The 72,089-nt window shown below is 36.2% G+C and overlaps 1 protein-coding gene and 1 long non-coding RNA gene across 2 annotated transcripts; one reads left to right on the forward strand and one right to left on the reverse strand.

The window, feature by feature from the left end:
• Positions 1-19,316: 19,316 nt before the first annotated feature.
• Positions 19,317-45,595, reverse strand: LOC108586282. The gene is made up of 3 exons (XR_001903374.3): positions 45,519-45,595; positions 22,201-22,290; positions 19,317-21,092 (listed from the first exon to the last, which is right to left on the reverse strand). It is a non-coding gene; the product is annotated as an uncharacterized LOC108586282 (long non-coding RNA).
• MRPS30 (mitochondrial ribosomal protein S30) lies at positions 43,754-50,159 on the forward strand. Its single transcript, XM_003899647.5, has 5 exons — positions 43,754-44,405; positions 45,844-45,989; positions 46,734-46,839; positions 48,027-48,203; positions 49,766-50,159. The coding sequence occupies exons 1-5, from the start codon at positions 43,817-43,819 to the stop codon at positions 50,053-50,055; spliced, it is 1,308 nt and encodes a 435-aa protein (XP_003899696.1). The 5' UTR covers positions 43,754-43,816; the 3' UTR covers positions 50,056-50,159.
• Positions 50,160-72,089: the final 21,930 nt, after the last annotated feature.

Raw genomic sequence — 72,089 nt, forward strand, 5'->3', positions numbered from 1 at the left:
GACTTCTGTGAGCTGCCCTAGTAAATTAATCAAACTGGGAAAGGGATCATAGAAACCTTAATTTATAGCCAATTAGAAGCAAAGATAACAACCTGGGACTTGCAATTGGGGTCAGAGATGGGTGCAGTCTTGTGACACTGATCTCTTAAACTGTGGGATCTGCTGCTACCTCCAGGTAGATACTGTCAGAATCGAATTAAATTAGAGGACACCCAGTTTGCTGGAGAATCTGGTGTCATAAGTGTGTTGTGGTATGTGACAGTAGAAAAAATGCAAGATTTTTTTCCTTTTTTTTTTTTTTGTATGGACGCTCTTATCCTTGTGTATGTCGAACACATATTGTCTTAATCTGTAAGTCTTCTTTTACATGCTTTAAACTTCCTTAAGACTTACATGTTTATAAAACAAAAGCCAGAAATATTTGCTGTTTATTTCTGATTTCTGCCTCTGTTTCTATCCTTAGAACTGTTCAAACTGACAATTTTCTTAAAATGGATCAAAGGAGAGAGAAAAAATGTATAATTTAGCAGAATATGTATAATTTTAGCATGTATAATTTAGTATCTCACCGTGGTAGGATGAATAATCACCCCCAAAGACATTCAAATTCTAATCACTAGAACCTGTGACTGTCGCCTTATATGGAAAAAGATATTTTGAAGATGTGAGTAAATTAAGAATCTTGAGATTAAGAGATTATCCAGTTGGGTCTTTTAAGATCCTTGTAACAGGGATCAGGAGAAGATAGAGTCAGAATAGTAGTAGGTGATAAGTTGATGGTAGCAGATATTGGAGTGGAGTGCTTTGACAATAGACTACAAGTCAAGGAATACTCTTATAGAAGCTAAAAGGGAAAGAAACTGATTTTGCCTCCAGGTCCTGAAGATCCCCAGTGAAACTGATTTTTGACTGCTGACCTCCAGAACCATAAGAAAACAAATCTGTGATGTTTTAAATCTCTACATCTGTGGTGATTTGTTACAGCAATAGGAAACTACTAAAGTCAGAATCCCCTCACTTAAATGCTAAAAGTTCTCGAAACTCAATGCTTGATAATAAATTCTTTTCTTATATGTTTTCTCTTAACTGGAAGAATTAAGATATTCTTAAATACTTTTCTCTTCCATGTGGTACATTAAATTATTTATCTAAAGATTCCATATTTTAGTATTAACAAACCTTGTTTTTCTTTGCAAAAATTACTATACGTCTTCATAAAGCATTTAATACAAGGACAAAGTTGGTCCCCATCCATGAAGTGCTCTGATAGTTTTAAATAGATTTGATCTTGACAGTTCCATATTTATTCATTAACTGAGAAAGAATTACAAATATTTATTGTTAACCCACTGCATTTTAGGTCTTTTATCTAGTTCCTATGGGCATAATGATAAATAGAAAGAAATAATCAAAACTACAAAATTATTAGTGCAATAATAGAAAAATATGAAGAAAGCTCTGATGTTGCAGGGCAGAATCTTATGTGAACCAATGAACCAGTCCTAAGGTATTTACATTGTCCAAAATTGAGTGTAATCTCCTGAATTTACTTAGTTTGACCAATGGCGTATATACAAGCATAATTCAAGCAGAGACTTGATGCACACTTGCTCATTGGAGCTTGTTGTTTAGGAACTCTTACTCTTGAGATCCAGACACCATGTGAAGAAGTTCAAGCTAGTCATGTGGAGAAATCCAAATAGAGAGGGAAAGAGTTTCCATACTGTTAAGACATAGCGCTTGGGTAAACACATAGACAAAAGACTGTCTCTAAGATACCTATTAGCATGACTTCTGATCCTGCTAAAGAGCTAAACATGGAGGAAGCTGTCTTGAATGCTCCAGCTCCAGCGACCGTCTGACCACAAGCAAGAGCAGCACAAGAATGGTGCAGCTTAGCCCCTGCCAACCTACACAATTGTGAGCAAATAAAATGGTGGATGTTTTAACCCACTAAGTTTTTGAACTGTTTGCTATGCAACAATAGATAACTGAAATAGAAATTAGTATCTGAAAGTAGGATACCACTGTAATAATAACCAAATACAGGGGTGGTGGCTTTGGGACCGGGCAGTAAGGAGATTGTTGAAGGAAGCTTGAAGTGCAGGAAAGAGATTGCTATTAAAAGCTGGAGGGGATTGGAGTTATATATTGCTAGAACAATTGGGAGGCTATCACTTTCAGTAACTTGAAAGTGACTATCAATCTGTAGTCTAGAAAAGGTAATTTTCAAGAAGAATATTTCAGGTATAAATGGTCTTTTTAAAGTCTTTCAAAAGAGAAGTGAACTAAAGAAGGAAATGTTCAGTTTTTGAACATAATTTAGAGGAGTTTTTTACAAATTAGAACTTGTTGGGTTGGAAAGCAAAACTCTTTCTCATTCCCAGGCTTTCCAGTTGGTAAAAGGTTTTCAAGGTAAAAACAGGTGTCAGTGCATGTATGAAGCACAAGGTAATGACAGTAGACCGCGACTTCAGAATAGTAAAAGTCAAGGAAGGGTACAGCTATAAGACCTCTTTCAGAGAACTGAGAAATATTTAAGATGGTGCTTTATAAACTTCTCAGCCATACAAAAGACTTATAGGATGTTAAGGATATGTGTTTGATATTCATAATTTGATACTCAGGAAACCCACAAAGCTTTGAAAGGAATTATATTGGTTTGCACTAAAAGGAACGAAGACATTTAAAGCAAAAAAAAAAAAAAAAAAAAAAAAGATTTCTAAATCCTACAGGCTAAACATAGCCTTAGAAAACTATTCACATGCAAACGCAGGATATTATAATAGAAAATAAAGACCCCAGAGGGTGGAACAAAGAGCTGCAAAACAAAACACACAAACAAACAAACAAAAAAACCACTCTCAGAGAGCAACACTGAGTTCTAATGAACTCACTATTTTTGCCCTGTGAACAATAAAGAGGGCTAGATTCCAGAATTTCAACATTAGTGACAGTTATGTGCCTCTCACCACCCCATCGATCCTTTTTAAAGAAGATATTCCATTGTGGTTCATCTGTCCCTATCTCACCATTGTAAATCCCTATTTGAACCTCAGTGTACAATATGGGTAATAGATAACTTTAGTTCACAGATCTTCAGATCTGGGATAACTGCACCAGAGGAGTCCTATCCATTATTTGAATGTCATTTCAGCAATGACATTCTGGACTCTATGCCTGAGACTAATGCCATAAAGGAATGAAGCTTTAGCAGTCTTCTGTGAGGGGCAAGTAAGTATATTTTATATACACATACTCTTGTGAACAGTGAAAAATGAGACAAGTTAGCCTACTATGGTTTCATTGGTGCTGTTAGAAGACATAAAACTCATGGGTCAGAGCTGAAAGATAGATTATTATTCTTAAGAATAGAAGTAGTCAGATCATTTGCATTTTTGTGCTAGTTGCATAAGTCTCACTTCTCACAGGGTGAGGTGAAGAGGGCCACATTCCACCTGCACATGCAGCAGGTTGTGTTTACAGGAGAGGAAACCCAAGTCTAGGGAACCCAAAGCGTTCATCATTGACAGGATGCTTGCTTGACCTTACTCTGGATACAGACATCAATTTTATTATACCGGCCTTTTGCTCCAGATAGAGACACTATGTTTGCTTCAGAGAGTATTTATTATACAGATACTGTCATAAAATGATAAAAAATCAATGTGCAAAAATCACAAGCATTCTTATACACCAGTAACAGACAAACAGAGAGCCAAATCATGAATGAACTCCCATTCACAGTAGCTTCAAAGAGAATAAAATACCTAGGAATTCAACTTACAAGGAACATAAAGGACCTCTTCAAGGAGAACTACAAACCACTGCTCAGTGAAATAAAAGAGGACACAAACAAATGGAAGAACATACCACGCTCATGGAAAGGAAGAATCAATATTGTGAAAATGGCCATACTGCTCCAGGTAATTTATAGATTCAATGCCATCCCCATTAAGCTACCAATGAGTTTCTTCACAGAATTGGAAAAAACTGCTTTAAAGTTCATATGGAATCAAAAAGACCCTGCATTGCAAAGACAATCCTAAGCCAAAAGAAGAAAGCTGGAGGCATCACGCTACCTGACTTCAAACTATATTACAAGGCTACAGTAACCAAAACAGCATGGTACTGGTACCAAAACAGATATACAGACCAATGGAACAGAACAGAGCCCTCAGAAATAATACCACACATCTACAGCCATCTGATCTTTGACAAATCTGAGAAAAACAAGAAATGGGGAAAGGATTCCCTATTTAATAAATGGTGCTGGGAAAATTGGCTAGCCAAAAGTAGAAGGCTGAAACTGGATCCTTTCCTTATGCCTTATACAAAAATTAATTCAAGATGGATTAGAGACTTAAATGTTAGACCTAAAACCATAAAAACCCTAGAAGAAAACCTAGGGAATACCATTCAGGACATAGGCATGGGCAAGGACTTCATGTCTAAAACACCAAAAGCAACGGCAACAAAAGCCAAAATTGACAAATGGGATCTAATTAAACTAAAGAGCTTCTGCACAGCAAAAGAAACTACCATCAGAGTGAACAGGCAACCTACAGAATGGGAGAAAATTTTTGCAATCTACTCGATTGACAAAGGGCTAATATTCAGAACCTATAAAGAACTCAATCAAATTTACAAGAAAAAAATCAACAACCCCATCAACAAGTGGGCAAAGGAAATGAACAGACACTTCTCAAAAGAAGACATTCATACGGCCAACAGACACATGAAAAAATGCTCATCATCACTGGCCATCAGAGAAATGCAAATCAAAACCACAATGAGATACCATCTCACACCAGTTGGCAATCATTAAAAAACCAGGAAATAACAGGTGCTGGAGAGGATTTGGAGAAATAGGAACACTTTTACACTGTTGGTGGGATTGTAGATGATTGTAGATTAGTTCAACCATTGTAGAACACAGTGTGGTGATTCCTCAAGGATCTAGAGTAGAAATACCATTTGACCCAGCCATCCCATTACTGGGGATATACCCAAAGTATTATAAGTCACGCTGCTATAAAGACACATGCACACATATGTTTATTGGGGCACTATTCACAATAGCAAAGACTTGGACTCAACCCAAATGTCCATCAGTGACAGACTGGATTAAGAAAATGTGGCACGTATACACCATGGAATACTATGCAGCCATAAAAAAAGATGAGTTCATGTCCTTTGTAGGGACATGGATGCAGCTGGAAACCATCATGCTCAGCAAACTATCGCAAGAACAGAAAACCAAATACTGCATGTTCTCACTCATAAGTGGGAATTGAACAATGAGATCACTTGGACACAGGAAGGGGAGCATCACACACCAGGTCCTATTGTGGGGAGGGGTTGGGGGTAGGGAGAGCATTAGGAGATATACCTAATGTAAATGACGAGCTAATGGGTGCAGCACACCAACATGGCACAAGTATACATATGTAACAAACCTGCACGTTGTGCACATGTTCCCTAGAACTTAAAGTATAATAACAAAAAAAAAAAAAAAGAGAGAATCCAGAACAAAGTCAGCTGGTACATCCACTTGTAAGAAGTACACAAATGCAAGACACTCATGGGCATTATCTCCTAACAATTACTTTCACTTATTAGCAAAGATTTCTATTTGTTTGTTTTAGTACTAGACATATTTCTTTTTATTTTAAAAACTTTAATCTCAGTTCAGTTCAAAAATGATCCCCTTCCCTTATCTACCACAAGCTAAAACATTGCCTCCTCAGCTCTTGGAGTAAGGTGGCAGAGAAACCTCATCTTCTTCCCTTTCCTGGCATTTAGTTTCCACAGTAGGGACATTGTGGAGAAATGAGGGTGGAGGACAAGTATCTGTGGTGGAGAGATTCTCTGACCTCACTCTGGTTTCAATTGTTCTCACCTTTTCTCCTAGTGTCCTATTCATATGATGCTTAAGTGCTACACAGACTTATTTTTTTCACCTTGCCGCAGGCCTTTTGCCTCCTCCAAAGTATAGTCCTGACTCCCTTTGACAAGTCAAAGGTACAAAATCCCCAATCCTTTCTCTAATATATACATCTAATCACTTGACCTCTATGACCTCTTGAGCAGCTCTGCAGCTCATCCCACACCACTAACCCCCATGGTATCCTTTCTTGCACATTCCCATAACCCTAAGTGGCCCTATTTTATTCTCAGACACATTACACTATGACCCTTTGAAAACTTGAAGGCATATCCCATTCCACTAGACCTCCAGGCCTCAGAAATTTCTATACAAGGAAAAGCACAAATATCTGTGTTCAAATTTCAGAGGTTATATGTCGAGTTATCTTAATTTTTCTGATACCCTAATAAAAGCAATTGAAGAGAATAGTGTAACATACTCTGAGATTTCAGATGTTTATTCTGAGGATTCTCTCACTAAAATCTTCCCTAGCGTTGGCCTGAGTTGAGATTTTAGTCTCTGCATCTCAGCAAGTGTCTAGTTGGGAAAGACAAGACACCAGGCATCTCTTTCTGCAGGAATTCCCCAGTCTCTATGAAAGATCTACTTACAGTGCCTACTTTGGTTTTGGGGAGGAAAAGTAACATTGCTTATATATATTTATCAACTGAGGGGTGGCAGTAAGACTGCTTCCAATGCCTCTTGGCAAGCCCTGCAGCACTGTGGCTAGATCCTACTCTAGGCTACTTGGAGACATCTTTCTGAACTTGCAAAGTAGGGTGCTAATGACCCTTTGTTTTCAGCTTTATCCTTTCCCTACAATTTTTAAACAGAAAGAAAAGTCACAATCAATATTTTGACTGAAAAGACAATTCACAATATAAATTACATTATGATAATCTATTCCTATTGTGTTAATGTTGTATCATATTTCTGTTGATATTGTTATAACTTATCCCAAATATTTGTTGGAAAAGTGGATTACAAAAAAATTCCACCCACAAAACAGACATCTGTGCATATAGCATGCATACATTATTTCTGACCTCCTAAGTTTTCTTGTTTATCTGAGCTGCTTCTGGATTGGAGATTCACATGAGAATCATAATTACAATAGTAGACCCAAGGTGGAAAACTGAGGATGAGCTAGAATACTATGTATTCCAAGTATATTTTAGATAACTTCTAGTGACTTTTTTTGGTTCTCTTTAGAAGTCCTTTATTTTCCCAGGCTTCAAATTTACTCAATTTGTTGCCATAATGATGTGAAGCTTTTTCAACTCTCCTCAAATCCAGCTCAAATCCAATATTAATCACATATTGCTTCCTTCACTTATACCTCAGGATCTTTATTTTTAGTGTAAATAAGGACTACCTATGACCTTTGCTGAAATTCACATTCACAAATCTCTCGCATATAAATTTTATTAGCTCAAGAATTTAAAATTTTTAACAAAACTTTTGCATAATTTGAATGTAAGTGATACATTGGGCCCTCTATTTTCCCACCCATATAAGGGGTGGCATTCTTCAAAGTATTATAAATACTTTGGAAGCAGCATAATCTATTAGATGAAAGTACTGGTTTTAGAGTCAACCAGTTGTGCATTCAGATCCTGGCTCCATTATTCATTAAATCTTTCTTCATTTTTGAAGGAAGATAGACGTTTGTTGACAGCTAAGGGCAATAAAAAGTATAATTGCCTTAAATATGATAAACAGAGTGTCAAACACTTCTGCAAAGAGTGAGATAGTAAATATTTTCAGCTTTTCAGTAAATATTTGATCAGGCACAACTACCCAACTCTGTTGTTGTAGCATCAAAGCAATAACAGAGAGTACATCAGCAAATGACACCAGCTGTGTTCCAATAAAAATTTATTTACAAAATCATGTGCTGAGCTAGATTTGGCCCACAAGCTATAGCTTGTTCACTCCTCTAAAAGAACATGAAAATGATAAAATCATATTTATGAATGCATTAATTATAAAATATAATTTGGCTATCATTTTGTAGTTCTTTAAATAAGTTTTCCTAAAAGACAGAAAATGAAAACAAGACTTGATTATAGGGTTATATTGTAGAGAGATTAAGTACTACTGTGCCAGATTTTGTATCTCTAATTGCTACACATCTGTCCATATGATGTGGTGGCAGTTATTTTAAAAATGAGATTTGAGGTGGAGTGCATTACTTTCTGTCTGTAGTAATTGAATTATAAACCTATACTCTTTGGCATGTAGCTTTCAGCGCTTTCCTATAGTTTGTGGAACAAATTTTCCAGCCCCTTGACTGTTTTTTTTTTTTTTTTTCTTCATGTGACTTTCTTTGACCAGTGGAATAATAGCAGATGTGACATGAACAGAAGTTTGTAAAGCTACAACATGATTGGCCCTGTACTTTTGAACCTATGGTAGGACAAGAAGGATTTGCTTAGACTAGCCTGCTGGTCCCACAGGAGGATATGAAACATGTGAGGCAGAGCCATCCCCAAGTGAACTCAACTGGTTCCAGAGTATGAATGAGAAGACCAGTAGAACCATCCCAGCAAGACTGACTTGGACAAACTTGCACCAGTCTGAAGATCTGCTGGATAACTGATTCAGTGTTTTAAGCCACTGAGTTTTGGGATACTTTTTAATGCAGTATTATTTTGGTCAGAGTGAAGTGGTTAAAGAGTTAATATTCTTATGTATATTACACACAGTCAGATAGACCAATACACACGTGTGCACACACACAGAGAGAAATATAGGTCTAATGGCTTAGAATTTACACTTTAATTTCCTTCTATTCCTTGACATATTTTTTATTTTTCAGCTTCCATTGCTGGTATCAGGAAATGATGCTAGAGAGGTAGGCCAGAACCAAACGGAATAGGATAGGCCAAGATAGAACACAGTGGACATAAGAAGCCACTGAAGGATTTTAACCAACATCTCATATTTATACTATAGTTTAAAGTTGTCATATTTTCAATCAGATATGAACAAGTAGAGTTTTGTTTTTCATAAAAGAATTATTTGTACATATAGCTTCGTATCTGCTAATGGGTAAAATAATTTAAACTTGGCCCTGCCAGGCAACCCATTTTCTTCCAGTTTAAAACTTAGTCTTTTTCAGGTTAGCTAGGCCAATTCCAGGTGATCTTCCTACCTTCTTTCTCACATTTCCACACCACCCTTCTTTTTTGTCTCTCCCTGGAAGGTATCTGACCCTAAGGAAAAACTCATAAGAGTGAGGATTGGAGACCTCTGTTCCACTAGTTGCTTTCTGGGCCTTTTCTGGTCTCCACTGTTGATGTATCCATCCCTTCTGGCCTTTGGGTGCACTGAGGCATCTTGCTATTGCCTATGGTTATGCCATAGTTCCTAGTCAAAAGGCTCATGTTCTTTTCTCTTTTTTTTTTCATTTTTTCTTTTTTGACAGAGTCTTGCTCTGTCACCCAGGCTAGAGTGCAGTGGAGTGATCTCAGCTCACCTCAACCTCTGCCTCCAGGATTCAAGTGACCCCAGCCTCCCGAGTACCTGGGATTACAGGTGCCCACCACTGTGCCCAGCTAATTTTTGTATTTTTAGTAGAGACAGAGTTTCACTATCTTAGCCAGGCTGGTCTCGAACTCCTGACCTTGTGATCCACCAGCCTCGGCTTCCCAAAGTGCTGGGATACAGGCGTGAGCCACCATGCCAGGCCAAGGCCCATGTTCTTAATACTTTCCTAGTCTCACTCCCATGTGTCTTTGGATCTGCTTTATCACATTTACATACCCTTGGCAAATAGGAACTTATGAATGTTTCCCATTCACATGTATGCTATAGGGAACTAGGACCAAAGGTTATCTTGAGCCCATTCTCTCTCCTTAAATACACTGCATACATACAGGTGTTCTTTGAGATGGTACTTTCCTAAAGGTCAAAAGTAAAGGGAAATACAAACTTCTGCTTTCAGCTGGGTATGAAAGGTAAGAAGACAGAATCTAAGGTAATGCCTCTCAAACTTTAACTACTATGAATCATTTAACAATCTCTTTAAAAGGAAGACTTTTATTTAGTAGGTCTGATTTGGGGCCCAAAATTCTGCATTTTAATCAAGTTTCCAGGTAATGCTAATACTGCCAGTCCATGGACCACACAATGAGAAACTAGGATCTCAAATTCTAAAGCACCTGAAGACTAACTGGAAAGCAAAGTTAATGTAGAAGAAAGGGTTTAGGATAGCTTACCACCCTCTCAGTTGGCCTTGCCAACTCTTTAGTACTGTTTGACTTTCTTCCTCGGAAATCCTGAAACCCACCAAATTTACTTTCAAAGTTCACAATCATCACTCTGTGTTGTAGCTACTTTCTGTTACCCTAAATTCTTTAAAACAGTTTTCTGTGCCTAATTCTTTTGGTACTGCTTTTGCCTAATCCAGCTGAGCACAGAAGATTCTCAATAAATACACGATGAAAAGTCTGTGCTCTCAAATTAAAAGCTATGGAAAATATTCCAGTATCTTTATCAAATATCTTCATAAGTTTAAACACAACAGCAAAACTTCATCAACTAGTTTACTTGTACTGATAATGTAGAGTGAACAACCTGGTCACCCACTTTCTGGTTACTAAATTTAAAAAAAAAGAGAGAAAGAAATTTATATCTAGTTTGGAAAACTGAAAATATTATTGATATTTACCTTTCCCTCTCTTTTCTTCTCCATCCCCATCCTGTACTTTTTGCCCTATAATATCCATTGGCTAAGTGTTGAAGCACTAAAACTAAAATATTATAGTCAATCTAACATAAAATTTTGCTATGTATTTATAAGATTGTAATTCATCTCACATGTTTACATACTATTCCTCTTAAATTATTAATAATATAAAGTAATATATATATAATGTGTATTATATATTGTATTCATCTGTTTTTACACTGCTGATGAAGACATACCCTGGACTGGGATGAAAAAGAGTTTTAATCGACTTATAGTTCCAGATGGCTGGGGGAGACCTCACAATCATGGTGGGAGGCAAGGCGGAGCAAGTCATGTCTTACATGTAGGGCAGCAGACAAAAAGAGGGCATATGCAGGGAAACTCCCCTTTTTAAAACCATCAGATCTCAAGAGACTTATTCACTCTCACGAGAGCAGCATGGCAAATAACTGCCCTGATGATTTAATTACCTCCTACCAGGTCCCTCCCACAATACGTGGGGATTCACAATGAGATTTTGATGGGGACACAGCCAAACCATATCATATATTATGGAAAGTTTTCTAACATAATGCTTCTAGAAGTCTTTTTCAAAACACAAAAATAATTATTATAGTATAAACTGTCTGTACAACATTCAAACAACCAGTTGGTGATGTTATAAAATCAAATGAGAGAGGAGGAACTGATCCAAGCAGCAGGAACACATATCTAAAGTAAAATTTGCAACAGAGCATGTTGAGATCATGGTTTTAATTTTTGAAGGACATTATTATCTTTAAACTATTATTTTCCAAGCTCATATATGATCATTTTGAAGGTTCCCTGAATGTTACATTTGATTTTAAGGTCTAATCCAAAACGAAATATAGAATGTGCTTTGTTTTCTATAAAAATGTCAATGACTATCTCTTAAATTAGTCAAGGAAAGACAGATTACCAAAATTCAAACTTATTCGAATTATTTTTAAGTGATTCCAGGCAATACATATATAGAAGCCATGGAAAGTTTTAGCTTCAAATCACAAAATTGATATAAGTGGGGGGGTTATGGAAAATATTTGGTCACCTTAATTATAGGTTTAAATGCTACAAACACTATAATAAGAGTTTTAATTTACTTTTTTTGATTGCTAAACAACTAAGCCAACTTTACAAACGTTAAATTCAATAAACTCAATATCTCTTTAAAGCAGGATTTCTTTCTCTCCCTGGGCATCATTTACTAATAGGTAAAAACAGAGTAATAAATAAATGGCTTCCCTAAGGCAGGTAAGGCAACCTCCATGCTAGACCAGTTCTGAAAACAGTAACCAAAACTCCCCCCATTTTCTTGCTTTTACTCTCTATAACTGTTAATTATAATAAAACATATGGAAATGTTTTCCCTAAATGATATTCTTGCTCTGTTATTGTATTTTCATTAATATTTTTACTTTATTTAATTTATTAATATGAGGATGAAACAGTTTGGCATCTCTTTTCCACCACTCAATGTTATTTTCAATAGATTGTTTTCTATTATTTGGCAGTGTTCTGGAAACCACCTACTCATTCATATTCGATGTGGTCAGACCACTGTGGTGAACTGAAGACTGAAGACCACCATTACTATTTGTTTAGTGTTTACATTTTGTTTAATAGGGGTTTCCTATTTGGGACTACTTTGGGAGATGCATCTCAGATAATTATGACAGGAAAACAGTTGAGAAAAGTCTACATGATGCAATCCTAGACTGGAATTCTCAATCTTGTCTTCCACTGAAGAAACATGTTTTCACTATATTTATGTCTTTCTCTCCACTATTTCTTAAGTATAGAAATATTTTTAAGGTAGACAAAAGAATGTATGTGTTTAGTCCTTAGATATTTTATTTATTGATTTCACAAGTTGTGAAAATATTTTGCCTGAAAGCTCAGTTATATTATTCTCAGATTTCATTTGTTGGCAGCCACTATTAGTTTATTTATTTAAAAAATATTTTACATAGAAAAAGGTGCTGTGGCTGTATCCTGAAACCTTAGATGTTTCTCCCATTAGACTTATCTATTTTGTTTGTGACATGATCGCTTAGCAGGACACAGTAGACCATTAGGAAAATAAGCAAATTCTTATCTGGTAGTCATTAACTAGAATCACTCATTCTCATTCTCTGGCCTGGAAGTGGGTTCATTTCTCATTCTGGAAAATATTTTGATAGAGAAGTAAGTGCTGGTGAAAAGTGAATATGTGGCAGACGGACTGGAACGTAGAAGGGACTACAACTACGTTTGTCTATGTAATCATTGACAGGGGTTAACAAAGACAGGGTCAATGACTAGCTGCTGGCATTGTCATATTTCTGGGCTTAAGTTTTGATGTAGAAATAGCAAACTATGAAACACGTTCATCGTCAATCTCTTCTGCCTTTTTGAAGGGACTTCTAAGCCCTGTCAACTAACAGCTTTAGATAACAGAGTTTTAATATACCATATTGATAACAACTATTATTGTTATCAATAACAAGGACCTTTTATTCCTTTATCAATATCAAGGACCTTTTATTCCTTTTGCTGAAAATGTCCTATAACATGCATCATTGCTCATGTTAAGTATCTCTGAGTAACAAAACTGGCAGAGGAGTGGTTTACAGTAGTTTCTGTTTAGTCCTGTGAATCAGAAAAAAATAAAAACAACATGTTCTTTTTATAAAGTCAATATCATTGAAATTAAATTAAATTAGAGAAAACCTAAAATTTAAGAAAACTTAACAAGTGTTTGCTACTTATAAATGTACTTTAAATATTACTTGTCAAGCTTTAATAATGAGCAAATTCCTTTTAAAGGGGAAAAAAATGCTCTCACAGACCACTGAATAAGAGATTCATGAATCCAAATTTGATATTCCTCAATTTAAGAAAACATCTTTGAGGTGTAAATTATCAATGAGAAAGAAAATATTTTGGCTTTAAATATAACAAAACAAAGTTTTTAAAGATTAAGACCAAAACAAAATCAGAGAAAAGTCCGATGGATTATGTAGATCCCTAAAGAAGGGCTCTAACCTGAATTTCTGGATAAAAACCTGACAAGATACTTGGGAGCATCTGACTTATTTAATAAATTGCTGAAAGAATTTAAACATTTTCTAAAATTGCCTATATTAAAGTTGGTAATATCACAAAGCCTGTAAGTGAATATGATTCAATCTGCATTTTGGAGAACTCAGTAATATACATAATTTGTAAAAACATGTTTATGTAGTAATTATGACATGTTCCAGCATCATCATTTTGACAGAGATCAGTGGGAGCAAATCATTAGATTATCAATGTAGAGGAAATGGTCACTGAACCACAGCCAAATTTTATTGGGAGAAAGTATTATAAGACATGGGCCCAAATGATTACTTTTTGTGGAAAGATTAATAAGTGTGGATATTGGCCATGGGAGTGGAGTCAGTGACTCTTTAGTTTAATAACAGAGTAATGAGAAATTCGTCATCTGAATTCTTGCTGAGCTAGTTACTTAAATGCGCCCATGGGAATGAAATGAGGTAATCATGAAAGCCTTTTGAAATCCCCCAAATTGTCCTCATTTAGAAGAAAAAGTCCAGAGACCCTAATTTCAATTAACTATTTTCTAAAATACTGAAGGAAGAAGGTGTGGTTTGTTATATGGTGGTTTTTATTTTTCTCTAGCAAGTCTCAGTTTCCTGAGAGTCCCAAATTAAAAAAGAAATTCCAAGTTTAGTGTAAGAGGCAGTCAGGAGAGAAGCAAATGGATATTTAGCTACTTCCTTCTCTCATAAGTCTATGCACAAACCAGAACCAAATGCTATTACCACCACATTAAAGAAAAGAGGAAGAGTGGTTGGCCATGCTAATAGAGCTTCTATCAGACATTAACCCTGTGTGTGGTGGTTCCAGAAGCCAGTTCTCTAATTCTTGACAATTTTTTCATAAGCACTGACTAAGGATCACAGAAGGGGTCAGATATTCTATCACTGTGAATTCGTCACTCAGTTTATTTAAACATATCTCAGTTCTATGTAAACAGAAAGTACAAACATATTTGCAACCTGTTTATTATTCATCATATTTGCTATATTTTATGAAATGCCCTTTGCTATATTTTATGAAATGCTAAAAGCCTTATATATCGCATCTTAATTAAGCCTTACAAATAATGCTAGGAGCAGGTATACAGCCAAATATGTTCAATATAGCACATGAGAGATACAAGATTTGAAACCCATCTGTTTCTTATTCCTACATTCTAAGCCACTTCATTATACTACTCTTCCATTGTTTTTGCTTCTATATAGCCATTTAAGACTAGGTGATATATTCCAAAGGAGTTTGTTGACTCATAGGTTCATTTAGATTGTAGGTTTTAAATCTAGATGGTAATTCACACATTTGGGATTTCAATACCAGTCGCAACTGGTCTGCTTCAGTTGCTAATTTTTAAAAATCCAGCAAATATGATTTTTCCTTTTCCTGTGCTATGAATAATCAAGTGGACAGTTTCCATGTGAATAAGAACTCATCGTATGAATAGTATATACAATAACTATATTATGTTTTATATATTGTATATTATTGTATAAATAGTATACTATTTATATAATGAGCACTATTGATACAATGAATATATACTGTAAAAATAAATATATAAATATATATGCTATAAAATTTATAGTGTATATATGTGTGTATGTGTGTATATATATATCATACACATCTTGGCTTGTGTGGTGTCTGACCTGTGTTATTATAAGAGAAAATGAAACCAAGAGGACAAATTTATTTATTTATTTATTTTGAGATTGGGTGTTGTTCTGTTGCCAGGCTGGAGTGCAGTGGCGTGATCTCAGCTCACTGCAACCTCCACCTCGAGGGTTCAAGCGATTCTCCTGCTTCAGCCTTCCAAGTAGCTGGGACTACAAGCATGCACCACCACGCCGAGCTAATTTTTGTATTTTTTAGTAGAGACAGGGTTTCACCATGTTAGCTAGGATGGTCTTGATCTCTTGACCTTGTGATCTGCCCGCCTCGGTCTCCTAAAGTGCTGGGAATACAGGCATGAGCCACCGCTCCTGGGCGACACATTTATTTTGCTACTTATTCAGCCATAACCTAGAGGTCATAGCATTGCAGTTCAGTATAAGGCTGGAGAGGTAGATTTTGGCTGTATACATAAACACACACATATCAGACATGTATATAAATGCACACACTCATCAGACCAGTGGGAATCTGGGTCACAGTATTTCATGGGCAAAAGGTTTGGAAGATTTGATTAATAAAGTAGGCAATGACATTAGACTACAAAAATTATTCTGGAAATCAATGATCTCAATGTATTCTTGATTCCTCCAACTATTTGTTGTATCAAATTCCAGTTTGAGCATCATATTTTAAGACTATTGTAAGCCTCTGACATCAGAGGACAGTAGCAAGATGATGGGGACCTAAAATTAGTACTAATATCAAGATGGCAAAAAACTGAAGGTGAGTTTAAGAAAATGAAAATGATGCTTAGTTAAATGACAATTTTCAACAAGTATTTGAAAGGTTGTTATGCAGAAGCAGGAAAGAACTTATCTCTATGTGGTTCTCAAGGGCAGAAGTAAGACCAATGGCTAAAAGCTACAGAGAAGGAGTCATCAAGTTTAACTCAGGAAAAACTTTCTAGCGATTAATACTTTTCCATAGTTAAACAGGTGACCTTAAATTCTCACAGAATGGGAAAAAATGAAAAGTACTCTAGAACTCTTTTAGTCTTGTTTCTTAATTTTACGGATGAGGAAATTAAGGTTTGGCAATAAGTGATTTGATGAAGGTGATGAAAACTAACTGTGGATCCAGAGTTATAACTCTTTCTCTCCTCTTGTACAAACTAATGTTTTGGGTTTTTTTCCTTTTGTTAATACTCCATGCCATCTCCAAAGCAGTGAACTTGTCATTGTTTTTCATTCATTCAGAAAATGCTTAATAACTAATCACATGCAGCCCAGCAGGGGCTTTGTAAAATCATGATAACTTTGAGCAGATTTTCTTGAAGGAGACTTACTCAATTTTTCAATTAGAGATCACTAACACAGAGACTGGCATGTAGCTATTGTTAAATCAACTGAACAAGACTGAATAAAATGGAGGATTATTCCATACACTCCTCAAATCCTTCCAACTCTCAGCCTAATAGCATATGAACTAGGAAACAGAATTGGTTCAGAACAGAGGTCTAAGTGTGAGACTATAGTATAGGCAGGGTCAATAGAAGAGAAATGAGGGGAAATAGAAGGACTCTAGAGAAAGCAGGAGGAGTAAAAAGCAAAATCATAACAGAGTCAGAGTTATGGGATCTGCTTTGGAAATCAAAACCTACATTAAGAAAGGTTTAGGCCGGGCGCGGTGGCTCACGCCTGTAATCCCAGCACTTTGGGAGGCCGAGGTGGGCGGATCACAAGGTCAGGAGATCGAGACCACAGTGAAACCCCGTCTCTACTAAAAATACAAAAAATTAGCCGGGCGCGGTGGTGGGCGCCTGTAGTCCCAGCTACTCAGGAGGCTGAGGCAGGAGAATGGCGTGAACCCGGGAGGCGGAGCTTGCAGTGAGCCGAGATCGCGCCACTGCACTCCAGCCTGGGCGACAGCGCGAGACTCCCTCTCAAAAAAAAAAAAAAAAAAAAAAGAAAGGTTTAAATAAAGGCATCCTGGAAAGTAGGGGGTTAACAATAGACTTCTTTCTAAGTCACATGCAAAGTAATTTTTTAAACATTGTAGTGAAAAGGTAACAAAATCCAATTTAACACACTCATTCCTAAGCTATTATTTGGGGGTAAGACCAATTCTAGTCCTTAAAGCATCTTCTATGACACTCTTTTTCATCTTATATTAAATCTTTTCTGGAGAAAATGTTCATTAGTTCAAATAAAGCTATTGTTCCTGGTTAAAAGAGTAATGCCAACTCGGAGTGGTTTTGTGGGTTTATTCTCCACTTGAGACTAGAGGCTTCAACTTCATTAGCAAACCATATTGTTTTAAATTAAATTTCCAAATAAATATACTTGGGTGTGAATTCAACTGAAAATATTCTGCAAAACTAAAAAAAAAAAAATTCCAAAGTCTAAAAACATTCCAGCGGTTTCGAAAAACTGAAACATGTTGAGGGTTAGTTCTTGCCAAGGATTTTAAAAATAATGGTTTGTAACCATACCTGCCCCACAAAACCTAGCTGCTGTTCAAGGCACACTTCCCTCCCATACATAGGTTAACAGTGACATCTTGTGGTCAGTTTTTACTTAAACATACAGGCAAAGTACAGAAATACATTCTTCCATCATTGCAAAAATATCCAATTTCTCCTTGCCCTTCCAAATATTTCTATGGTACTTATCCACTATGCAAACACTCTTTTATATTTTTTTATTTTTGTGGGTACATACTAGGTGTATATATTTATGGGGTACATGAGATATTCTGGTAAATGCATGCAATGCGTAATCGTCACATCATGGAAAATTGGTGGATAGCCATCTCCTCAAGCATTTATCTTTTGTGTAGAGACAATCCAATTATACTCTTTTAGTTGTTTTAAAATGTACAATTTAATTATTATTGACCATAGTCCTCCTGTTGTGCTATCAAATACTAGGTCTTTTTCATTGTTTCTGTTTTTTTGTACTCATTAAATATCCTCACCTCCTCCCATTCCCCCACTACGCTTCCTAGCCTCTGGTAACCATCCTTCAGTTCTCTATCTCCATGAGTTCAATTGTTTTGATTTTTAAATCGTATGAATGAGTGAGATCACACAATGTTGCTTGTCTTTCTGTGCCTGGTTTATTTCACTTAAATAATGACCTCCAGTTTCATCCATGTTATTGCAAATAATCAAATCTAGTTATTTTTCATGACTGTACGTATGTACCACATTTTCTTTATCCATTTATCTGCTGGTGGACACTTAGGTTGCTCCAAATTTTGGCTATTGTGAACAATACTGCAACAAACATGAGAGTGCAGATATCTCTTCGATATGCTGATTTCATTTCTTTTGGGTATATACTCAGCAGTAGGATGGTTGAATTGGATAATAGCTCTATTTTTAGTTTTTTGAGGAACCTCCAAACTGTTCTCCATAGGGGTTGTACTAATTTACGTTCACACCAACAGTGTACAAGCCTTCCCTTTTCTCCACATCCTTGTCAACATTTGTTATTATTGCCTGTGTTTTGGATAAATGCCATTTTAACTGAGGTCAGATGATATCTCATTGTAGTTTTGATTTACATTTCACTGACAATCAGTGATGTTGAGCAACTTTTTATATGCTTTTTTGACATTTGTGTATCTTCTTTTGAGAAATGTCTACTCAAATCCTTTATCCATTTATTTACTTATTTATTTATTTATATTTTTTATTTATTTATTTATTTTTTTTTGAGACGGAGTCTCTCTGTCGCCCAGGCTGGAGTGCAGTGAGACAATCTCAGCTCACTGCAAGCTCCGCCTCCCGGGTTCACGCCATTCTTCTGCCTCAGCCTCCAGAGTAGCTGGGACTACAGGCGCCCGCCACCACACCCTGCTAATTTTTTGTATATTTAGTAGAGACGGGGTTTCACCATGTTAGCCAGGATGGTCTCAATCTCCTGACCTCGTGATCTGCCAGTCTCGGCCTCCCAAAGTGCTGGGATTACAGGCGTGAGCCACTGTGCCTGGCCAATCCTTTGTCTATTTTTAATCCATTGTTAGATTTGTTTCCTGTAGAGTTGTTTGAGCTCCTTATATATACTGGTTACTAACCCCTTGTCGGTTGAGTAGCTTGCAAATATTTTTTCCAATTCTTTGGGTTGCCTCTGTGTTTTGTTGACAGTTTCATTTGCTGTGCAGAAACTTTTTAACTTGATGTGATCCCATTTGTCCATTTCGACTTTGGTTGCCTGTGCTTGTGGGCAAGAAATTTTTGCCCAGATGAATATCCTACAATGTTTACTCATAGTATTTTCATAGTGAAAGGTGTTAGATTGAAGTGTTTAATCCATTTGATTTGATTTTTGTGTGTGGTGAGAGATAGGGGTCTAGTTTCATTCTTCTGCATGTGGATCTGCCCTACAGGATATCCCTTCATGATCCTAAGTGGTATATACTGAGTGTTATAAGTGAAAACTTTCCACAAATATGAAATTAATATGTGAGTGTTGAAGGAGAGTGGGAAAATCATGTCTGTTAAATGAATGAAGCTAAAATCTTCATTTTCCTGATGCTTTCATCTTTCTTATCCTTACCACTGACATCACAGAGTACTAGGTAAACATAATAAACATAGTAACAGTTAACATTTGTTGAACAGTCATGACACATCTGTAACCCCCCTAAGCACTTTGAAGTGCTATTATTGCATTTAAACATAACAACACCCCCATCAAGCAGTTATGTCGTTATTTCCATTTTAAACATGAATAAAGGGGACACAGAAAGGTAAAATGACTTTCCCAAGATGGCAACACTAATTATTGGTAGAACTATGATTTGCCCAAGGCAATCTGACTCCACTGGATGCACTTATCCACTAATCTGAAAAAGAGGTGCTACTGGATCAGAACACATGGGTTATTATCCTCTAGCTAACCTACATTGCAGAGTGAATCAACGCCTTAGGTTTTATTCCTAGTGTTCCCTGATAATCTTAAAGGCCACAATCATAAAAATTCCACCTCTCTTTTTGTAGGAAGTCACTGTAGTCATAGTGATATTTTCTAATTAACTCAACATGCAACTAATTTAAGAACTTGAACGCAACAGACTGATTTCAAATTTCAAGAATGAATAAAGAAAATAAACTAGTTTTTCTTGTAGATCTCCAGGTGCTATAAATTCTAAGGATCTTTCTCATCAATTTCTTGAACTAGAAATTAAAGTCTCTTCTCTTTTGTGATGCACTAAAGTTCAATTGCTCTATATAAATGCAATTTGAGGTATTAATAATTGAAAAATAATGTACAAAAGCCAATCATGAGAATGTTGAGGGCTGCCTGTGTGTGTACATATATGTATGCATTTGTGTATGTGTGAACTTATAAATAGACACCCATAGACCCTGTTTCTCATGCAACCCAAACCCCATTGTGCATTATTCCATTGTGCGTTATTCTATTAACTCAATCTGTAAACCTTACCCTCTGATCTTCTCTTGATGTTTTGCATACCCTTTTGTATACCCTTCTGGGATATCCCTGGCTCTTCTACTTCATTGCTGGAAAAAAATTAAGCATTCTCTAGATTTCTGTCAGTAAATTTAAGTTTCTACACTTGGCTACCCCCTTAGCAATATCTAAGCAGAGTTTAACCTAGAAATTTAGAGCAAAAACGTTTTAATACAGGAAATTATTTTGCTGTGCAATATAGGCAGACAGTTCGCCTTCAGAAATTCAGAAATGCAGCTTTTAGAGGGAGGTCAGCATCACTGGTTTCAACTACCTGCAATACAGAAGGAAATAATTTATTTCATAGGGAAAAACATGAAAAGGACTCTTATCTCACACCACACACAGAAATGAATTCCAGCTGAACTAAAGACTAAAATGTGAAAAAAAACCCCAAAATTATTAAAATTTTGGAAGATAATATATCATTATGTCATATTTGTGAAGTATTTCTTTAACCAGATTTTTTTAAATGAGCAGAATACAAATATGATCACATTGAAGTTTAAGAACTTCTCTTTATCAAATGTAATACTGAAGAAAGTGAAAAGTGAAGCCACAAACTGGGCAACATATTTGCAAACTATTTAAAAAAAAAAAAAAAGATGAACAAATCCTGAATAGGCACTTCACAGCAGAGGAAATAAAAATGACCAATAATTGTATTAAAATAAGCTCAAATTCATTAGTAGGCATGGAAATGCAAATTAGAACCACAAAAAGATGTCATTTTACCCAATGAATGAAAACTTAAAAGTCTGACAATAACAAGTGTTGCTGACAATAAATTGTTAGTAAGTGAAAGAACTGTTCAAAATTGACATATAATAGTTAAACTAAAACACTGTTAGAAAACAGTTTGTCATCTTACTAGAGTTGAAGATGATTCAGCCATCTTTATTCCAGACACTCCACTGCTAGCATACACTAAAGAGAAGTGTGTATTTAAGGAGGGCTGTTTACAATAAGTCAAAATGAGAAGCAATGCAAATGTTAAACAATAGGAGGATTATCTGCTAAGAGCTATCCATGGAATGTAATACTATATAACATAAAAATCATCAAACCATAGCTACAAAATTCAACATGGATATATCTCATAAACTTAAAATTGAATGACCAAACACATTACAGAAGAAAATACAAAGCATGCCTTCATTGATATAAAGTTCAAGAACATGCAAAACTAAACAATTGAGAGGCCATAAAAGTTGTTCACTGTGAAAATCCAAGGCTGCCCTTCAGAGAGGGTAGATATTTAAGAATATACACTCATGACAAAACTACAGAGACAAAATAATAATAAACATAAAGTTCAACATAAACATATGTTGAACTTTTAACAAAATAATAATAAACATAAAATTCAAGACAGTGGTTACCTCCGGTGGAGAAAAGGAGGGATAGGATTGGACTCACAGCAGAGGGGGAACTCTTGAAAGCTTTCAACTGGTGATGTCCTATTTCTTGAGCTGGAAGGTAGGAATGTGATTGTTTATTTTGTTTAATTCTTAAATTTTACAAAAATTTTATCAATATTATCTTATGTGTATTCAATATTAAATTACAAAATTTAAAAGGACTCTCTGGTTCCACTTCCTCACCTGCATAACCTGGCCTCTCCTACTATTCTTCACTACCATCTGAGTTATCTTTCTTGTATGCAAACATTTCTCTGCTTATAGTTTTACAGTGGTTGTCCATCCCCAACAGGAGTGTATGTAGCATACAAGGCTCTGCATAAAGATACAGTCATTAAAATATCATTAATTTTCCAGTTTATCCTCTCCAAATTTGAACTTGGGCACAGACTATTAAACTCAGTGTAGAGGATCAGCGCAACCAGAACTCGACTTTGGAATCTGTACATGATCAGGTATATTCAACAAGTAATTGTCCACTTGATGGAATAATATATAATGCATGTATTCAGATTCTGGTGAAGCATTACTTTTCTTCCACATTTCTTACTTCCAAACCAAGTTTTGTTCTGATTTTTAAAAGAAATAGGCTGACGGGCATGGTGGCTCATGCCTGTAATCCCAGCACTTTGGGAGGCTGAGACAGGTGGATCACCTGAGGTCCGGAGTTTGAGACCAGCCTGGCCAACATGGTGAAACCCCATCTCTACTAAAAATACACAAAATAAGCTGGGTGTTACGGCAGATGCCTGTAATCCCAGCTACTTGGGAGGCTAAGGCAGAAGAATCGCTTGAACCCAGGAGGCAGTGGTTGCAGTGAGCCGAGATTATGGTACTACACTCCAGCTTGGGCAATGAGAGGGAAATTTTGTCAAAAGAAAAGAAAAGAAAAGAGCAATCCGTAACCAGTAAAGATAAATTAGAAATTACAAGGAGAAAAAATATCAATAATCCCATCATTTCCTCTCAACTGTTGTTAATATTTTATTGCACTTCTTTCCTGTTTTTTTCTGTGTCATTATGTGTGTATGTCTTCTCCTATCATGTAGTTTATACATTTTTTAATCTTGGGTTTTAAACTCATCTTTATTTCAAAACTATTTTACTATTTTAAAAATGTTATTTTAATGGTTTCATAGTAGTCTTAATATACTACAACTTATTTTACCAGTCCTCTACTACTAGATAGATGTGTGTGTGTGTGTGTGTGTGTGTGTGTGTATATATATACACCCCTCATAATGATTATACAAAACTGTGCCTAGAGGAAGGGGAAGAGGCAGAGTGGTGACTCAAATGCAAGGGAGAAAGTAGTTTAGAGGAACAGGGTTTCTTTCACTAATTGTGAAGAGAGAGAGAAAACTGTTCTGGACAGAGGACCAGGAAGCTGGATGGAAGAAACTCACCAACCAAGTAGTAGTAGAAAAACGACTGCCCCCACCTGCAGGTCAACAACCCTGGGTACTTTAAACCCTTGTGACTGGGAAGTAGGGACTTAGATCTGCTGGAGATTAGGTGGAAATGATGGTGCCATGATCGGTGAGCTTCTAGTCCTTGACCTGGGCAAAACTAAACTTTTTCCAGAGACTGAGAAAGCAACCCACTGTCAACACTAAAAGTTGTGTGTGTCTTGGATGCCATAAGGCACTCTATTATCCATGCCACGTAAATATGCAGAGACACCTTTGCATCAAATAACATAGCCCTTCTAATAAAAAAACAAAACAAAACACAGTTGTGTTTGTGTGTGTGTGTGTCTATTTAATATGTTAAATTATATTGAGTCACTCTGATTGAATTACAAATTTTTTCCTCAGGGTCAGAAGTAATGACCATTTTAATAGACTGAACTATATCACCAAAATACTCCCCAGAAAGGTGGTAACAATTTACTTTCCAATTGTGAATATCATACTTTTGATGCCTATTCATAAATTATTTGAGACTATTTTAACTACTTGAGTTATTTTAGGAAAATATTAATTTTAGGCCAACTTATTTCAACATAAATTTGAAGGAACGATGTTGAATAATGAGACGAAATTGTTTTTCTCCTATGTTATCTTACAGACAAGTTTTCATTAAACTGGGTTGACTTCACTTGCCAAAGACATCTGATATATCAAATGCAGTCATATGTTCTAAATATAACAGATTACTGCCATGTGCATGAGTTAAGGAACATTGTATTGTGTAAGATGAAAGAACATTTAAAATATATGGTTAAATTTCAAATAATTCATGTTGCATACATATTCATATTTTAAAGACAGGGAAATAGGAAAACACATAGCTTGGTATTTGAGGTATAATCAGTTTGATGACACCTAAGCCATATTGAAATCTGGTCATATCTCCAAAAGAGTATATTTAAATTCATTGGTAACTCCTCAAAAGGTCTTTACTGGGGAGGAGGAAGCAGAAGCTACATATGGATAGAGATAATAGGATGTCAGGAAACTCATCAGTCTAATATTAAAGGAAGTGTTGTGTGCATGACTTCTTGGTGCCTCACTTATAAACTGTGAATAGATAATGAGTGGACAAGCATTTCTACTGATCCTAGTTTTATTCTGTTTGTTATGACCTTTGGCATTAATTTTGACTTTTAAATATATTTTATTGAAATATTATGTTGATTATGGAGTTTTTTAAAACCCTCCTTAAGTTTTGCACTGGTGGCAAGTAAGACACTCAAATTACTCCTGTCTCAGTAGACATGCCCCTGGCTACCTTTTTCTTCCCTTCTTGGTCCAGAAGTTTAGCATAGTCATGTGGCTGCTGAAGTCAGAATTTCTTACTGTATCTTCCAAGCCAAACCTTTCCCCATGGGCTCTTTTTTATGCTTCAAAAGGCCCCCCTCTTTCTCATCTCACAAACATCAAAAGAACTCTTAAATACATTCTATTCCTAGGTGTTCTTCTCCTAGCTGGTTGTAGACAATATAATAGACAATATATTGCACATGAATGTTGAAGGGTCATTATATTACTATTGCTAGGGTAAATTTATGTGTTAAAAAGATTTACCTAGAGATAAACTCTCTTATCTATTTTGACAAAAATATGTATGCTTCTAGTGGTATGATGATAGCTGTGAACAAGACATACAAGATTCCCATTCTCATGGGATTTACCTTATGGAAGATATACAAGCATAAAGATTTGATTAGGATTGATGACATCTCATGCACTTTGGCAAATAATGAGGAAAGAATAATAACAAAAATGCTGGTAACATAGTCAGGACCTATAAACAATCTTGAAAAGATAGGCTTGTCTGATCTGGGTAAGATGGCAGAAAATAAGATAAATGTAAACTGTTGAATTTGAGTTTTAATGATAACTACAGAGAAGGGGCTGTAGCTTAGTGATAACTCATACACTTTGGTACATAGAAACTCAGTAAGAATTGACAGTTTGAAATGATCCCACTCCTAATTCAGATAATATGTAATATGGAGGTGGGTGTTTCCAGGGTTGTTGTTTCAGGGATATAAAACCATTCTTTGGTTTGCTAGGAGTCACAGAACTCAGAAAAGTGGTGATATTCATGGTTATAGTTTATTACAGTAAGTTACTACACATTAACATCAGTAAAGAAAAAATGTGCATAGGGTAGAGTCCTAGAGAAAACAGGTGCTACCTTCCAGTTGTCCTCTTCTATTGCAGTTACATGGACAATGCTTACTTCTCCCAGCAATAATATGTGACAATACATACAAAGTGTTGCCAACTAAGGAAGCTCACTTGAGCATTTGTGTACAGAGTTGTTTTAGGGGTTGGTCACATAGGCACAGAGTGCTTGCCTGATGGACTTTAGTTACTTGTTCTCTAGTCTTTCCAGATGTCAAGCTGATAATATGTGATCCAAAGCCCCAGGTATACAATGATACTCTCATCAAGCAGGATATACCACGGGACTAGAAGTTATCCCCCAGAACCCCCAAGACCAGTTATTTTATTTATTCATTCATTTATTTATTTTTGTAATGAACAGAATTTTAACACTCTGAGTCTGGTGAGTTAATCTTTTACTGCACAGTTGCTTAATTTAGCAGGACAAAAAATGTCATAAAGGAACCAGGACCATCTTTCCACTCTGTCATTCTTGGTATTCCTGTGATGTCTCTTTGCATAATTGTAAATGGCTGAAACAATTCCAAGCATTACATGAAGATATAACAACTATTGTTGAAGTTGATGGGGTACCTTCCTTTATCAAACTAGAAAACCTATCCAAGAAGCTTCAAGAAAAATTGCCCTCAACCATTGTAACTCAGGCTAATCATGATATACCCCATGAACTGAGGGGACGGTTACCTTTCCAGAGCACACTGGAGAGTAAATGCCTGAACACAATTCAGGTTCTACTAGTTAGGAAAAAGAGGGCAAAAGAATGGTCACTGGGTTCCAAAACTATCTGCCCCAACCAATCCATGTTTTCACAGGAATCAAAACTGAATAAGTCAGAAGTTATAGGAATATCAAGCTCAATTTAGTATAATGAAAAACACTGAATTCACACACTACTTTTTATGTATTCTTAATGTAGCACCTATTACATTGTATTCAAATTATCTTTCCATGAAATGGTATTTACAGCTATGCTTTGAGGTTCTCAAGAACAGGGACAAGTCATATTTCTATGCCTAACCCTTAACATACATTAAACATTAAATAAATCGTTGATGAGAACATAAATGAATTAACAGAGTAGTCCGAAAAATAAATAGGGATACTGTGGCAGTAGGTGACTTCTTCATCATTCACTTGATAAGATACAAGAAATAAGTCAGGTATTAAAATGGGTGCTGATACAAAATAACCTTTACATATGCATCTAATACTAGACATTTTAAACATGGGATTGCTAGATCATGAGAATAAATTGGTTTCTAGTGCTAATAATGTACTTCCTTTTCTTGTATTACCACCCCCAAATAATAATACTAATGAAAACATAATACTTAAAGAGCATCTTATTTAATGACTCTGTGAGAAATCAGGACAGGCAATAATCATCCTATATAGATAAGAAAATTGAGGCTATGAGGTCTTAAGTAACTTCTCCAAACTCACACAACTTATTAAAGTAGAGGAGCTGTTACAGGAAAGCAGTCCTGATCCAGACCCCAAGAGACGGTTCTGAGACTTCACACAAGAAAGAATTCAGGATGAGACCATACGGTAAAGTGAAAGCAAGTTTATTAAGAAAGTGAAGGAATAAAAGAATGGCTACTCCATAGGCATAGCAGTGGCATGGACTGTTTGACCAAGAATACTTATATTCATTTATTGATTACATGCCAAGCAAGGGGTGAATTATTCATGAGTTTTCTGGGAAAGGATTGGACAATTCCAAGAACTTAGGGTTCTCCCCTTTTTAAGTCATATAGGGTAATTACCTGACATAGTCATGGCATTTGTAAACCTTTATGATGCTTGTGGGAGTGTCTTTCAGCATACTATTGCATTATAATTAGCATATAATGAGCAGTCAGGAAGACCACAGGTCACCATCTTGGTTTTGGTGGGTTTGGGTTGGCTTCTCTACCACAACCTATTTTATCATCAAGATCTTTGTGACCTATATCTTGTGTTGACCTCCTATCTCATCCTGTGACTAAGAATGCCTAACCTCCTATGAATGCAGCCCAGTAGGTCTCAGCCTTATTTTACCCAACCCCTATTCAAGATGGAGTCACTCTGGTTTAAACACTTCTGACAGAGCCAGGAACATAACCCAAATAACCTGATTCCAGAATTCTTACTCCTAACCACTACACTTTACAGTATTGACTCACTCTTTCTTGCCCATGTTCTTTACTTCCTTTCCCTGGGCCATCAAACATTCTTCCTGAAATCTAAAAAACATAATCTCTATTTTTTATTTTATTTTTATTTTTTGAGACATAGTCTCGCTCTTGTCACCGAGGCTGGAGTCCAATGGCATGATCTCGGCTCACTGCAACCTCTGTCTTCTGGGTTCAACCAATTCTCCTGCTTCAGCCTTCCAAGTAGCTGGGATTATAGGCACCTGCAACCACACCTGGCTAATTTTTGTATTTTTAGTAGAGACAGGGTTACACTATGTTGGCCACGCTGGTCTCTAACTCCTGACCTCTGATGATCCACCTGTCTCGGCCTCCCAAAGTGTTGGGATTACAGGCATGAACCACCACGCTTGGCCTATCTCTACTCTTAAAAGATAATTATACATAAAAAGTCTTTCAAAAATCTCCACTTCACATAACTGCTAGATTAACTCACACACTCCATTATTCTATAAGACCTACAAAACTGTAGGAGAGAAAAACATAGTTTTCTCTAGCCCTTATAATTCTTGAGACTTCTCTGTAACAAAAGACAGATTAACAAAATGTGAAAGGAAAAAAAATCTTGGGACCCTAAAATCTCTAGGTTAAAGGGAAAAGTCTAGCTGGGAACTGCTTAGGGCAAACCTGTCTCCTATTCTACTCAAAGCCATCTCTGATCACTGACATAAATGCATATCTATTACCTCCTTTGGTGAGGCTAATCAGAAACTCAAAAGAATGAAACCATTTGTCTCTTATGTATCTATGGCCTGCAAGGCCCCTCCCTGCTTCAAGTTGGCCCACCTTTTCAGACCAAAATGTTCATCTTATATATGTTGACTGATGTCTCACATCTCCCTAAAGTGTATAAAACCAAGCGGTGCTCTCATTACCAGAAAGGGATCTCAATCCACACCCCAAGAGAGGGTTCCTGGTTCGTGCACAAGAAAGAATTCAGGGTGAGTCCATAGTGTAAAGCAAAAGCAAGTTTATTAAGAAAGTAAAGTGGTGAAAGAATGGCTACTCCATAGACAGAGTAGGGCATTCTCGAAAGTAACAGGAAGATATGGCGAGATGAGCTCTGCTACAAGAATTTGTGATAAAGGATTTATTTTCTTAATTACTATATTTTGCAAGAATTGATATTATTATCTTTAAAGCAAAATTAAGAATGTTTCTGTTCTCAAGATTCAGGATATCAGGACATTCCTAAGTCTGGGTCTCCTTAGTGAATGCTATCAATCTGTTCCCTTTACCATGAATATCTAGAGGCTGGGAATACCTAACTATCTGGCAATGCAGCCCAGCAAGTTTCAGCCTCATTTTCCTAGCCCTTACTCAAGATGGAGTCACTCTGGTTCAAACGCCTCTGACACTCTGGTCACTTTGGGCATATTTCATCAGGATCACCTGAAGCTGTTTCACAGGCATGCATCCTCAACTTTGGCAAAATAAACTTTCTAAATTAACTGAGACCTGTCTCAGATATTCAGGGTTCACAAAGAGAAAAACAAACAAGTTTTTTTTTTTTTTTTTAAACATATATTGCAGATATATATGAGAGAAAACCCAGAGAAATGAGTCCATTTCTAAGTAAGTCACAAATAAAGGGTTTAAACTTCATGCTTAGATTTCATTTGCTAAAACAAAGAAAGAAGGGTGTGGGAAAAACCCACAAAAACCCATCTATGGACAGATGGCCAGGAAGAGCACAGATGGCCAGGAAAAGCACATTTGTTATGCAGATTTAAGTCTAATCCCTCTCCATTCATTCATTCCCCTCTTCCTGTTGCAGAGAAAGGGAGACATTCTTACAAGTGTAATTTCCTTTATAGATGTAAATTTCTCTTACAAAAGGGTAACTTTTCAAAGTTAATCCTGTGCCTACATTTTCTCAAAATAACCAGTTCAAAATAATCAATGTGCCAAAGAGGCATATTTTGGGGTCATATTTTGGCTTCCTGCAGTCATGTTTTGGGGTAGTATATCCTGAGACCCAATAGTATAATGTAGAGCAAACACAAAGTACCTCTGCTTCCACTGCCCAGATGTGCTTATCAATATCTTCTCAAACGTGTTATAACAACATTATTTATTATTGAAGAATGTAGTTAAGCTAAAATAACCTAAAATGATAAAGAATGAATATAAAAAGAAAGAAAAGCATCTTTAAAATTATGTAAACTAAGCTTTAAAAAACTTGAGAAGTGTGGGTTGTCCCAAAACAATTACTGTTGAATTAGATGGGTCTCAGATTGTGGTGAAATATGGGAGCAGGAGGAGAGAAAGGAATAAGTCTAAAAAAAATCTATATTCATATTGTTTTGTGCTGCCAAGTCTGTCCTGCAGACTCTGGCTGAGCGATGGATGAAAGAATTACACTGACCCAGGCATTTTACCTGACAGCTTGGCTAGGGGACTGTACCCCTACGCACCGCTGACGAGAGTGTAGTGCAGCCACCAAGAGAGTGCAGCCCCAATAAGCTAGTACCACTCACATTTATTTAGTAAAGATTTAATGAAAAAGGCTTGGAGCAAACACAATTTGTGGGCAATAACCATAGTCACCACCCTCCCCAGTAGAGGGCAGTCCTGCATGCAAATGATCAAAGGCTGGTTTCTGGAGACAGGAGTAAACAAATTTATCTAGATAAGTTCCTTTACATTCCCTTGTTTTCTACCCTTTGCTCTCAGGGTCCGGATAAGAGAATTTGGCTGCCTTCAGGCAAATTTTCTTTTGAAGCTTTTGCAAAACCTCCTGGCCTTCCAAGAAGGTTTGTGTCTTTCCCTATAACTTTTTATAACTTTTCCCACCACTGTGACCAATCTCCTACAGTTTTGTAAATGTAGATCTATTTCACATTAAATAAACCAAAAATGGAAATCGTAGATGGTAAATTATGGGAGTGATTTATTAAAAAAAGAAAAACAAAAAACCTGGGGATCTTAATTAGGAAGCCATATTTATAAAGGAGGGCTTGATACTACATCAAAAACTGGCAGTAGTTCCTATAATTTTCATTTATTATTTAAGATAATTTTAATTTATTTATGTAACTACCTTTAAAATCAAGAGCTATTACAAATTCCAATGGCTGGTGATAAAGGTATTTATTTTCTAGAGACATCTGCATTTCAACAGGAATTTCTGGAGACAGAAAAGTAAGGACTTTTCTCACAGAAGAATTTTAAAACTAGGGAAAAGGGATGGGACCATTATAGGTCTGGAGCATTCTGTCATACTGAAACACACCGAACACACATTCACAGAGTTGTGAATCTGAATGCTTTCTTCTAGAAGATATTTAATGTGACAACAAGAGCGTAATCATTCCTTGTGAGAGGCCAGCTCTGTTTATCTCACAGGGTCCTGGCAAATGCCTGTTTTCTCACTGAGAGAGTACAGAGTTGTGATCAGTGCAGTGGGTCCTAGCAACCAGAGATCATGCCAAATGTTTGAAAGACAGCTTATTTTATTAAAAAGACATGCTTCCTCTTGATTTCCTTCTGGGATAAATCTACTTAACTGAATATAATACAAGCTAGAAATATTTCAAAATGTCAAATTGTTGTTAAAATGTATTCGAGTGGAATATTCATGAGAAAATATGCCCTTTAATTAATGTTATATTGGCTGAATATTTCCTATCCTAAATTTTTCTACCCCTTTCTATTATCTTTAACTGAATTATGACATGCATGAATAAATGGCAGGGAAAAAAAGGATAAAACTTTTTCTAATCTTTTATTTCTCAAAGATTCAATTCCCTGTATTTCCCACCATTATCTGCTTCACAGCAGAGTATCTAAATATCTATGCTTCTTGTTAAAAGTAATAGGAAGATTAATGTGTACATAAAGACAACAAGGCCTACAAGGCTCTTTCAAATGTTCAGCTCAATTAACACTTGAAATTCTACCAGAAAAGTAAAAATGTATGTGGGAGGAAAGACAAGTAGGTAGAATATTTGTTAAGCTAGAAAATCACTTGACAACTGAAATATTACACTTGGAGAAAAGGAATCAACTCAAATTGAGAAACAGGAGATTTTAGGTGTTGTTTCTTAAGCTTCTTTTAGCATAGGGCAGAAAAATAAAACAATATAGCAAATAAAATTGGTCGATATGTGAGTGTCATTAATACAGATTGCCTTTAAAGTGGAAGAGAGTTGTGAATCTGAATGCTCTCCATTAGACAATATTCAGTGTGACATCAATGACTTTTCCTGAATTGTACATTGACAAAGTGGGACATGGTTTAGGTTATAAAAGTGAAAAAAGTCGATGGCAGCTAAAAGAAGGATATAATTCTTCTGACACAAGTTCCAACATCATTGTGCTGCTGGTCAGAGGCAATGTACTTGTGGTAGCCAGAACTAAAAGGACAGTTGGAAAGAGCATTTTATCTATATACCCAAAAAATTTACCAAAGCAAAATTTGAGACCAATATTTACTAAAAATCAGTATTCAGTTGATGTTGAACCATACGCAATCTAGTAAAGTGATATATAGCCATACTGAGCCTATACATTTATTTTAGTTATTAATTCCTGAAACATCAAATATATACATAGTCACATACAAATTGAGATAGTAGTTTGTTAGGACTTGTTTCTCAAGAACAGGTCACAAAGATGACACTGATAAAACAGGATACGGTAAAGAAACTGGCAGAAATCAGTCAGAATCAAGATGGTGATGAAAGCAATATCTAGCTGTCCTCCCTGCTCATTTTACTCCTGGCATGCTAATAGAAACACCCAAAAGTGCCATGACAGTTTGCAGATGCTATGGCAATTCCCAGAAATTACCCTAGATAGTCTAAAAAGGGCAGGAACCCTTGATTCTGGGAACTCCCTACCCCTTTCCTGAAAAACTCGTAATTGACCCCTTGTTTAGCATATGATCGAAAATAACCATTAAAAATAGACAACTAGCAGTTCTTAGGGCGACTCTGCCTATGGGGTAACTGCCATTTTATTCCTTCACGTTTTAATAACTGGTTTTCACTTTACTCTTGAATTCTTTCCTGCTCGAATCCAAGAACCTGCATGGCCTCCCAGGCTGAAACTCTAATTTTGGGGTTCATCTTGTGACAAGCTGACCTCCTCTTGTTAATTCAAAGTCAAATATAATCTATTTAAACCTGCATCTACTATATACCTCTAATCGTGTAATAATTGGAATGTTTCTCTTGAATTTTATCATGCATAATCCAGTTGCACTATTCTTTTGTGAACTCTATGACATTCAAAAAAAATTTAAGAACCACTGATGTAGATGGAATAAATAAAAATCTAATTTTTTTAAAGTGAAGGATCTTCTGTAGCAAAACAGGAAACTAGAATTGCGATTTTGAATTCATAAAACTTCTGTGCAGCAAAAGACTCCAAAAAAAGTAAAAAGATAAATTATAGATTACACAAAATATCTGCAACTTTTATGACATATATAAGGTTAACAAAACTAATATTAACAATAGACAAAGAACTTCAAGGAGAAAGACCCCAAAATAAATGCAAATGCCAACAAACACGTTAAAATGAGTCCTCAAACCCCAGGCCACAGACTAGTAGCAGTCTGTGACCTGTTAGGAACCAGTCCACACAGCAGGAGGTGACTGGTGGGTAAGCAAGCATTATTGCCTGAGCTCTGCCTCCTGATCCTTGTCGGATCAGCCAAGGTATTAGATTCTTGTAGGAGTGTGAACCTTATTGTCAACTGTGCATGCAAGGAATCTAGGTCACACACTTCTTATGAGAATCTAATGCCTGATGATCTGAGGTGGAATAGTTTCATCACAAAACCATCCGCAACCCCCACCTCACACCATGGAAAAATTGTCTTCCGTAAAACTGGTCCCTTGTGCCAAAAAGGTTTGGGACTGCTGCATTAAAAGATACTCAATCTCACTTGTAGTCTGATAAATAAAAGTTAAAACAATTATCCAATATATTGTTTGGCTGAAATTATATAAGATTTTTTTAAAAACTGCTAGTAGTATTGGTGAGAATGTAAGAAAATGTGCACTTTGTGTAGTATGGTAGGAACATAAGTTGTTGGCAATATGTCTAAAAATAAGGGTACATAACCTACACCACAAAAGTTCCACTGCTGAGAGTTCAGCCCACAAAATAAAAGCATCAGCACTTAACACGTTTTTCTTTTTTTTGTTTTGTTTTGTTTTTGGTTTTTTGGGTTTTTTTGAGATGGAGTTTCATTTTGTTGCCCAGGCTGGAGTGCAGTGGCACGATCTCAGCTCACTGCAACCTCCACCTCCTGGGTTCAAGTGATTCTCTTGCCTCAGCCTCCCGAGTAGCTGAGACTACAATTGTGCACTACCACGCCTGGCTAATTTTTTGTATTTTTAGTAGGGATAGGGTTTTACCAGGTTGGCCAGACTGGTCTCAAACTCCTGACCTCAAGTGATCTGCCTGCCTCACCCTCCCAAAATGCTGGGATTACAGGCAGGAGCCATTGCGCACAGTCTTAAAAATGTTTTTTATAGAATTAATCGTATTGTTAAATAAATAAATGAATAAAAAGGTAATATAATTAACATGAATGTCCATCTAGAAAAATGTCTAAATACCTGGTGGCATTTTGATATGCAGCTATCAAAAGAAGTTAGTTAGATTTTTATCTATTGACCTGGAAGACTATCTGCAGTATGTATGAGATTCTCCTTGATTTAAAACAAATTCTCTCCAAACAACAACAAAAAAAAGTGTTTGGCACCCACATAAAATATTCATAGCTTTATGAGCTTTGTGGGAAACAATGACCATATCTGTCTGCTACTCTGAAGCCAAGAGTAAGGGCGAAAGACTGCAGAAAAACAGAACAGTAACAGAGAAATGAACCTGAATTCTTGATTTTTTTTCTTCACACAAAACAAGTCTAGAAACAAGTACTAAGGCTAGAGCATGGCTTAAAGAAGACTTGAGTATCTCAGATACACCTATCTTTCTGCTTCACCATTCTGAATGGGATGTTTGTCCTGATGGCTTACGGTGTCTTGCATTTGCGTTCCAGAAAGAAAAGTAAAAGGGTGAGGGGCAAAGAGCCTCCACTTGTGCAGTTTGTCTTTTTATTCAGGACAGAGTGCCCTCTCCAGGGACTCAGTAAGACAAAAGGTGGGGAAATGGGTAATTTGATTGATCAACTACTTGTATTGTTATAAAATTACAATACATGTCAGTGGGTAATCAATGTACATACTAGAAATAAAAAAATATGACTCAAAACCTAAAATAGGAAGGGTGCAGTGACTCTTGACTAACTCCAGGGCTTTGAGAGGTAGAGGTAGAAGGATCACTTGAGGCCAGGAGTTCAAGACCAGTCTGAGCAATATAATGAGACTTACCTCTGCAAAAAAAATAAATAATTAGAAAGGCATGATTTGTGCCTATAGTTCTAGCTACTCAGGAAGCTGAGGTGGGAGGATTGCTTGAGCCCAGGAGTTCAAGACTGCAGTGAGCTATGATTGCACCACTGCACTCCAGCCTGGGTATATAAAAATATTTGATTCTTTGATGATTTATGTAAAATGATTTTTATAAAGAATTCAGATATATATATATATACACACACACACACATATATCATATGTATTCCATATATTCCTAATTTTCGATATATCTTCTCTTCATCTCTCCTTCTGTTTCTAGATAGATGATAGATAGACAGATACACAGTATATAACTATTTATGTTTTATTTTCAGCAAAAGTCCCAAAACACTAGGTGCCAATCAGTTCCATATTTCCAAGGAAGGTGCCAGACTACCTACAAAATAATTGCAAATGAGTTTTTAAATCACGGTTTATGAGACATGGTTTTGTATTTCTTGACTCTCCCCTGCCTCAAAAGACATGAGACTGAAAAAGAATACTGAGAGCCTATGCCAACCAAACCTCATTATTGAGAGGACAGAAGGTATATTTTTCCAACATCTCAAGCCTAGCTAGGAAAAAGCGTCTTCCAATAGCACCTCTTGAAGGAGCTTGGTATGGGTTTCCTGAGGACTGAGGACACAGTGGACTGGTGTCACATTCACAACGTGAGACAAGAAGATGTCAGTGACAACCTAATGAATGGGAAAGAAGCCTAAGTAGAGAAACAGAGGAAGCCCATTCTAGCCTCTTTGTATAGCAAGCAACCTGTGTTAAGTAAGAGTGGAGAGAAGATAGAAATTTAAAGTTGACAGCATTTTTTTTTTTCTTATTGCACTGAACTGCACATGCAATTACTGAACTGAGATGTTTCCATGACTAGAAGATGGACGTAAGATCAACTGGTAAAGTGACAAGATTTGCTCGAGATTTTTTCCAAATATAAGAAAGAAACAGTTCTTCAGAGCAGTTTTCAATAGGCAGTCAGTAAAAAGAATAAAGCTTGTTAAATAGTATCTCACGTGTTCTTTTGAGGGTGTACATACATGTAAATATTCTTACACAGGAATAGAATTCTGTAGAAAGATATACAAGAGAATAGTAACAGTAATTGCCTATGGAAAAGGAAAAGAAGGGATAAGATGGAAGAGGGATCTTCACTGTCCATTCTTTGGACTCCAAATTGTTTACTTTGGGCATTTATCACTTAGGAAAAATTGATTAGGTCACTGACATTCTGCAGCAGCTCTGATTTATCTTTATAAACATCAATTATAAATTATGTAATCATGTTGAAAAGTAGCGAGTTCTGATCAATAGAATACCAATAAAAGGAGCTAGTTAGAAAGTTTGAAGATCCTGAATTTGCATTTTCTTTGAAACCTGAAGTGTTATCTACTTTTTAATCAAACTTATCTAGGGGATTGAAAACTGGAAAAAAAATTATCATTTCACAGATTTATTTTGTGGTTGAAATTTTGTCTTGAATACAGCTAACACATAGACTTTGACAAAACAAGAGTTTTATTTCTACTCACTTATACTATTCCTTAACTACTACCAGTACCACCACTAAAGACAAATAAAGACAGACAGATACTTTTCAGGTTTACAGGAGGATACTTTACAGGTTATTTATCCTTGACTTACTCTTACTTAAATTAACAATTAACCTGCAAGTTCCGTGCTCTGTTATAATCATGATACAAAATATCAGTCAGTAAGAAAACTACCCCATGTTTTTCCCACAAACTTTTGCAAAGCATTGGGGTACAAAGGTTGCTCTGAAATTATATGAACTAATAAATTTTGCAGCTTTTTTTTCCATAGACATATTAAATTTAATTCATGGGAAATTTTCTGCAACATTATACTATTGATATGTACTGGAGAAACTTATCCCAATTACTGTTTTTAATTTAATGAATTACTCTTTCCATGACTATATTTTGTTGTTATTTTGTTTAGGTTTATAGGACACTAATGCCTCAAGTTTGTTCACCCACAGCGGAGGACTCTATCTTGATTATCAAAGTTAAAATGCTCTTACTTTTTAGAGTCAAAATAACTCATAAAATAATTTACTGATATGGCAGTCAACTTCCTCCATTCATTCACAGAATCTATGTCCTTTTGAGTTGACTTTAATTTTCCTCTGGAATAATGCCAATCTCTGTTTATGAGAATTCCACTGTGATCTCCAGTGTTCCAGGGATCAGCAAACTAATAACCCTGCCTAATCACTGCTAATGTTGTCCTATTATCCCCATATCACCAAGATTTTTTTCTGCTTCCTTCATGTTGCTTATTTATGGGAAAGGAAAAATTATGGACAAGTCAAAATAATATACAAGAAATTATGAAATATTTTCCTTTATAGCAAGTGCTTATAAATGAATTTCACATTTTCCCAATTTTAATTATTACTGAATTGTGCATACAATCTTAAGATGCTGACTCATAATCTTTCAAGAGTTTTTGCATCCCTTCAAGATCCAAGGTTGTAGGTTACAAAACCACTGGTATAAAAAACATAGGCTTCATGGTCTAAGATCATGGTTTCATGCTGGTCTGGCATTTAGGAGGCTGAGCTAATGTCTTAACCACTTAGGGCTGCATTTTTTCATCTACAAAATTAGGGCCATATGCCCTGATTTAAAGTATGTTGCTGACAGAATTAAAACCAGTGGCACGTATAAAGTGTTGGTGTTCAGTAAATGTTATTTTGCATCATTTTACACGTGCACCTCATTAAATCCCCATAGCAAACTTGTAAAGTCGGTACTATTAGTCTCCTAATTAAGAAAAGAGAAAGTGGCAGAGCCTGGCCAGATCTCAGTTGAGTTCACTGAGCTTTCAAATCAGTACAGAGACTAGTTTAGGAAACACAAAGAATATACTTCCATGGATGGACATAAGTTGTTACAAGTTGAACCTGTGGGAAAATAACATTCATCTTCATTTTTTCATATCTAACTATAAATGTAAACTACATTAAACATTCAAAATCCTATCAGATTCTATGCCCTCTTTTATAACAGTAGTTTATAGTTTGCAACACTCCCTCTAATATCCTGAAATAAAATCTTCAGATAACAGACTGAAACCCATAAATTCAAAAAGTATATCTTTATATGATACTCCACTGTAATATAAATTTTAAAATGTAATTATTAATTTGTAGTTCAAGATAAAATGCTCAGGTTCCCCTATTTGTAGAATCACTGGGATTGTGACAGCTACCGATGCAGACCTACTGAAGCCTACTTAACCTGAAGCATATAATATTTCTCCCTAAGTCCAAGAACTCTACCTCATTTGCTTTTATTTTTTAATTAAAACTTTATTTTAAGATAATTATATATTAACAAGCTTTTGCAAGAATAATACAGCTAAATCTCCTACACCTTTCACCCAATTTCCAGGAACATCTTGCAGAACTATAGCAAAGTAATACACCAGGATTGACATTGATACAGTTAAGATAGAGAACATTTCCATTACCAGGAGAATCCCTTATGTTGCTCTTTTATAGGAATTTTCACTTCCTTCCCATCTCACCTACTCCTTAATCTCTACCAACTACTAATCTGTGTTCCACTTCTATAACGTTGTTACCTCAAGAATGTTATAGAAATGAAATCTTACCATACGTAACCTTTTGGTATTGGCTTTTTGCGAGGCCAGTGTAATTTTCTGGAGATTTATCCAGGTCTACTGCATGAATTGTTCAAGAACATCTGCTTGTTTGTTTCCGATGTTGGGCTATAATGAATAAGGCTGTATCATGAAGAGGTTTTTGCTTGAAAATAAATTTTCATTTACCTGGGAAAAATGCCCCAAGAGTGCAATTGCTGGTTAAAACTTACCAAGTTTTACTTTTATGGATTATGCTTTTGATATCAACTCTAGGAATTCTTTGCCTACTCCTATATCCTGCAGTTTTTTTCTCTTATATTTTGGTAATAATTGTATGCTTTCATTGAAATTTGTAGTCATTTTAATTTAATTTTTCCAAAAGGTGTAAGAGATAGATTGAAGTTTATTTACCTATTGACCAATGGATGTCCTATTGCCCCAACACAATTTGCCAAAAAGGTTATCTCTCTCCATTGATTACTGTAGCTATACATTAAGGCTTGAAATCAAGTAGACCGATCCTCCTACTTTATTCTTTTTCAAAATTGTTTTAGCTAATCTTCATCTCTTGATGTGTAAGAGTTTTATGACTTCGCAGACCAAAAAAAAGGGGGAGAGAGGGAAGATAATATTTACTTTGAAAGGTGATTGTGACTATGTGGTTATGTAGATTTAAATACATATGAAGTTCTTAATACAGTAGCTGGCATGTAATGTAGACACTTAGCTTCCTTCCTATTAGTTCCGAACCAACTATCAGAAACCCTTCAAAAACAAATCAAGCACAAAAATGCACCTTTCCCCAAAATATTATGCTCTCAGTTTTACATAAATTTGTTATACATACAACTGGGTAAGATATCTGCGTTACGTAGGAAATATATGCAAAAGAAACAACGCTCAAAAAGAACCAGCTGCAACTCCCATTACATCTGTTGGTAGGAAATAGTTTCTGTTTCCTTCTCACCTCATCAATTTGATAGTAAAAAAGCTCTGGTAAAAACTGCAGTTGATTGGGAAAGTTTAATCTTATTCAAACATCAACAGAATTGTCTGATGCTCAACTAAAATTGATCAAGACAGACATTCAATACCAAAAAATACAGTGGTTACAAATATTATCCCACTCATCAGAACCTGTTTCTGAATAAGGTAATTGTGATCGCTGGAAAAGTGTTCCATTCCACCTTAACTGTACTGGCTTCCTTGCTATTCTTCCCAGTTTCCAGGTATGCTAGAGGAGGACTGGGGCCTTTGTTCAGGCTGGAATCTTCCTCCCTCCCACCAGACATGTCTCCCACCACATGGCTCTATCCTTTATCCCCTTCAAGTGTTACTCAAATGTCATCTTCTCAGGAAGGCCTTGTGTGATTAGTTTATTGAAACTATTCCACTCAACTCCTATGTCTAACACTATTCAGTCTGCTTTCCTGCTTCATTTTTCTTCTGGCTCCTAGTACTATTTAATTTGGAATATGTATATGTGACATATTTGGCTAGATTACTTCACCCATTAGCATGTAAACTCCATGAAGGCCTTTATTTATTGCAGTATTTTCTGCACCTAGAACAGTATTGGTATACACCAGTCACTTAAATACCTGTTCAATGAATGATGTAGAGAGGGTTCAAAAAGCATTGGAGAATGTCATGGCTTCACTGTTTTGAATTGTAATACTTTAAATCAAAGATCAATGGAAACATTAACAGGAAAGATCTTAACATCAATTTTCTTCCAGGAGAATTTAAACATAAACATATACAAATAGATAAGCATATGCTTTACAAATTCTCCCATTCCCTTCTCTAAGCCTCAACCCACTCTCTCTGCCACTCTCCCCTAAAAAAATGAGAGATTAACAAAAAGGTAAACACACTGTGTCCATAGGCCTTTTTCCCTCATCCGACTGCTCAGATCCCAAATTTTAGAGTCTTTCACGAATCATCTTTTTCTCATTGCTTCCCACTGTCTCCACTGCTATTACCCCTTTAAGCCACAATAAGTCCTTGCCTAAAATACGGCCAACTGTCTGCTAATTGGTTTCCCTCTTCCAAATTTGACCCGCCACAATCTTTATTTCCAAATCAGCTACAATGCAATGGACTGGATTGTCTCCCCACTAAATTCATATGCTGAAACCCTGACCCCTAATGTGAGATAGGGACATTATGGAACTAACTCAGATTTAATGAGGTCACAAGGCAAGGGCCCTTATGAGAAGAAACACCAAAGAGGTTGTTTTCTCTTCACCCTATGAGGACACAAGGAGAAGGTAGCTGTCTGCAAGTCAGGAAGAAAGCCCTCACCAGATTCTGATCATATTGGCATGCTCATCTTGGACTTCTAGCTTCCAGAATATAAGAAAATAAATGTCTGTTGTTCAAGTCACCCAGTATGTAGCATTTTGTTGTGGAAGCCCAAGCCAACTAATATGCTGAGAAATTCTTTTAAAAACCTAAGTCACACCATGACGGTCTTCTGAGTAGAACCCTCCAATGGCTCTCCAGTCTTAATCCTAGCAATTGCCTTCAGGAGCCTTTAGTTTCTGGCTCTTTTCCTTTCTAGCCCCATTTCCTACTACGTTGCCCACCCATCATTCCTTTCAACCACACTGGCCAATTACCTAATTCTTGAACGCATCAGGCATGTTTCCATCTCACGGCCCTATACTAGCTGCTCTTTCTAGAACAGCGTTCACTGATACTGGTATGGTTCACTCCTTACTTCCTTCAAACCTTTGCTAGATGAATGTTTTCCTTTCAATAAGCATTGCAAACAACACTCCTCACCTGCCCCCACCCCCACCAAATACACTGCTCTGATGATCTTCACTTCTCCAGCTGTTTTTTTTCCCCTGTGTGCTTATCCCCTTCTAACACATCATATAATTTACTACTATGATTATATTTTTATTGTCTGTCTCCCTGTTAGAGTGTAAACTTTTGTTTGCTTGGTTCATTAACTATCCTGAGCACTTGGATCACTGCCTAACATACAAAAGACACTCAATAAAATCCATTAAGTAAAACTGACTGAGAGGCCAGCAGCCTGGGTTCCAGTCTCAATACTGCCCCTACCATGCTATATTACTTTGGCTTTATGTCTGTTTCCTTGTGTGTAACATAAAATCTTTGGACCATATTAGATAGCCTTCTTTCCATGGCTCTGACTCAGTCCTTTCTCATAGATAGGCTGTTCTGTTCATTGCTAGTCTTACTCCACCTTTCCTCTGGCCCAGACTGCTCCACCCTTCATTAAGTATACTTTCTTTCCCACAGCCTCATTCCTTGGTTCATAATGTTGATAATCAGTAAGTATTGAATAAATTGAAGTTATTTTGATTCACTCACAAAAAGCCATAAAGGCACTTTCTGACAGGATTATGTCTTTTGGTGTTAATTGGTCTCTAGCTCTAATTTCTAATCCTAAAATCAATGCTGTAATACTATAAGTATTTAAAAAATATCAACCTAGGATTTCTATGGTACATTCTCAAGCAGCGTATTTATTACTTATTTACACGAAAACCTGTCACTTCGACTTAGATAACATTGAGTACCTCACTTTTACTCTTTAAATATTAAATATCGGTTTTAAAGATCTCAAGTCTTCATGTCCTCCTTTTGTTAATAACGTAGAACGGATATTTTAGATTCCATTAGCAACTTCTCACTGAAGATATTATTAATGAAACTGAAGTATTGTATTTTACTTCTAAAGGTCAGTTTAATAGACTTGTAGTTTCAAAGTTAAACCGTACCATCTGTTTTGACTTAAAAATATAGTTATAAATTCTTTTTAGCAACAAGACATTTGGGTTTTAATACTCTAAAGAATTATTACAATAAATCCAAATTAATATTCTAGTTCCTAATTATAGAAGAGTGAATCAATAAATTAGATTACCTAAAATAAGATGAGATTTTGGTGATTTTTTTAAGCATATATTTACTGAGCACCCATTATGCACAGGTATTGATTTGTTGCTTAATATTAAAAATTAAATCAGTCCCTTTTTAAGAGGCTCACAGATTAGTAAGAACAACTCGTGTTGAATTTATAATGGTTTTAACACAAGGCAAAATTTAAACACAATTCTTTAATAGTTTTATTTCCTTTTTCTGTCTTCCCCAGTTAAATCCAAGTAAAAATACGCCCCTCTTTCAAAATAAATATCATTAAACAAATTATCTGTATTTAAGCACAGATAAATAAATAGAATTATTTTCCCAAAGATTAGTAGTAGGTCACGAGTGATACTTGCATAATTTTTAAATATAATCAAGTATACTGAAAAACATGTTAGTAATGTATTTCCAAAAATAAGTTTCTATTCCTAGAACTAAAACTGAAAAGAAGTGTTGTGAGACACACAAATGAAGCCAATACGTTTAACCAAGGGCCTGCCATTTTCCTGCAAGATGTTCCCAAACAGTTCCTGGAAAGGGAGGTTGCCCTATAGGGTCCTACAAGTAACCTAGGTGGCAGCATCTCCCACTAGCGTAAGGCCTAAGCACACAAGCTCTTCCTTCCATCTACAAACGCAGGAAACCGCGACTGGAGAAGTTATATGATTGGCTAAACCATGAATGACGCAACATAACTCACGCCCACTGAGACTCTGCCTTTCCTAGACTGGCTCAGATTACGTTTTCCTATTGGCCCCTACAGCAAGAGAGGGACAATTGTTTAAGTCGACCTCTGGGTCCGGAACCGCGGGTAAAGATGGCGGCGGCCAGGTGGTGGAGGCCTATGCTTCGCGGTCCGAGCCTTTCATTGCACACCGCGGCTAATGCCGCCGCCACGGCTACAGAAACGACCTGCCAAGATGTCGCGGCGACCCCCGTCGCGCGGTACCCGCCGATTGTGGCCTCCATGACTGCCGACAGCAAGGCGGCACGGCTGCGGCGAATCGAACGCTGGCAGGCGACGGTGCACGCTGCGGAGTCGGTAGACGAGAAGCTGCGAATTCTCACCAAGATGCAGTTTATGAAGTACATGGTTTACCCGCAGACCTTCGCGCTGAACGCTGACCGCTGGTACCAGTACTTCACCAAGACCGTGTTCCTGTCGGGTCTGCCGCCGACCCCCGCGGAGCCCGAGCCCGAACCCGAACCCGCGCTGGACCTCGCGGCGCTGCGTGCCGTCGCCTGCGACTGCCTGCTGCAGGAGCACTTTTACCTGCGGCGTAAACGGCGCGTGCACCGTTACGAGGAGAGCGAGGTCATATCTTTGCCCTTCCTGGATCAGCTGGTGGCAACTCTCGTGGGCCTCCTCAGCCCACACAACCCGGCCCTGGCCGCTGCCGCCCTCGGTGAGCCTTGGATGCCCCAGGGCGGAAGGGAGAGATGGGGATTGTACTGGGTTACTCCGCCGCAGATTTACCCCTCGTCATTTCTTTCTCTCTGCTTCGTTCTTGTTTTCCTAGTTCTTTCCTTCCTATCTGGAGTGACCTAGTTTTGTAACAGTCACTGCGTTAGGAATCTAGAGACTGCGTGTTTGTGGCTGCGCTAACACCTACCAGCTCTTCAACTCTGGTAGCCTGAGCTCTCTAGGATTCCAGTCCTGGACTCTACTTTGTGAGGGTTAAGCCGAATGGAAGAGCAGTGGTGATGAAGAAAAACGCCACTTAAGAGAGTGGGGCGGGCCAGGTTTCCTTTTGGCTGTTCCACCAGAAAGCTGTGTGACGGTGTGTCACACGGCTGAGCAGTATTCTTTTTAGCTTAATTTTAAATTCAGTGTGCCTTTTCTTTTTCTTTAGTAACTTCTTTTTTGCTTAATTTTTCGCATTTTACGGTAGTGGTTCTTCGTCGTACAATTGTGAAGATTAAATGAAATATTAACTAAGATACCTAACGTTTACTGAGTATTTATGTGCTAGGCCCTGTTCTAAATTTTATATGTGCCAACTTATTAATCCTCACAATAACCGTTCACGATAGGTAGCAATGTTTTGGTAAATGCAAAAAAGACCAAAATGTAACAAACTGAGGCATAGAAACGTTAAATGTGTCTGCCTGACGACCCTATAGCTAATAGATTGGCGCGGGGTGGGGGGTCAAACTTCAAACCCCCGTTCCAAGTTCCTAGTAAACCATCAGCAGCTTCTGTGTAACCGCTCAGGGCGGACATGAAAAGTAATTAACATATAGATAATTTTAAAAATTATTGTTTTTGACGTATTCATCATTTTATATCTTCTACGAAGTGGATGTCTTAATATTGAAGTAATGTTAGGACTGTAGATGTGTGCTCAACTTAGCCTTGCTGTGTACATGTTTTTTCCCTTCTCCAGTTGAGAAAGAAGTCTTGAGGAAAGCGTCATGAACTTAGACTACTCCTGATGGATGGCCTAGAAAACCTATTTAACTTTGTCAAGACCTAGGTTCCTCTTCTATAAAATGGAGATAATGAAAAGTATACATACCTTTGGGAGTTATTGTGAAAATTGAATTGGTAGTTCATAAAATAGTCCTATTTTTGTTTATGGTGAATGATACTCTTGTTAGTCTTATTTTATTACTCATAATGAGAAATCTCTTTGGTTAATGTTCAGAGTAATGATGGCACAAATAGACAAAAGTTTGAATGTTATATTTAAGTCATAATAGTTAAATTGTCACATAACCCAGACTCTTACTTCCATCATTCTTAAGTTATCATTTGCTAAGTTAGTACTCTTTAGTGTTCTAATAGTAACCAAATTTATTTAGATGATCAGATGAAAAAAATTTTGACTATCTTTTTGATAGATTATAGACGCCCAGTTCATTTTTACTGGGTGCGTGGTGAAGAAATTATTCCTCGTGGTCATCGAAAAGGTCGAATTGATGACTTGCGATACCAGATAGATGATAAACCAAACAACCAGGTTCGAATATCCAAGCAACTCGCAGAGGTAAGGATTTATTGTGATTATGTATCTGTTGATATCTCATGTAGGATCTGTCATAGGCAGGTTAAGTAATAGTAGAATAAAATGTTTCAGATGGATCTCTTGCCTTTCAAGTTTCCTTTTTGAAGACATCACATCTCAAAAATCTTTTTAGCTTATGTAATCTGCTACGGTATACACCATAAAGGTCAGATAATCATTTTAACAAAAACAGGTTAAGGTGTCATTTTGCCGGATCATACAGATCTGTATGTTTCTCTTAATATAAAAATTCTGAAATAGTTTATGATTGTAATTTACTAGACTGCACTAGCTAGTCATAAACCAAGGAAGTTTAACACTTATCAGCTGGGCCATTTTACATATTTGCAGTTCTTTTGGAGGAAAGTATATTTTGAGTATTGTCTGTGCTTTCGTGTCAGGGTTGACATACTTTTTCTGTAAAGATCTGGATAGTTAATATTTTAGGCTGTACAGGCTGTAAATCTCTGTTGCAAGCGTTCAGCTCTGCTCTTACAGTGCAGAGTGCCATACACAATTTATAAATGAGTTTGTGTGGGCTGTCTTCCCGTAAAACTTTACCTGTAAAAACAGGTGGCTTACTGGATTTAGCCCATCATTCAATGATAGTATTATCAAATCATTTTGTGAAACCGCCTCATTTTAAGATTTTTAAATCTAATGAGTGTGAGTAAAATACATACTAATGTTGCTGTGAATTTAGTATGTCTTTTCTTTTTCTTTAAGTTTGTGCCATTGGATTATTCTGTTCCTATAGAAATCCCCACTATAAAATGTAAACCAGACAAACTTCCATTATTCAAACGGCAGTATGAAAACCGTATATTTGTTGGTAAGTTTCTCTTTTGACATATTGTGCTATAAATGTGTTCAAAGTGTCCTATGCGAATTTGGAGTATTGACTACAATGAAGAGTTAATTCTTGATTACCGAGAGGTTTACATAGTCCGTGAGCAATATAATTCATAATCTCAAAGTGTCCTATGCGAATTTGGAGTATTGACTACAATGAGGAATTAATTCTTGATTACCGAGAGGTTTACATAGTCCATGAGCAATATAATTCATAATCTCAGGTTACTGCAACATGCATAAACACTGGAAAGAAAATATTGTTTAAGTTTGTTATTTGAAATTTTACTTGTTTCTACCGAAATAGCAGTATTTAACTTTAGAAAATAGACTTTGTTGACTTATTAGATAGAAAAATAAATTTGTGTTTTTTTAAAAGTAAAAACTTTTAGAACTGGACTTAAGATAGCAGTTGACTTTTTTAAGTGTTCTATTTGCACCATGGATGGTGGTAAGATCAGGAATTCACAAATTCATAATGCCTGATGTCTGCCCTCCCTCGTGCAGCTTATTTTGTCGTTTTTTCTTCCTTTGTTAATTCCTACCCAATGTGAAGAGGTCTTAAGAAGGTTTTATACTAGCCCTCCAGACCTATTTTATCAGCCTCTTCTCAGTCACTGCGGTCTTAGGTAGTGACCTGCAAGGAACACTTTGTTGAAAAGACTTTACCACTAAGATCAAGAATGTCAGCATTTCATGAAATGTTGCTACTTATTTTTTTTTACTTAGAAAAGTAGTGTAAAAATAATTTTTAAAAATTAGGAGCAAAGTGTGTAATTATTTCATTAAATAAGTTTTTAGAGTCTTGAAGTAGTTGTATCCTCTTGGTTAATATGACAAGGAGACAACCATAGCTAATCATGACTAAAGGATTTGAGAAAACAGATAATAGAAATTTTAAATAACTTTTCTATATATTCTTTCAACTTCTTCCTTGTTTTGATGGGCTTTATGATAGCTAGCAGATTGAGAAATTACGCTTTTCTGTGAAATTTAATTTTATTATGATCCATATGATATATAAGTATATTAATATTCCTACTTATGTATTTAGAGTACTGAGAATATGATGTATAAAGAAGGAAAAAAAAGGCGCAAATACTAAAACATGTGCTCCAGATGTTCTACGTGTTTGTTTCATCTGAAATGTTTTTCTTTGCTTTTCAGGCTCAAAAACTGCAGATCCTTGCTGTTACGGTCACACCCAGTTTCATCTGTTACCTAACAAATTAAGAAGGGAAAGACTTTTGAGACAAAACTGTGCTGATCAGATAGAAGTTGTTTTTAGAGCTAATGCTATTGCAAGCCTTTTTGCTTGGACTGGAGCACAAGCTATGTATCAAGGTAAAAACTAATTTTATAGCATTTTCTTTGAAGATATTTGTAACATTCTAAGAATATAATGGTTAAAATTGTTTTCTTTGGGTTTAAACATAGGTTGAATCTTAACATCTTTAAACTTTTACATTGGCCCAAAGTACGGTTGTTTTAAAATCCATGTTTAAATACTATACAGTTGAAATCTGACACTGAGGTAATTGTTTTTATCTTTTACTTTGACCATCTCCTGTGTGAATGTACTTTTGCACGCATTTTAAAGACTGTAGCCAACTAAGTCAACCCTTTCTAGATGATAATAGCTTTCAGAAGGTAGAAAAGGTAATGATTTTGTGGATTAAATATTTATATTAAATCAATGGCTATCCTATATAATTTCTTTAAAGGTTATATCCAGGATTTGAATTAGGAGATTGTTCATTCAGTAAACAGTAACTGCTTTTTTATATGCTATACTCTGTTCAAGATGCAGTGTTGAGTGAAACAGATCCTGCTTTCTTAGAGCTTATATTATAGTGGGGTAGGGGGGCGGTGGTAAAAGATAATAAGCATGTAATATGTATAGCTAGTGGTAATATTATGGGGAAAATAGCATAAAGAGTAGAATGATTTATAGGGGGGCAGGTATAAATGAGGTATGGAGAAGAATTTATTTTATAAAAGTCATTCAGGGGAGGTCTCTAAAAATGACTTCTCCTAACACCTGAATGGCGAGGAGCTGCCTGTGCCCAAATCTGGAGGAAGACACTTCAGGCAAAAGGAGCAGCAAGTAAAAAAGTCCCTGAGATGGGAACAGGCCTGAAATATTTAGGAACAACATGAAGGGTAATAAAGAGTGGGACAAGGAGAATGATGTAGAAGGACATAGCAGAAGCCAAAGGCTATATCTTACAGGACTATTAGAGCTCATTGTGGGGCGTTTGGATTGTATTCTAAAACCTGAAGTAATGTAATACATGTTTTTTTTTAACGTATATATGTATTTTAACGTTATACTCAAAATCGAGTTAGATTTCTGTAACAGAATTGAATAGAAAAAGTGGGAGTAGGAGTAGACGGAATTAGACATAAGAAAGAAGTAACTTTCTTAAAGATGGTAGAATGGCACTGTTTATTTTTGAAAGATAAAGTACTTCCTTTTACAATAAAATTAATTCCGTATGTTAACAGTATTATTCATTTGCTATCTCCATTAAAGATGACGTAAGATACGTGTGGAGAAATAAAGTTACTGCTTGGTAGTTGGGTAATGACATAGTACCAGATGTGGAAGGCATCTGCATAGATAGAGCTTGCTGCTCTTAGATGAAGCAAATAAGGCTGACATTGTTGAAAAAGATTAATCATGAGATTGAGGATACTAGAAGGGAGGAAAATATTGTTTGTGCAGAAATTAAATATAGGGTTAGAATGGAGATGATAAGGAAACTTTGAGGTCTTCAGGGATTTTGTTACATAAAGTATCTAAGTTGTAGGAGGTATTTGATACCCTCTAATGTCTAATGTGTTTGTTTTGTTTGGGTAAGATATATTCTGTACGTAAATTTCAGCATAACTTTCTTCTACAGGATTCTGGAGTGAAGCAGATGTTACTCGACCTTTTGTCTCCCAGGCTGTGATCACAGATGGAAAATACTTTTCCTTTTTCTGCTACCAGCTAAATACTTTGGCACTGACTACACAAGCTGATCAAAATAACCCTCGTAAAAATATATGTTGGGGTACACAAAGTAAGCCTCTTTATGAAACAATTGAGGATAATGATGTGAAGGGTTTTAATGATGATGTTCTACTTCAGATAGTTCACTTTCTACTGAATAGACCAAAAGAAGAAAAAGCACAGCTGTTGGAAAACTGAAAAAACATACTTGATTGAGAACTTTGGGAATAAATTTTACTGAAGGAACAGTAATGAGATTTGTAACTGTCAACTATTAAATACATTGATTTTTGAGACAAATATTTCTTATGTCAGCCTGTTATTAGATCTCTTACTCTGCTGAAATTCGTCACTGAAAGATTTAATTTTAGTTACCTTTTATTGATTTAAAAATAATTGCATTTGTGTATTACTAACTGATAAGACAAATTGAGTTATTGAGCTATTAAATGCACATTTTAATATAAATGCAGAAATCCCAAATAAAATACTAACATACTGAATTCAGTAATTATAAGAACCCCCTGCAGCCGGGTGCAATGACTCACGCCTGTAATCCTAGCACTTTGGGAGGCCAAGGTGGGTGGATCACTTGAGTCCACGAGTAGTCCTGAGACCAGCCTGGGCAACATGGCAAAACCCCATCTCTACTAAAAATACAAAAATTAGCCTGGCCTGATGGTGCATGTCTGTAATCCCAGCTACTCCGGAGGCTGAGGCGCAAGAATTGCTGGAACCCGGGAGGCAGAGTTTGCAGTGAACCGAGATTGTGCCACTGCACTCCAGCCTGGGCGACAGAGCAAGACTCTGTCTCAAAACAAACAGAAGAACCCACTACAGCAGGGTAGAAAATCAATTCAGTAATGGACTAATGTTAGGAAGTAATGCCAATACAGAACATTAGTTGTTCAAAGCAGAAAGAAGGCTTTGATAGAATTCTCAATCTTGGTTTTAAAAGAAAAGATAGATATTAATAGGACAGTATAATGGTGAAACATAAGGGATAACCCCATTGAAATCAAATTACTCTAAGCTTTGAACTTTACATGCTTTATTTGCTAATCCATTCCAAGTGCCTAGATTCATAGAAGTAAGAAATCAATAAATGTTGGTTGAATGGATGTGAATTAATGAATTTAAGGTAGTCAACCTTTTTAGTTTAAGATCTGGTATATCTTCTTATTTACTTGCTTTTTTTTTTGAAACAGAGTTTTTGCTCTTGTTGCCCAGGCTAAAGTGCAATGGCACAGTCTCGGCTCACTATCACCTCCATGTCCTGGGTTTAAGCGACTCTCCTGCCTCAGCTTCCCAAGTAGCTGGGATTAATTACAGGCATGCACCATCATGCCTGGATAATTTTTTGTATTTAATAGAGACGGTGTTTCACCATGTTGGTTAGGCTAGTCTTGAACTCCTGACCTCAGGTGATCCACCCACCTCGGCCTCCCAAAGTGCTGGGATTACAGGTGTGAGCCACTGTACCTGGCGTATTTACATCTTTTATTTCTCAGCAAAGTTTAGAGTTTCTTTTATCTCCATGCATTTCCTATGTATGCCTACATTTTTGTGTAGTTGGAAATGGATTTTCTTCCCAATTTTATACTTCTTTATAGTTTTTAAAAGTGGCTTTATATAGGTGATACTGATAGCTATATATTTATTTTGTAAAAGATCAGACCAATTTAAGTTGTTCATTAAAGCCAATAATTTTTCAGCTGATTCTCGTGAGGTGTATATAACCAATCTGATTTGGGTTCTTCTGAAACTGCTTATCAAATGGGTAGCCATTAGTCCCTACATAGCAAAATCCACTGGACAGTTTTCTGTATTGTACTCAGTAAGGTCTGACACATTTTGCATGGTTGACCACTCCTTCGTTCTTAAAGTAGTCTTTTTATTGCCTTCAGTGAAACATGTTCTTGGTTTGCCTTCTATCTCATTGGCTCTTCTGTCATATTTCTCTTTGCTGTTCTTCCTCTCACTTTTCTTCAAATATTGATGTACTTTTTTTTTTTTCTTTTCTAAACTCCATTTTTGTTTAACCATACTCTCCCTAGATGATTTTATCAAATTCCATGGATTTAAATACATTTGTAAGCACATTCAAATTTAGTTTGGTTTCAACTTTGTGTTTTGTATCTGAATGATAAGCATCAGCATTATAACTAAACAGACTGTGTGATTAAGATTATGCTCAATTTTTCCCTCTAATTATCTGATTTTCATAATTACCCCCCAGAATGTGAGAACATTATTTTTATAATCTGAAAGTATTTTAAGAAACTAGTTGAGTGGACTCTAATATGGAACCATCAACATGTATCAAATTCCACTTAATTATAAGCAAATTCATTATGAAATTATATTGTATTTGAAAAAGCATTTCATGATTACATTTGTTATTTAAGAAAATGTTATTTAAAGAAATTTATGTAAGTTTCATTATACATGTATTTTAGCTTACTCATCTCTGGAAATGGAAAACTTAGATACTAGGCAAGAGGGCTTTAGATTTTTTAATGAGATATTTTAATAGACCAGTACCTAGGTCTTAATATTTGGGTTTTTCAAAAATTTACATTGAAATCCTAATCCCCATGACTATAGTATTAGGAGGTAAGGCCTTTTGGAAGGTGACTGGAGCAGGGCAGCACCTTCATGAACGGAATTAGTGCCCTTATAAAACAGACCCAAGGGAATTTTTTCATCCCTTACACCCTGTGAGAACATGGTGAGAAGGCACCATCTATGAGCCAGACCAAACACTGAGGATCTATGATCCTCACCAAACACTGAATCTGCTGGTGCCTTGATCTTGGACTTTCTAGCCTCCAGAACTGTGAGAAACAAATTTCTGCTGTTTATAAGCTGTTCAGTTAATGGAATTTTGTTATTGTAGCCCAAATATACTGAGACAACGAATATAGTTAAAATTACTATGCCCGTTGCACTTTATATTAAGTTCTAGTGTACGTTGTGTAATGCTTACATTAAATAAAAGGTAAGGTTAATTTACATAAAACATGTTTAGGTAGGATAATTGTAAAAATTATTAGAGAAATTGGTAAAATTGTGGCTTTGGATAGAGGCAGGAGAAAGAAAAGAGCAAGGCACTAGTGAGAAAAATTGCCATGGAGAATATTGAGAATAGATACAAAGAGACCTACAGGTTTACAACATTAATATTGGCCAATACTTGATTGGACAGTTTGAATTTTTCAACCTGAAAGGCCTTTGTTCCCCCAAAGTTTGGTAAGGAGATTTTGTAAAGACAAACAACAATAGCAATAAAAAATAATCAGGGAAGATTAAGAGATTTCATAAGGAGCAAGAATTTATAGGTAATATTTCAAAGGTATAGATATGATTACTATTTTGGTGAATAATAAGCACATGGTAGACTGAAATTCGGCAACAGCTACTGTGCAAATAAACATATCTGTGATTATGGCTTATATCGGGTTGGAGACCCAGGCTGTAAGCCATTCTTTTTAGTACAGATTAATCTCCATTTCTCAATCACAGTTCTGTTCTTTTCCTCTGTGGGAAATACTGAATTCTGTTTCAGATTTTGATTGTCTTTTGTATTCTTTGTCATCCAATAGAATTGCACATTTCACTTTGTAACATTTTTATAAATAGCGTTTGACACTTGAAACTGGCTTTTGAGTCTTCTATAATAGTTTGTGCAGAAGTCTGAGGTTTAATATTATGATGGCCTTATTCATACTGTAGAAATATATACTGCAGCAATATGCACCCAAATGGTCAATAAGCTTTATAAATGAACTAGCTAGATTTTTAGTTTTGATTTTAATTCTTGGTTTGAATTACTAAAAGCTATCTTAACCTTAGGAAAATGAAAGCTTCCATGAGGTTTAGCTACTTACAAAGTATTTCTTTGTGTCTCCAGTTCATGTGAAACCTGACTTTTATTTATAATATTTATGTTATGAGCACTTTTATTAGGATCTTTTTAAGACTCTCAAGAGTTTTCTCTGAGTCATTATTAATAGTACTAATAAACAAGGTGAGCAGGATTTAAAACTGAAAGGAGCATCAGAGATAATTGAGCTTTGTTTGTGCCATTCCTTGTTACTCTATACAATGTCTTTTGTTTGTTTTTTAATTAATTGCCAATATTTAACAAGAGAACCATAGAACATTCATTATTCCAGATTCTCTTGAAAAACTGGAAGATCTGGCAACTCTGGGTTTATGTTCTTACATGTTAACAATATACAGGGGCTGGAATTACCTGCTCTGAGTCCCTTTAGACGTGCATACTCTCTCCAATTGGCCACAGTTCCCACCACTTCTCATTTCTCCTCTCTTGGCCCACATCATTGGACCTGTCTCACTAATTTCTATTAAATATTTTGTTACTGAGGCTGTTAGTTTATGACCTGTGAGGCCAAGACAGCTGTTAAGAACTTGCATTATTAGTGGCAAAATTATACCTTTATGATTACTTACTAGGTTTTAGAAATCTCACTTTTCTAACAAGAGATATTATGATAATCATAAGTTCCAAAGAATTCAAGTTCATTTGAGATAATTAAAACCTCTAGTCTTTGGGTTGGAGCGTGATAAAGTTATCTGGCGAAATACATGAACTTCTGGTACCTTACTCTTCTGCTAAATGAATGGTAAAATGAATCTTGATTTGTTTAGGCAGTTTACTTATGAAGTTGGGAGAATTTTTTTTTTTTTTTCTTTAAAATACTGAGTCTGGCTCTGTTGCCCAGCTCAAGTACTGTGGATTTTGGCTCACTGCAGCCTCCACCTCCTAGGTTCAAGCAGTTCTTCTGCCTCAGCCTCCCGAGTAGTTGGGAGCCATCATGTCCGGCTAATTTTTGTATTTTTAGTAAATGGGGTTTCACCATGTTGGCCAGGCTGGTCGTGAACTCCTGACCTCAAGTGAGCCGCCTACCTGGTCTCCCAAAGTGCTGGGATTATAGGTGTGAGCTACTGTGCCTGGCCTGAGGTTGGGAGAAATTTTGTCCATTTCTCTAGAACCAGAAAGTATTTGGATGTTACACAAAATATTTAGTTTCCCTTTCTAGACTAAATTGGGTTGTTTATAGCACCCCTCTCTCCATTTGAGAAAAATGGTTAGGATGCTTGTGCAGGGATGAGGCTTTATTAGAATAGAGAAGGTGCCCAAATAGTGGTTCAAACACAGGCTGGCTAATAAGCTGTGAGGTGACTTACCAAAGAACAGACAACAACAAAAACTCTTGAACTTCTGCTTTCAATTTCTACTTTATTCTAGATTATTTGGTTCAATCTTCCTGGTCTAACACCTGATTACAGATTACAACAAACATCTGCTTGAATGTGTTGGAAAGGTGATGATTAATTGCCAGGCTGATGTATTAAATAAAATGGAAATCCCAAAAGTTGAACTTGCTATTGGGCCTGCTTTTGCTCTGGAGGGGGGATTTGTTAGCGAAGAAGAGGCTGAAAACGTGTAGTGTTTTAATACCTTGGGAGACTAGATGGACGAAAGTTAAAAGTATAGGACCTCCAAGGTTGTGACTCCGGTAGAAATTTTTGGTTAGAGACCCTGAAGGACAGCATCCTAGGGATAATGGTGAAACAGAAGTAGACCATTCACATTGAGTGTAGTTTAAAATCAAATCATCAAGGTGGCTTAGTAAATTGTGAGATTTTGGCAGTAGACTACGGTGACCTTAGGTTTCTAATGCCCTTAGGAACCTGAAAGATACAAGCCTGGAGGAAGAATATTTTCCTAGGCCTCAAATTATTTGGGTACTTTTTCAAATACAGTATCTCCACATATCCTGGATACAGGGGGAGAAAGACGGAATGAAAACTGGCAGAAACAGTAGACCCAAAGGGGCACCAAATAATTGCATTGTGAGATAGACTTTAAGACTGTATTCAAGGAGATAAAAGATGGAAAATTTCCATATAGAATTGGAAACTATAAAAAAGTCACTGCAGATTTGTGAAAAAAAAAAATATATATATATATATATAAATTTGAAAACTAGAAAAACTAAACAGTAAAAATTAAGAACTCCAAATGTGTTAGTTGTCTATTGCTGTGCAACATATTGCTCAAACTTACTGACTTAACATACGTTTATTATCTCAGTTTTTGTTGGTGAGGAATCCAAGCATGGCTTAAGTGGGTTCCCTGCTTTAGGCTGCAATCAAAGCATTGGTTGGGGTAGTCTCTTCTGGAGGCTGAGCTGGGAAAGGATCTGCTTCAGATTTATGTACTTGCTAGCAGGTTCTTGGACTGAGGACCTCAGTAGCTTCCTGGCTGTTGGATGAAAGCACTCTTCAGTTCCTTGTCCCATGGACCTCTCCATTAGGGCAATTTACAACCTGGCAGCTTGCCAGAGGGAACCTATAGAGCCCATAGAGTGAGTCTGCTAACAAGACAACTGAAGAGAGAATTAACCAAATGGAAACTGAGAAAAAAATATTTAGAATTAATATCTTTGGAAACTTTGACACCATTACTCTGCCATCACCAGTAAGGGTGAATTGAAATATACCCATGCTGAGAAACAATGGAAGTAGTGTGGAGAAAAGGATAAATAAGGATATATTTTAATTGAATGTAGGAGCTTAGAAATAAGGACAGTATTAGGGAAAGAAATGGGTTATTAAACTAGACATTTAGGAATCCTCTTCATACTTATTCAGGACACCAGTGGGTACCCAAACTATACTGTTTTTACTTATCTTTGCACAATTTGCTGCTCAGCAGATATTTTCAATGCAGATTAGTAATATGTCAGTGGATAACCAGTGGAAATGTATGTCTGTTAATTACTACTGCACATAATATCTTGTTTTTATATTTTGCACAGAATTTTCAAGGTGCTGATGTCATACTTATTTCTGAGCACTGTAAAGTTTTCTTTGAGAAATAGGTGTTTATTTTTAAATTGCATCGTCTCATGGGAGGGTAACATTCATAAATATACTTCAAATTAGTGTTGTTCCCTCTGCTTTCTTTTTCCTGACTCAGAAACACAGAGTGCTTTTGACTGCTCTGTGTCGGGGCCATGTTTTCCGCAGACTTGAACCCAAGCCACGCCCTTGAGTGTTCCCAGGCGCGGATAAACTTGTTTAGGCTGCCTGAAACACTGAAACATCAAACATGTTGTTAAACACATAAGTAATAGCCCCAACCCTGAACCCAATTCCTTAAGCTCCCATATAAACTCCATATCTGATTCCCCATATGGTTCCCCTATGGTTCCACAGGTTAGAACGTCTCATTTCTCCCTGGCAATCATGAGGACTAATGCAGCACACAATGTATATAGTACTAATAAAGGCTTTGGACTTATCACTCGGTGTTTAGTGTTTCCTTCTTCGAAATCCCAACTGGTCCCATCTTAGGTTGGTTTGGGGCAGTCCCTTGTGGGAACTCTCCTGCTATTCTGTCTGGTTTTGGGCCTTACTGCAGCTGTGGTTTTGGGCGGCTGGAACAAGCATATATTTCAATAAGTACATTTTTTAAATGTTCAGAAAAAAACATGACACAACTGCAGGTCGAGAGCCAGTTTTAGTTTGTCCCATAAGCTTTCTGTCTTGTTCAGTTTAGTTATAATGGAGAAAACCTCTTTAATGTTGGCAGGATTTCTTTAGAAAAAAACCATTGCTGTATCTGAAAGACCAGTTTCAACTGGCAAAATTGGACAAAAGCAGCAATTTGAAAAACCAAGCTACCTATAACTTGACAAAGTCCTCTATAAACCAAGTCATTATATTTCTCCTTTCAAATAAGCCATTGTAAATTTAATGTTCATATAAGTTGCATATTAGTTTCCAGCTGGATTCATGCTGAATAAAGTCCAGAAACTTTCGTTGTGATTCAAATAGATGCACAGGAAGCTGGGAAGGAAAAGAAAAGCATATGGTGAGTAAATTTCTTAATGCCAGGTATTACATTAACATTAAAGCAGCCAACATTCAGCATTCCTATTCATTTGGAACTCGATGAGAACATTCAGTTACTTATCACTGACTACTTAAGGGGACATACGCCTATTTATTTACAATGCTCTGTAGAAGTATCCAGTAACATTTATGAATTTATTTGTATATATCAAATAGTATCTTATGTTCTAATGAATTTTATCCATTTCAGGTGGAGAATGGATTATTTAATTCTGAAAACTAGATTTTCATATAATTTTGTTTTTAGCTTCATTTTCATTTTTAAAATGTAAGATTTTTGTTATTGCTGTAAAATACATGATCATTACAGAAAATCTGAAAAAACAGTAGAGAAGATAATCTCATACTGTTAACGTTTAGGTTTTATCTTTTATCTTTTATTTATGGATTTTTATTGCTATTTTATGTTTTCCAGGTCATACTATTGATAAAGGTTTGTACATTTGTATTTCATAATAACTTTTCCACATTATACATTTCAGTATTCCATAAGTAGTCTTTGTGTGTATTTTGTAAGTAATTGAATATAAAATTATTGCAAAATTAAACACTAAAAAAGCACATGAAATTTTCATAATAAGTTCACACTCATTACAGGGGGAAAAAGAATCAAAACTTTTTTCTATTAAAAAAACGCAAGCATCATAATTATATAAGATTAGCTCATGTGGGTGTAAATATATTTAATGTTGGAATAGTTCACAAGTACACAGATGATTAAATCCTGACTTCCAATATATTTGCAAGATTTCCATATCTTACCACCTGGGTGTGATTCATAATCAGATAAATAAAGGATCTGTGTATTGGGAAAGTCTTAAAAGAAGTAAAAAATATCTATATAATTATCCTCTGGTAAAGTGTACTTTGTTTCAACCCTTGGTACCTAGAGTTGTTGTTTTTGTTTTTGTTTTTGTTTTTGAGACGGGGTCTTTGCTCTGTCACCCAGGCTGGAGTGCAGTGGGGCGATCTCCGCTCACTGCAAGCTCCGCCTCCCGAGTTTATGCCATTCTCCTGCCTCAGCCTCCCGAGTAGCTGGGACTACAGGCGCCCGCTACCACACCCGGCTAATTTTTTGTATTTTTAGTAGAGACAGGGTTTCACCGTGTTAGCCAGGATGGTCTCGATCTCCTGACCTTGTGATCCGCCCTTCTCGGCCTCGCAAAGTGCTGGGATTACAGGCGTGAGCCACCGCGCCCGGCCGGTACCTAGAGTTTTAAATACCATTTGAAAGAACAATTCTAGAAAAGGTCTATCAGTCTAATTCTCATGTTACCTGAAAATATAAACAAGTTTAAAATCAGTTTGACAGTTGAATCTGAAAGTTTAGATTGAAGTCGTGCTTTAGTCATTAGCTAAGTGACTTAGGACCAATACATTTTTCTTGATTTTAGTTTCTTCATCGAATATATTGAGTGGATTGGACAAGAAGATACTCTAAATCCCTCTTAACTAACATGATGAATCATTCCTTCTAAGCTTCACACTGCAGATGTAATTTGCTGTTAACACTATTTTTTTAGCTTTCTTTTTTAAAACTCCTGTTTCCAAATGACAAAATAATAATATTCTTAAAGAGCTAGAGAATTAATGGGGGTTAGCTTGCCCTTTCGCTGAATTTTCTCAGTTGCGATACTTTTCTTTCATAGTTTTCCACCACAACAATATCCCCTGAGGCTAGACTCATACACTTTTAGAATAAAAGGAAATTTCGTTATCAAGTGGAACGAATGATTCCATGCTCAAATGTCCTCCCAAACACTTGCACCAAAATTCAGTTCCCTCTGTGCTTGAAAGTTAAAGATTTATTACCTCCCAAAACTGCTACTTTCCCGGTTTAAACTATACTGATTATTAGACAATGCTTACTGTGAGTTGAAATCTGTTTTTTGGTAGCTTCTACTCCTTCATTTTAGCTATACCTCTTAAGTATTTAGAAATCTTCTCCATTACTTTTTATCAGGTCAAAGTACATATTTTAGAGTCTTCTGTTCTTGAGGTTTTTTTTTTTTTCTTTTTTTCTTTTCCTGTTGGAGGTTTGATACCTATATTTTTCTCTGATATATTGGAAATTTGCTTCCCAATGTCAAAAATATAATGCTTAACTTTTCCCGATTTGGCCAACATCAACTTTAAGATTCTGTGGTTATCTTTTACCAAGAGATTTGTCAATTTTACTGTCCCAATCATTTCCTTTTTACTGATTAGAATTAGGCCTTTGTGTAGCTGTTCACCTAATTACTCCCTCTACCTTGTGAAAAAGAACAGGGACATTAACATTTGCTGGGTACCTACTATATGCCAAGCACTTAATTGCAGGCAGTAATGTCATTTAATCTTCAAAATAACTCTCCAAAGGAAATGTCACTGTCTTTGATTTCTTGCTTCCCAAATGGAAGGTCCTTTGTATTAATAGTATCTGTCAAATTTCATACAATACTTAAATATGTTCTTGATATGTACTTCAATATAACCAACAGGATGAAGGCAGTATTCGATAAAGTAAAAAATATGATGAATATTTTTAGTGATTTATAAGTTACTTGAGGAAATCATGCTGTTTATGCTTTTCCTTTTTAGCTATGTCTTTGTGAATTTGCTATTTGTGTGTGAATATATATGTTTCAATAATGAAATAACCATATGAAATGGATAATCATATGAAAATTCATTTGTAATTCAGTGGATTTCCAGGGATTTTAGGTTGTTTATGAAGGTGGTGGTTGTTGTTGTTTTCTTTTGGAGAGTGGGGAGATTGTCATACAGTTTTAAATTGTTTATGTGGAAGCTGGAAGTCTGACTGACCTTGAAGAAAGGAAGAGAAGGACAAAGAAAGGGAGGGAGGTACCCCTAAGTGGGAACCTACCAGGACTTTCAAAGCAAGAGCAGTAAGTTCTGAATGTGCTGGAACAACCTGGGTGATATGCATGGATATGAGCTGTGGAGGCTGAGTGTTTTAATGATAACTTAGGGAAAGGAGGCATGGCCATGGTGTAAAACTCTCAAATCCCAACGCCTAATCCAACTTTAAAAGCTGAGTCTTCTATTGGGCTCTTGTAACCATGAAAGGACCATAAGAAAGGCAATTCACAGAAAATGAGGCCATGTGGCCAAGAAACATAAGAAAAACAATAAAAGCCCTTAGTCTCAATAGCAATGGAGTGGATGCAAATGAATGTAATGAGTTACCATGTCGTTCTTACTGGATTGGAAAAAAATTAGAATGTCTAAATAACATGTATCATCCAAGATGCAGGGAAATGGGAGCTCTTGTACCCTGCAGGCAGGCATTTAAATTGGTGCAACCACTTTGGATTGCTGCTTTGTTGTATCTGGTGCAACTGAAGATGAACATGCCTTGTGACACAGCAACCTCACTTCTAGGTCAATACCCTAATTATATTCTTGCTGTGGTGCACAAGAAGGTATGTAAGCGGTTATTCCCTGAGCACTATTTAGAATAGGGGCAAACTGGAAATCCTGTAAATATCTATCAATGAAGGAATAGATAAATTGTAATATGTTCATATAAAATAGTGCATAAATGAATGGAATTTATAAATATACTAACATGAATGAATCTTGAAAACAAAGTTGGGAGATAAAAGCAAGCTGTTGAAGAACATGGTCAGCATACTCTCACTTACGTAAGTTTAAAACTCCACAGAACGTTATCTATATTGGTAACGGCATAGACATATGTGGTAAAATGTAAAAATAGTAACTAAAAGCTCTATATGCTTCAGGATATTGTTAGTATGATAAGGCAGGAAGTGGATAGCATTGGGGTGAGACAGTGGTTACGTTTGATGGTTATGTTTTGTTACTTTAGTTATGTTAGTAACTTTTTTTTTTAAAAAAAAGGATCCAGAATAATTATAATAAAATAATAGTATTTTAACACTAGGTAATTGGTGTATTAGATTTCATCCACTATTTTCTAAGTTTGTTATGAAAGCTTAAAATTTATAGATATGTAGTAAAATTAATGTAAATTGGTACAAATAAAAATAAATGGCATGTGATATATGGCAGTAGCTATGTGTGTGTATGAAAAATAAAGGCAGGCAGGGCAAGTTTCTGGGTAGCATAAGCATGGAGCAATCCTAGGAATATGTAATTGGCCTAAATATACAAGCTTTCTTGAGATTCCACAGTTCCAGATGATTGATGATCTAACACAATTTTCTGGTTTTATTGATAAAGTAATAGAAACAAGAAGGGTTAAATGACTTTCTCCAAGTTGCACGTACATTAATGGCAGAGCTCGGTCTAGAATCCAAGTGTTCTGAGTCCTGTCCAGTGTTCTTCCTACATTGCCACAAATGAGTCCTTCATGTATAGCTCATGACTTGCATAAGGTAGGTAATTTTATGAGCTGTTCTTTACAGATTCCCTTTTATTTTATATTCTACTAGGTCTATCTATAGCAAAAGGCATTTAGAAGTGGTGTTAATATTAGCATGCCCAAAGTAACTCTGAGATGATATCATTTACTTCCATATGGGAATTTTCCAGTTAGTATCATCAAGCTTGAGATTCAAGTGGAAATTCGCTTTCAGGAATTTTTGCAATATAAAATTTATTATGTATTGACCTAGTTCTGTGTACCAAGCCAGGCTCAAAGTAGTAGTACAAGTATGTTGCTCTTACACCCAAAAATAAGTTATCTAAAAGTTCTGCTGTTGTCTGTATTAACTACCTGATCTTTTGGATTAAAAGATTGATAGACAGTATTGTTTCTTTCTAACTATAGTTAGGAAAAAGGAAGTGTTCAAATGCATTTATTATAATCCAGATCATCTTGTCTCTTCTTGACAACCTAAATAAATGGATTTGTGACTAGCAAAATGGAACATTTTTAGTGCTGTCAGATATTTTGTAGAACCACATAAATTTTGTGGAGAAGTAGTTATATTTTTAGTAAGGGAATTATTTCCTCTGGAAAAAAGCACTGAACATGGAAGCATTAAAACAGGTGACAAGGAATGGAGGTCATTTATTGTACCCACCCTCTCTGTCCTATATAATCACTAAGCATTCCTAGGGGATAGAGTACAAATCTGGGTATTGGGAATTAGATTGTTGCTATTTTGATAATTCCATCTATATCAGTTATTTACAATATGTTATTTCTGCATCTGAAAAAACTGATTTTAATACTAAATAATTCAGAGATACAGAGTGAGAAGTTATTAATGCTTATTAAATATAATATTTACAAATCTTGAGTATTAATGTTTCACAATTTAAAATGGTAAGGTGTCTGCAATGGAGAGATATTGGACATGGGGGAAAGAAACAAAACATTTAAGCAGGAACTGGCTTTAGTGAGTAATTGGGATCAGTATTGATCAGTATTGAACCTATACAATGGAAGAGTGACATAGCTTGAATGATATGATTTGGAGGATACAAAGGCCTCTTGAAGGAATAGTTGTTTCTCTTCCATAATGTCTGGGGTCTCAGCTGGTAAAACTCAAATACTGGGAGTGATTCCATACCTAGGGGCTGGGATCATGTGGAGCCATCTTCACTCACAGGTCTGGCAATTGATACTGGCTGTTGGCTGGAATCTTGGCTGGGGCTACTTGACCAGAGAACATACAGGTATCCTCTTCATATGGCCTGGGCTTTCTTAGAGGATGCTGGTATTAGGGTAGTTGGACTTTTTACCTGGTGGCTTAAAACTCCAAAATCCAATGTGTAAAAAGATCTAATGGGGGTTGCAAGCCGTTTTCTAACTTTGCCTCAGAAGTTTCATAGTATCTTCTCCATTGTAATCAATTGGTTGAAGCAATTATAAGCCCACCAAGATCCAAGAGAAGAGATATAGACCCCACTTCTTGATGGCAAGAATATCAAAGAATTTTGGATGCATGTTTAAACCAACATAAGCTACGTGGGTTGAAAGTCACCAAAATCAGAAAGGCACTGTCTGTGAAAATCACTGCCTGTGAAAGGAACTTATCTCTAACTAAACCATGTCTGCTGCTGGCAATCCAAGTGTCGTTCTAGAGATTTATCTGAAGTTCTGGCTCTTGTTTCAGGAAGCCCTTCTGAAACATTGATACCATTACATTAGCAGGGACAATAAGGACCCCCACCTCAGGCTCATTACAGGCTTTCTGTTACTTCCTAAAAGAGAGCAGCAAAAAATAGGGGCTTCCTGCGAGCTTACTTGCTTGTCATCACATCAATCTACTAAAATATTCAATGTCAAACTACTCAATTATCAATGTATGAAAAAATTTTTCAGGTGTAAACACTACTTTTAGTACAATTTTAGGGAATCTCCTTCCTTTACGTAAGTCTTCTTATATAATGTGGTCTTCTAGGAGTACTATTTGTGCTTATATGTATACCAGTGCCTTCATGCTTGGCAGTAGGAGAAGAGAAGGGAAGTTGGGACGGAAAAGAGTAGTGATAAGAGAAGACATAAAGCTGTTTTTAGTTTTAAATTAAATCCACAAAGACTAAATTTAATGAAGGTGGTGGAGTGTTTGGAAACATCCCAGACGTAATGGTTTTTCAGAGGATGGTTTTCATATTCTTTATATTCAAGTTTACTTTTTCCTAATAATAAAAAATATAAAGGAGTCAAATATTTTTAGATGCCTACGGATTTTGAGAATCTTATCTCACTCCAGGTTTATTTCTGAACTCTTATTATTTTCACGTATATGAGGCAAATACAATTAAAATTTAAACGTAAAATATAGTGTTGCTGCTTTTGCTGTAGCACATAAAGTAAGCATAAATAAGTCTCAGTTACACAAACATACAAATAATCATCCATCCAGGAAAGTAATTTAAAACAAACTATAGTCAAACAACTGATACTTTTAACTTTTGATATAAAATATGAATTAGATTATAAAAAATCAAGAAAATATTATTACAAATGAGGTATATAAGTGTGTATCTGGAATGAAAATTTGTAGAACTAAAAAGCCACAAAATTATTTTAGTCTTGGAAATAATAATCTTAAAATTCTTTTAGTAAATTACAAAGCTTTTGTTGTCAAAAAGTACTATAGTCTGATTAGGAATTACATTTTCTATGATCTGTGACATAGACCTCTCCACATCTGCTAACTTCCTGAAATGCAAATGAGCAATATTTATGAAAATAGCTTATTTTATTAATATTTGATGTTATAAAATTCATTATTTCTCAATTTCTTGAATTTGAACAAAAATATATAAAACAACACATCAGCATGGGATCATGGAATTTTCTGCTGCTAAAATATTTATTTAAGTAGTCATGTTCGCTGGGGATATGCCTTACTTTTAATCAGTGATAATCTGTGGATAGAGAAGTCAGAATTAGCTGAGGATTCATTTGAAACTGTAGCCTCCAAAGCTTTGAAACTGCACCATCGCAGAGCTTGTCTGCAAGATTGAAAATCCTGCTGTTCTAAGCTTTTGATACCTGGTAACAGTATGTCACATTTCTGAGATGTTTTAGAAAAGGAAAAATGTTTTGCGAGCCATTGCTTTTAACAAACCCTCATATATTAAAATCTACATTTACATTACAGACAGATAGGGGTAATAGCTTTGTTAAGATATTCCAAACATTTTGCGTGTTATTACAAGGCTTCAATGGACATGTGTACCTGAACAATTTTTCAGCCTCTCTCTTCAGCCAGAATTTGCTCCTGAGAGGCAAACTCATATCTCCAGACATCTCTACCTGAACATCCCAAATATGCTCATAATCAACATGCCCCAAACTGCATTCATCAGCTTTTTGTCCTTTTCAATATTCCCAAACCAAGGTTTGGCACTACTACTTGCATAGTCTTTCATCTAGACACCTGGGAGTCATTTTTAACTTTTAACTTTCATTTTTAACTTTCATTCTTCCCTTCCATATCCAGTCAGTCACCAAGTCTTGCAGATTCCAACCCACCATTCATTACTTCCCTTACCAATACTTACCTTATTTCAGATCCCCATCATGGCTCCCCTGGACAATTCCAGGGGTCTTCTAAGGTTCCTTACTGATAGTCATTACCCTCTAGTCAGCCTTCAAAATGCAATCAGAAAGATCCTTCTGGCATACAAACTTTTTCCGTCTGAATGAAATCCATGCTTCTAAACAAGCCATGCAAGACTTCTTGTTTTCTTTCTAGCCTGAAGTCTTGTCATTCTTTACCTCCTGTGATTTAGCAATCATGATGGAGTTGACTCTCACTAAATGCACCAAATTAGCTTTTAGCTTCTTTCCTTTTATGTTTGCTTGTTTGTTGACCTGCATAGAAAATTCGTTCAAGGCATAGCTTCAGTTTTCCTTGATCTGTGAACCTTTCCCTGGCTCTTCCACATAAACTGAGACTCTCCTCCTATTTATCCCATTATTTACTCACTGTATTATACTTCATTTTTCCTAGGTTCCTTGAGAGTATGGATTGTGTTTGTTCTTTGTTCAATTGGTAGCACATTTATAAAATGCCTGGTACATAGTAGTGCTCAATAAATATCTGGCTAATGAATTAATATATCCCCTCAATTAGAACACTAGACACAAACAATTAAAATATACTTTACAGTGCAATAATTCAAACTCTGGAGTTACAAATATATTGAATCTCCTACTGGCTTCACTCATAATCAATAAAAATATTTTTAAAACTTAATTTTGTCTGATTTAAATATATTGATCTTCTGGGGGAAAATGCAGTTTGGAATTGTAGCGGATTATCACATAGTTGCAGGAAATCATAAACATCAGCACATTTATTATCTTTACTGTCTATTGTGTGTCTTTTCCCCCTACAATCAGCAGAATGCTTTGTATATCATATTTGTTCTCTCTTGCAAGGCACTGTGTGTGGGTGTTCTGATGTGTAATTTGCCCATGCAAGAAGAAAAATGACTGCTAGAGGAAAATGTAGGCGGTATCTGTTCTTACCTTTGGAAAAAAAAAAATTTGTTATATAACTGGTCCCAAACTCTGAAAAAATTTTCTATCTTAAGGCTTTTTTTTTTTCCCTTCACATGATTGTGACTGCAATTGATATAAGACTTCTAGAATCCTCTTCATTCATTCAGTGTTTATTGAACATTTAGTACTTGCCAGATATTGTCCTGGATGATGGCATTAGCAAAATGAATAAGACAGAATCCCTGTCCACACCATGATTGTAGCCTAGGAAGAAAGGCCAGTGAGGAGACAATACAATAATAGATATTATAGTATTATAGTAGGTAGCCTGAACAAAGCTAAACTATTACCTGGCCCATCTCAATAGTATGTTGTCTCACAGGGTGTGGCATGCAGGAGGAATTCAATCCAAAAGTGAAAATCAATTTTTCTGTATTTTCTTCAAAAATACCAACAATGATTAGTGCATGGTGCACTGCAAAATATCCTAAAAATCTGCTGTGCACACCCACCTCCCATAGTCAATCATCATAAGGGCCCTGCCTGGGATCTTGCACCTAGTTATTAGTTTATTTGCCCCCTCCCCCTTTCTCATTAATTGTCTCTCCCTCTCCAAAACTTTCTAAGAAAATTCAGACCACTCTTGATCTTTTGTATTTCTCCTTTTCCTCCTTCTTTTCCAAATCTTTTCCCCCCGCAACCATAGAATTTGCCTGTCTTCATGTAAGTAATATAGTTTTGTGGGGGTTTTGTTGGCTCTACCATTTCATACCTACCTATGTCAAAATCCTGACTAGTAAAATGACCAATATAATGAATTACTCAAAGTCAAGCAAGGATAGGGAAGTGAAGGAAACTTTGAATATTTATGCATTATTATTTTCCCCATCCTACTAAGAAATTCTGACAGCCCATCATATCTTCCTTCCAAAACTGGGATTCAATGAGTAAATATAACACTTTCCAGTTGACACAAAGTAAAGAGGAACCATAAGTATTAAGCTCTCAGCTGGGTGCAGTGGCTGATGCCTGTAATCCCAGCACTTTGAAAGGCTGAGGTGGGTGGATCAGCTGAGGTCAGGAGTTCGAGACCATCCTGGCCAACATGGCGAAACCCCATCTCTACTAAAAATACAAAAATTAGCCAGTGTGGTGGTGCCCACCTGTAATCCCAGCTACTCGAGAGGCTGAGACAGGAGAATTGCTTGAACTCAGGAGGCAGAGGTTGCAGTGAGCCAAGATTGTGACACTGCACTCCAGCCTGGGCAACAGAGCAAAACTCCATCTCAAAGAAAAAAAAATTTTTTTAAACTCTCTAGACCTAAATATGCTTATGAAAAACACATTTTGCTGCTAAAAAAGGACTGGAACAATAACAAAAATAGAGAATTCTAGATAACTTGTTAGGACAATTTGTCTTGGGAAATTCTGAAATGAAAACCTTTAGTCCTTGACTAATGAGGTTTCCATCTTTGGAAAACATACCAAATTCAAAATAGGCTGGAGTCAAGTTGTGATGTGCATTTGGGTCAGTATGAGAGTCTTGTGCTGATAATTTGCTCCTCTCCTAAACATGGAAACATTTTATTAAGTCTATCCAAAGGATTTTTGCAATTTTCTAGTCCAATCTCTTCCACAAAGTATTTGATAAACAGCCATTGGCCCTCTTCAGGGTCAATCTGGAGGAGTGGGGAAAGGTGGGAAGTATAGGGGAGGGTTTCCCATGAAGAAAGCATCTGACCTATGTCTTAGACACAAAGTAGGGTGCCAGTAGATGGAGAAAGGAAGGAAGGACATCCCTGGTTAGTGGAATAGCATGATATATTGAGAGAGATGATTGAAACATATACTGTGTTTGCTGAAAATCCAGTAATTTTATATTGTGGGGACAAAACATTTAGGAAAAGATATAATGGGGGATAAAGACTGGACATATATTTTGGGAAAATGGTGAATTTTCTAGAGGCCACCACAAGGAGTTTGAAGTTTATTCTGAAAGCAATGAAGAGTTCAATCCACCTAATAATGGGAAGCCTCCCACTATTCTTGAAGTTTAAATAAAATTTTCTTTCCTCTGGAGACAGATGAATGAATGACTAAAGGAATCACTGCCACAAGTTTATTTTTTTAACGCAAAAATAATTTTATTATTTATTGTTTCCATTTTGCACACTGCTTGGGAAAAGGATCCAGGATGAAATGGCCTCTGGAGTCCAGAGGCCCCTTGTGCTGGAGGATGAGTCTTTCAAAGAGGTATTCATCCAATCTGCCTGTGAAGGAGGCTGGCCAAGTGGTCATCCAAAAGTGGCCTACACCCTCCAGGGTGACATCTTTCCAGTGGAATTAGAAGCCCAGAGAAAGGTGTAAGAGACCCGCAGATGCTGGGGACCTGGTGGTTAACAGTAATGACCTACACCCTGAGTCACAGTAATGTGTTGGATGTGGTACTCATGGTTGGTTGGTAACAAGGAACTGATACATATAAACACACACCCCATAGCCTCATGAAAACAACAGCAACAAAAATTAAAAGGCATTAACTAATCCTGAAAGCTAGGGCTTAGATGCGAAGATGGTCCTGGAGATTGCTACTGGAGAGGAGATTGAAGGGTGGTTAGAGCTGGAGGGGCAGAGTTCCCAGAGTCTGTGACATGCAAACACTGTTGAAACAAACAGTGGATCCATGGGACCAGTGCAAACCCTGTGCCTTTGCACACTTGTTTACATGCACATAACCAAGGATGCCTTCAAGATCACAACCCAATCATTAATCAAGAAAAAGGGATACATAAAGTAAGAGCATGATGGTGCTCATCCTATTGGAGACTTCTCCCTTGGTTGCCACAGTCATTGACTAAGAACTTCATGGGAATAAATGTTCCAATAGCGGAGACTTCCATCACTAGCAGAACCCTCAGCTCATATTTATTTCACTGCATATTTCACTTGATTACTTGAAAGGATATATTTATATGACTACATCTAAAGATAAACTACACTGGGGCAGACATCTCATAATAACACCAGAGATTTTTTTTCTAATTCACATATATTATTTCTGGTCTTTCCAGATATAAAATAGAATAATTATGGCCAGGATAATTGCCACAACTTTAAAGAAAAGGAAACTGAATTGAAGAGGGGTTAAATGATTTGCTTAAGGCCACATAATAAGGGGAACCCTAGGACACAAACCCAGATGTTTCCAGTTCTAACGTTTTTTCTAAAATGTTACAATAAATCCTAAATATATTTTGATTAAAATATATATAAATAAAATAAATGCATTTTGATTAAACATTATAAATGTATATTTTGACAAAATGTGGTCCATGAGAACAGTGAAAGAATGCTGTGCACAGTATGCAAATACATATTTTTCTTCCAAATCTATATTGATACATCAGTCAAATGCATGTAGGAGACAAAGCAACTTATAATGTTAAACACAGCCAGTGTGGAAAGACTACCTAAAAATGCTGGGAAAATTATTATTTTACTAGGAAACATACTTTTCACCTCTATTTGTCTTTGGAGACATAGCAAAAGAAATTTTGTGAAGCAAAAGATGCAGACACATTTTAAGGAAGCCAAAAGAGTGCTAGGGAAGAAAAATGCCCAAGGAAATATTAATAAAACAAATGTATTTAATCTCTGAGTGGTTGTTTAAATGGAACTTTTCTTCTACTTTGAAGCTTAATAACAGTTTATTGTTTTAAAAAATATGTATCTTGATTATGCATAATGGCAGGGTATATATCTTTGTTCAATTTCCCTCACTATATTCTGGTGGTTAAATCACCCCCATATTCTTTCCAGTAGTATTTCTTGGTTCAAGTCCCCTTTCCCCCACAAACAGGGACATTCATAGTGCTATGCATGTAAGAGGTACGCATGAAATATGTGCTACTTATCTGAAGACTGACTTAGCTTTATTATCCTGGCAGCAACTATATATGCCATAAAATGGACAGAGAGGAGAAGTAGCAAAGAAACTCCCAGATAATAAATAGACCTCATAATTAGGCACTGAATAGTTGAGAAATATTTGAAATTAAATATAGTTCCTACAAATATTAAGCTAATTAGTCATGTATTTTTATAACATCCACAATTGTTAACCACAGGCTGAAATAAGTGCTCTATGTTATCATCTTCTCATTTTAAGATTAATCTTTCCTTTTTCTTTCTTTTTTTTCTTCAACACAGTAAAGTCTTCATAGAAGATGGGGGTAATAATAGAACTTACTTTTTGGTATAATTTTGAAAATTAAGTGAGATGATCCATCTAAAGTTCATACCATGTTGATAGCAATGTCAGCGTATTTTGTGGTAGATTGTTCATATTGGATCCTTATCTTTACCAGGCATTGGCCTAAGTGCCTTACCTAAATTATCTCTTTTTATCTTGACATACTTATTTTGGATAGGGTTCATGGTCACAGAGCTAGTTAATGGTAATGACAATATTTGATCCTACTTAGTCTCATTTTAATTTCTTAATTCTTAGTCACCACACCATAGTGCTTCTTAGTTTGGACATCTGTGACTTGTTCTACTTTCTCTTTGTAAGCAGCAAGTTCAGCTCTGCTGTGTTTTATAACATGATTTTCAGATGTAGCAAAAACTTAGATCCTTTGAATAACTTGAGTGAAGTCCTTCAGCAATAAATCATCAATGCAAATATTTCAGGTTAATGTTGAAATTTGATATGGTTTGGCTCTGCATCCCCACCCAAATCTCATCTTAAACTGTAATCCCCATGTGTCAAGGGAGGGACCTGGTGGGAGGTGATTTGATCATGGGGGTGATTTCCCCCATGCTGTTCTTGTAATAGTGAGTGAGTTCTCATGAGAGCTGATGGTTTAAAAGTGTTTGGCAGTACCCCTACTCCCTTTTGTCACCTTGTGAAGAAGGTGCTTGCTTCCCCTTTGTGTTCTGCCATGACTGTGAGTTTCCAGAGGTCTCCCCAGCCATGTGGAACTGTGAGTCAGTTAAACCTCTTTCCTTTATAAATTTCCAAGTCTCAAGTAGATCTTTATAGCAGTGTGAAAATGGACTAGTACAGAAAATTCGTGCTGGGAGTTTGAGGCACTGCCATGAAAATATCTGAAAATGTAAAAGTGACTTTGGAACTGGGTAATGGGTAGAGATTGGAACAGTTTGAAGGACTCAGACGAACATAGAAAAATGTGGGAAGGTTTGGAACTTCCTAGAGACTGGTTGAATGGTTTTGACCAAAGTGCTGATAGTGATATGAACAATAAAGTCTAGACTGAGCTGGTCTCAGATGGAAATGAGGAACTTACTGGGAACTGGAGCAAATGTCACTCTTGCTATGCTTAAGCAAAGAGACTGGCAGCATTTTGCTGCTGCTCTAGAGATC

The sequence above is a fragment of the Papio anubis genome, chromosome 5 (genome assembly GCF_008728515.1).
Source record: "Papio anubis isolate 15944 chromosome 5, Panubis1.0, whole genome shotgun sequence".
NCBI classification, from domain to species: Eukaryota; Metazoa; Chordata; class Mammalia; order Primates; family Cercopithecidae; genus Papio; species Papio anubis.

What these genes read in the sequence shown, in the direction of transcription:
- MRPS30 (XM_003899647.5), top strand. Translation starts at nt 43,817, where the DNA reads ATGGCGGCGGCCAGGTGGTGGAGGCCTATGCTTCGCGGTCCGAGCCTT. An exon ending in TGAAAACCGTATATTTGTTG is followed by an intron (nt 46,840 to 48,026) that starts GTAAGTTTCTCT and finishes TTTGCTTTTCAG; the next exon opens with GCTCAAAAACTGCAGATCCT. An exon ending in AGCACAAGCTATGTATCAAG is followed by an intron (nt 48,204 to 49,765) that starts GTAAAAACTAAT and finishes TTTCTTCTACAG; the next exon opens with GATTCTGGAGTGAAGCAGAT.